Raw genomic sequence first — 72,089 nt, 5'->3', positions numbered from 1 at the left:
AAGTGAAGCATGTTTACATGTATGTTACATGTTTATAGTTTAATACATATATTTGATATATGCACAAAATCAGTTAAATCCAGAACATATAGTTATTCACAATTACAGTATCGTCAATACAGTGGAATGTGATTGTGATTATATGATTCAAAAGATTTGGTCCCTGTTCATCAGTGTTTTGGATTTACACTGATGTGATAATCAGCGATGAAGTATACTTACACTTGGAGTAAGTGTTATGTTCTTTCCAGAACATTGGTAAAGTATACTGGTTTCGAATGCATGGAGTATGCATTGGACTGGACCGATATTGAACTTGGTTAAAGATATCGTAAACTTACCGTTGTATCTTTCCAAGTCAATGTCAGAAGTTGATCTTAGATTAAGAGAATCTAAATCCTAATATGCTTAGGCTCAATCTCAGGAGTGCTATTCTTGTTCTTTGATTTATTAGTTAAAGCCTGTTTTGAGTCAGGATAATACATATATTTTGGGAACATGATAGCATAACTGAATAGGGAGTGCTAAACATAAATATGGAAATCTATAGCTTCTACTGGTGTATAGAAGTAAAGTGATGATTCCTTTTGAGCTTAGTTAAATAGAAGTAAATGGATGAGCTCTTGTTTCAGTGACTATATATTAGATCACTAAAACATCATTTACAGGTAACTAAGTGTTCAAATGGGCAAAATACATTGAGGGGTGTAAACGGTAAATTAGTCCCGTCTCGATGTAAATCATCTATATAGAGGATCTCTAAATCACATTAAGATTATAACAATGGTTAAATGAGATAGCATATTGATATCGTGAAACATATGATATGCTCTATATAAGTCTGAGAGTGCAATTCCAAGTTCTAAGAGTGGATTCAACGAGGAATTAATAAGTTAGGGATTTACTTGGTAAATCAGTTCAACTTATTGGAAGCTCAGAATATAGATCCATGGTCCCCATTCTAGTTGAGACTATACTGTTTGTAGGACTCTATAATTGATTTATGATTAATCAATTATAATTCTAAAAGTTAGACTATGTCTAATTTGTGAATTCTCACAGTTTAGGGATGAAATCGTAAATAAGAGGGTTTCTAGGTTTAATTATTAATTATGAGACTTTGCATGTCTGAATTAATAATTAATTTTAAATGGCAATATTATTTAATAATCTATTTTAGTTATTAAATAATTGGTTTTGGCATTTAAATGATTAGAATTGGAAAAATGGCATTTTTGGAGAAATAGAAATAAAATTGAGGAAACTGCAAAATCAATGTGAGGCCCATTCACACCATGGCCGGCCACATCATTGCCTTTTCCCAATTATTATTTTTCAATTTAATTTGTCATTTAATTGCTAATCAAAGCCTAGCCTAAATAGGAAAGTAGTGAATCACACTAAATAAAGCAGTTATTCTATTACACAGTAAAAGAGGAAACTGTTTATTTGGAAAGTTGTGGTCTTCTCTTTTCCTATATATAGCAGCCCCTCTCTTCTCTTTGTATGTATGTGTGTTGCTTGAGAAACTTTGCTCTGCAAAGTGTATCACACGAAAATAAGAGAGAAAACAAAGAGAGATTTCGAAATTCCCTAGTGAGAGAGAATTGCCCACTCACATCATTCAGTATCTCATCATAGTTTGGAAGACTGTGAAGGATCACATCCAACTGAAGAACTTTCGGGCTCAGATCTTGATTATACTCTGCTACAGACAGGAATCAAGGGTTAGAGATCTGAGTGGAAGGAGACATAAATTCCGCTGCAATCACTGTAAGTTATTCTTAACTTTTATGTGTTTAGTTCATCGTTTTAGAAGTTCAATATTAGGTTGTTAAATCAACATACTTGCAATAGATCTAAGATCCTGGATAAATATAATACCAACAACTGGCACCAGAGCCATGGTAATTGATTTGCTTGCAAGAAATTTGGACTTAAAACGATTTGCTTGTGATTTGGATGGTTTCATGTTGTGTCATATTGATGTTTGATTGATGTTTGTGAATTCTGGGGAAAATAATTGATTGTCTGTATCTGGAATTATTTTTATTGGATAGTTTGGAAAATTCTAAGCAATTTACCTTTTTACAGAACTCGATTTCGATTTAATTTGAACTAGTTATGAATTTTTGAAAATCGGGAAAAACCTAGGTGGTGAGCACCTCCCCTACGCGCGCGGAAATCATGCGCAGGGGTGTTTGCGCCCAGATTTCTGGGCTGTGGCTCCTCTCCCACGCGCGCGGACAGCATGCTTTGCATGCTGTCCGTACCACCTGCTATTTTCTTCGTTTTCTTCGATTTTTCATGCTATTTCATGGAATTAAATTCCGATTTTTTATGTAGTTTTGTATGTTGATTTTTGTTTTTCAAATTTCAAATCTAATTATCAGAAATAAATTAATTTTAATCTTTAAAATTAATTTTAGATATTAGTGCAATTTGATTTTGAAAATGGGAAAAATCAAGTTTTGCTTACTTTTTTTTTCTTTTTCTTATTTCCTTTAAAATTTGATTATTTTTTTTTTTTAAGGTCAGATATTAATTTTTTTTGGTAACTTGACCTTAATTAAAATAAGATCCAAATAATCATGATAATTTTAAAAGAGGAAATAAGGTATTTTTGTTAACTTTTAAATTTTGTTATTTTTCAATTAAATTAAGTTATAAAATAAGAAAAGGGTATGTATTTACCATTTTCTATTTTATTATTTAATTTATTAAATAACATGAAATTTAAAAGGAAAGTTAACAATTTAATTTTGAAATGCATTTAGGTTACCCAAAACCTAATTTTTCAAAATGGTAGGTTTAATTTTAATATTATTTTTCGAAATATAGATTTAAAATTAAATAAATCCTACATCCAACTATCCAGATCTAACCTTGTTGCAGGAGTATGTGTTTTAGATTGTTTGTAAGTTTTTTTTCTAAAACCTATTATTACTTGATCTAAATTGCCAGGGTTAACTTGTTGACAGATCAAATGATCTGATTTTAACCCATGGTTCAATTGATGATAGATCAAGTAGATAATTTGTAACAGGTAATTTTTACAAACTTCTTTCATCTGTGTATGACCTAGAAACATGATAGGATCCATCCAAATCTGTGTGCCTGTGTGAGCCTATATGTTTAATTTTTATTATATATACATATAGGTTGTTGTTGCTAAATAAAATGTCATAACCTGATAGATTTTATTTAGGCTCATTTAGTTAATGAGCCTATTCAATTAATAACAGTTGTTCATTTTAAGGTTAAATTCCTCTCTTTTGGGCCTTGTGTGAGAGTTGGGAGCCTTAGAAGTGGGTGCGACATACTGGACCCAGCTCCCCCTCACATGAACAACCCCAATTGTGAAGGCCCATTTGCCTAATTTGGATAATTGTGCTAGGTTAATTATATTAGTTTGACCTAATAAAAAATTGAATAGCAACATAATTAATTTCTTCGAAATTAATTTAAGAAAAAACATAGTTTAATGAATTTCATTTCTGGATAAACTATTTGTATTTTTCTTGTATTTAATTAAATAAAGAATTTTAACTAACTAGATTCCTTCTGAAACTTATTTTTATTATTTCATTAAATATTCTTATTTAAGTTATGAATTAGTAATTACTAATTTTTCATAATAACTTAAATTTGAATATATTTTGATAATAATGTTAAGCTGTGGAATTCTAGGAATTAGTTATTGAAGATTTTTAGAAGATATTATTTTAAGTTGGTTTTAAACTTAAAAAAGGAATATCTTTAAATTAGGTAGTTACCACCTAATTTTGATATTTAATTAAATGATGTTTGGAAAATTTTAAGTTTGTAAATTATAGATTCTTTCTATAATAACTTAAATCAGATATTTTCCAGATCTTGAAAAGATACTTAGTAGAATTGAGATATTTTCTAGATAGTTATTTCCATACTAATTATTATTTCTAATCTAGGAAAATATCATTGATTGTGAAATTAATTGGTTAATAATTAATTTTGGTACAATTCAATTAAGGATATTTTTCCTTGTATTAAATTGGAAATTAATGATTAAGCCTTCTGTATACTTAATTATTTATTTCCTGAATTTAATACATTTAATTAAATTGAAAATTAAATGTCTAAGCTGATTTTCATAATGATACTTGGATATTGATATTTTCATGATATTTAATTAAATAAGAAAATTATTTTAAGTTGGGTATTTCCATAACAACTTAAATTTGAATAATTTTCATAATATATTTTATTTATTTTATTAATCATTTTTCAAAATAGCATTTAATTATGCAAGGTGATTTTGAATTTATCTTGAAAGATAGATTGAAGTTGTAAATTAATTATTTTAAATTAATTTTGAATCAACTTAAATCAATGATCTTTTCATTTAATGATTAATTTAAAATAAAGGAACTGAAATATATTATTAGAAATTGGATTAATTAGTCAAGAAAATCTAGATAGATAATATTTTTGCTTGAGGTATTTTTTCTAAGTAAAGTTTGATTTATTTTAAATGTATTTCAAAGATTGTGTATTTTTGGAAATACAATACATATATTTGTAGAAAATTTTAATTTGAGTTGCAAATTAATTTAAATTAATACAACTTAAATTAAGTAATTTTCTTAATATTTGTTGGAAAATTAACACTAAGATGGAAATAATTCATTTTATTTTCTTAACCATCTAAGTTTAATTTTACAAATATTAAATTAAATTTTATTTAGATTCTATTCTAAATTTAAAATTTCATAAATATATATATAGATTTAAAATAAATAAATAATAGAAGAAAATACAATTTAAACAATGAGCTTTATTATTTTGAGATATTCGATCTCCATTGTTGGTTTTACATAGCTATTATTTTAGTGAGTAATCCTCCCTAATGGAGGAACGTTCATTAGCAAGTTAGCGCCGTTTAATCTCGAAAGATAAGTATGTGTGTAAGTGTTTTATATTAGTATTAACCACCCTAATGGTGGGTACTGTATAAGACTTACAAACATATGAAACAATGGTAGAAGCTCATGAAATAAGAATGACCTTGACTCTCGCCTAAACGGGACAACGTTAGATTCTCTTTTCGATCGAATAAAAGGTTGCTAGAAGGTTTGTTATTCTAGATGAGCTGACAACTCTATTCAATGAATGATAGCTTTGACTCTCGCCTAAACGGGACACTGATATCAGTTTGTTGAAAACCTTGGAAATTATTTAGGATTGAATTTTTTTTTTGTATTTTCTCTAGTCATTCCTACTTGCCGTATGCTAATAATTTCTGAATGAGATTTTGTGATAAACCATAACTGATATCTATGTACTATCTTGTAGTATCCTGAATTGAAATGTCAAATCCCATGTTGTCACTCTTAACTGAAAATAAGCTAAATGGGTCTAACTTCTCAAAGTGGAGAGAGAACATTCATATTGCTCTCATAGGTGAAAGTGCCTCGTTTGTGTTGACTGAGCCGTCCCCTGAGCAGCCAAGTGACAATGCAACCAAAGCTGTAAAAGAGAAGTTTGAGCGTTGGCATAATGCTAACAATAAAGCTCGTTACTTCATGCTTTCCAGCATGGTTGACACCTTGAAAACAAGGTTTGCAAACACTGTCACGGCTGCAGAAATCATGACGCAGTTAACTGAGCTATTCGGTATGGCATCTATTCAGTCTCGTTTCGACGCGACTAAGAAATTCATCAATGCACGGATGGAACCCCATCAGAATGTGCGTGATCACCTTCTCCAGATGGCTAGTTATTTCCAGGAAGCACAGAATCATGGTGCTGAAATGGATCAGACTACTCAAGTGAGTCTTATCTTGAATAGCCTGACTCAGCATTTTACGCCCTACACATCAAATTATGTCATGAATAAGAAGGAACAAGACTTTCATACTTTAGTCAATGACCTTCAGACATATGAAAATTTGATTGGAGGTCCCAAGAAAAGAGGGAATAAACCTCAGAATTCTGTAAATGGTAATAAGACAAGTAATCCTGAGGCACTTGTTGCTTCTACTTCCAAATCCCATCATAAGAAGAAGTGGAAAAATGCCAAGAAGCGAGCTCAAGCTGCGAATGCAGCTAGAAACAAAAATGCTGGAGCTTCTGGCAATACACAAAAAGGAAAATGTTTCTACTGCAATGAGAAAGGCCATTGGAAATCCCAATGTCCTAAGTATCTCGCAAAGAAACAAGGTATTTTCTTTATAAACTGATGTGTTTTTAGTGAATTATTATCCTTTTGGATTAATAATTCTGGACTACTAACCTTGTTTATTATTCTTCTTATAGCTAAAGCTTCTTAAACTCGGGTGCTGTTTTAACGAGTTGGATTAGAAAGCTGGATGATGGATGGAGATTGTCTATAATAAAGAAGAAGCTCTTTCATTTGAATTAATTGTTTAGTTTTTCAAACAATTTGGATTTCAAAGTTTTGGGATCTTACCTCCCTGTTTGGTTCTCATAAATATTGCAAACAATTTTTTGGTTTATAATAAAATATCTTTTTCAATTATATTGCAATTCATGAGTTGAGCTTCAGTTCTTTATTACCGATTATTATATTTATTATGTTTGAATGTGTATGTGTTTTTATTATTGATGCAAATTCAAAAGTATTTAAACTCTTTACAGAGTTATTACTACATAAACACTAGAAGTTATTTCTATGTTTATGAATAATTGTTGGTTTCAAAAACAATTATTTGAGAATTTGTTTAATAAAAAGATCTTTTGATCTGATAGGGGTGGAGAAAAGTTAAGAATAATATGCAGTTCAAACGATTTTTTATATCTAATGAACTCTGGATTATATTCAACTCCACAGACTCTCTATCACACTTAGAGATTTACAACCTTTAGGGGTGGACCATAATCTCTATAAACTTAGGGGTGGACTTTATTCTACAGTACCCTTTGTGACACATAATTTTAAACATGGAAATGATATAATAAATTAGCTATTATCAGAATAAATCCTTGATCTTGATTATATGTTCCAGTTGTAATAGTTATTGATACCATTAAAGTTCTTTGATAATGTTTCACATTACCTTGGTTGAGTGGGAGAATATTAAAATTCTTTACCCATCTTCGTTTGGTTGATAATTGTGATAGGAACTTAAGAACACCTCTGATAAAAACAAACCATTCACATGGATAGAAATAACTTATCAGAATTATGAGAGTAAGATAGAAGAATTCTTGCATAGTCTATTCGAAAGACTGATTCAAGATGTCTATTTCTCATAACAATTTATGGTATCTTGATTTGATTGCTTAAATCTCTAGCAAGTATTTTTCACTTCAAATACTAGACTGCTATGTTGTTGAACTAATCTTAAAGAAACTTACAGTTTCGACTTAAGATAATAAGTCACAACGAGATGTTCCCAGAAACAATAGTAAAAGGTTAAAAGTTTCTAACCAGACATCTGCTATTAAGTGGGAGCCATCCGAGATGTAATCAAATGGGGAACATTAGGAGACAATCAAGAAAGATTTACAAAAGTGACGTATATGTTATTAAGGAACTATTCATTAGTGATCCTGATATGCACACCGACTCATTGTGAGATGGTGGTTACTCTGGGGGTGGAGGAATCATTATAGAAGAGTGTTAAAACCCATCTATAATAATTCAAGCTTCATCAGAGAAGATATAACTTTGTAAATTCAAAATTACCAGAAAGTTATTTTACTGAAGAAAATTCTACACTGCATTATCTCAATTCCAAATTTTAAAATTTGAGAGATATGTCTTCTGGTTATTCAGATATACTTAATGGGCAGTAAGGATTTCAGTATCCCTTGACGAGTAAAGCATAAGTTAGGGAAGGTTTCATGTGTCTCATGAACCTGATTCCAGATATATGGGTGAATTCAAAGATACTACACTTGATCAGAGGATCAAGACAAAAGATTTATTGTAATGCACAACTTGTTTTATGTTAGTGCAAGTGGGAGTTTGTTGGGTTTTATGCCCTAAATAAAACTCATTACAATCTGATTAGTTATCAATTTAGAAGTGAAGCATGTTTACATGTATGTTACATGTTTATGGTTTAATACATATATTTGATATATGCACAAAATCAGTTAAATCCAGAACATATAGTTATTCACAATTACAGTATCGTCAATACAGTGGAATGTGATTGTGATTATATGATTCAAAAGATTTGGTCTCTGTTCATCAGTGTTTTGGATTTACACTGATGTGATAATCAGCGATGAAGTATACTTACACTTGGAGTAAGTGTTATGTTCTTTCCAGAACATTGGTAAAGTATACTGGTTTCGAGTGCATGGAGTATGCATTGGACTGGACCGATATTGAACTTGGTTAAAGATATCGTAAACTTACCGTTGTATCTTTCCAAGTCAATGTCAGAAGTTGATCTTAGATTAAGAGAATCTAAATCCTGATATGCTTAGGCTCAATCTCAGGAGTGCTATTCTTGTTCTTTGATTTATTAGTTAAAGCCTGTTTTGAGTCAGGATAATACATATATTTTGGGAACATGATAGCATAACTGAATAGGGAGTGCTAAACATAAATATGGAAATCTATAGCTTCTACTGGTGTATAGAAGTAAAGTGATGATTCCTTTTGAGCTTAGTTAAATAGAAGTAAATGGATGAGCTCTTGTTTCAGTGACTATATATTAGATCACTAAAACATCATTTACAGGTAACTAAGTGTTCAAATGGGCAAAATACATTGAGGGGTGTAAACGGTAAATTAGTCCCGTCTCGATGTAAATCATCTATATAGAGGATCTCTAAATCACATTAAGATTATAACAATGGTTATATGAGATACCATATTGATATCGTGAAACATATGATATGCTCTATATAAGTCTGAGAGTGCAATTCCAAGTTCTAAGAGTGGATTCAACGAGGAATTAATAAGTTAGGGATTTACTTGGTAAATCGGTTCAACTTATTGGAAGCTCAGAATATAGATCCATGGTCCCCATTCTAGTTGAGACTATACTGTTTGTAGGACTCTATAATTGATTTATGATTAATCAATTATAATTCTAAAAGTTAGACTATGTCTAATTTGTGAATTCTCACAGTTTAGGGATGAAATCGTAAATAAGAGGGTTTCTAGGTTTAATTATTAATTATGAGACTTTGCATGTCTGAATTAATAATTAATTTTAAATGGCAATATTATTTAATAATATATTTTAGTTATTAAATAATTGGTTTTGGCATTTAAATGATTAGAATTGGAAAAATGGCATTTTTGGAGAAATAGAAATAAAATTGAGGAAACTGCAAAATCAATGTGAGGCCCATTCACACCATGGCCGGCCACATCATTGCCTTTTCCCAATTATTATTTTTCAATTTAATTTGTCATTTAATTGCTAATCAAAGCCTAGCCTAAATAGGAAAGTAGTGAATCACACTAAATAAAGCAGTTATTCTATTACACAGTAAAAGAGGAAACTGTTTATTTGGAAAGTTGTGGTCTTCTCTTTTCCTATATATAGCAGCCCCTCTCTTCTCTTTGTATGTATGTGTGTTGCTTGAGAAACTTTGCTCTGCAAAGTGTATCACACGAAAATAAGAGAGAAAACAAATAGAGATTTCGAAATTCCCTAGTGAGAGAGAAGTGCCCACTCACATCATTCAGTATCTCATCATAGTTTGGAAGACTGTGAAGGATCACATCCAACTGAAGAACTTTCGGGCTCAGATCTTGATTATACTCTGCTACAGACAAGAATCAAGGGTTAGAGATCTGAGTGGAAGGAGACATAAATTCCGCTGCAATCACTGTAAGTTATTCTTAACTTTTATGTGTTTAGTTCATCGTTTTAGAAGTTCAATATTAGGTTGTTAAATCAACATACTTGCAATAGATCTAAGATCCTGGATAAATATAATACCAACAGGAACAACCAGTGCAGATACTTGATAGAAGAGAAAAAGTTTTGAGAAGCAAGACAGTGGCACTGGTGAAAGTACTTTGGGGGAAACAGTAAAGTAGAAGAAGCAACCTGGGAACTCGAGACGGATATGCAGAAGAAATATCCGGAGTTATTCAGGTAAATTTCGGGACAAAATTTCTATAAGGAGGGGGTAATTGTAATACCCGGAATTAAGAAATGGATTAGCAAAACCCTAACTAGATAATTATTTATAATTGAGGAATTATATTATTATATAGTTCAATACATGTGATTTAATATGAATTTTAATATATTAAAGACCCCGTTGGTGAGCCAGGGGCATTTTTGTAATTATGACCCGAGAAGGGTAAAAATGATGAAATTAATTTGATTACGTGCTTAATAGAACTATATTATTATATAGTATGGCTGTGTTGTCTTTTCAGGTGTGTTCTGACAGGTTAGCGCGGTATAGTCACAACCGGGAATTTCGGGCCGAACTGGGTTTGGGCCCGAAATGTAAGTTGGATTGATTATTTGGCATTTTATTTGATAAATGATAATCTGAAATTAATTGTGAATTATGTATGCATGAAATGGCAAAAATACCCTTGTATATGTGTGTGCATGCTTTATAGCCCTAGGGGCAAAATGGTCATTTTGACCTTTATGATATTTTTGATAAAAGGGTGGAATTTTAAAGAAAAGAAAAAGGAAATTGAATTTTGTTTGCTTTCCCCTTTGCTTCAGCCGACCTCTCTCTCTCTCTCTATCCCTAAATCTATTTCTTTCCAAACTTTGATTTTCTTGTGGGAAATTAGCTTTATTTGGTGCTACCTTTGGAGCTTGATACTTGAAAGATTGTTGAGCTTAGCTTGGATTTGGATTGAGGTAGTTTCTTGCTAAATTTTAATAAAATGGCTGCTGTATTTTTTTAATATTTAAAGCATGAAATAGTTGGAGTTGTTCTTGAGATGCATGATAGTGATTTCTTGTTAATTTGAGCATGCTATTACTTGAATCCTTTGAATTGGTATTTGGATGAGCCTTGGATGAATTCTAGGTGTTCTCCATGTTTAATTCTAGCTGTAAGTGGATTGATTGAGAATTTGGTTGTGAAAAGCAAGCTTGAGTTCATGGAACTCAAGCTTGGTGCTTTAATGGCACTTTTTGATTTTTAGTGCAATTGTTGTGTTTAAGTTGTGGAATATGTTTATTATGACATATATTGATGCTCTGGAAAGTTTGGGAATGTTTGGGGATGATTTGAGTGAGTTTTGGGGGTATAAAGATTGAGAAATTTCGTGTTCTCTGCCCAGACAACCGGAATTCCGGTTGGTTCATCCGGAATTCCGGTTGGAGTTAATCGGGAAATGCTGAATTTTGTTTCGGCCATAACTTTTGACTCGGGACTCCGTTTGGGACGTTCTTTATACCGTTGGAAAGCTCTTTTCGAGCTCTATGTGATTACCTGTATTTGAAATGCCATGAATTTATTTTCTGAATGTGAAATCAGGGGTTAACCCTATTTGTGAAAATCCCGGATTGTGTGACTAGGATTACCGGCACCTGGTCAGGAGCACCCGGGGATTCAGAATCTCTGCCTTTGCGGGACAACACGTAAGACAGTAGTTGCACGTAGAGATATGCACGGTGGTGCTTATATTGAATATTATATTGGTGATAATTAGTAACCGAGATTAGGGTTATTACCCTAAAGTGAGAGGTTTAATGGCCTAGGGTTATTACCCTAGTAATTATTAATGTGTAAATGCTATGCCATGCTAAATATATTGTAATAAAGAATTATGCGCACAAGGCATAATTAAGTTAGACTCGGTAAATTAGTACCTTGAGTTTGATAGTAATGCGGTCTAGGGTTATTACCCTAGAATTTATGTGAAGGTAAGAAAGTCATGATGTACAATAATATTGCTAATCAAGTGAAAGCATGAATTCGGGTTATTAATATCTATAAGTGATATTTTGAGCATGCAATGATATGTTATATGAGAGACTATTTGGTATGTAATTTAGGGTTATTACCCTAAGATTCTATATGTGTTTTGATATCTATTGAATACATGCATATATTTCAAGAGTTATGTGCATAAGACATAACTTGGTTAGACCTAGTATATTACTAGGATAAACCACTGAAAGAAGGTAAAGTATGGATTACGTAAATATATATGAATAGGGTTATGCGAGCAAGGCATAACCAGGTTAAACTCGGTAATTATAATCGAGATAAACCTTACTAAGGCCTTATTGTATTTAGACGTGTGAGCGTAACACGTAGGTCTATGCCACATAGACATATATAGGCGTGTGAGCGTAACACGCAGGTCTATAGCAAATAGACAAATAGTGCAGTGGCACCAATACTTATATGATAAATATATATGTTGAGACTAAGGGTTATGCGCTCAAGGCATAACCAGGTTGGACTCGGCAACAAGAACCGAGATGAACTGATCTAAGGCCTTATTATAAATAGACGTGTGAGAGCAACACGTGGGTCTACGCCACGTAGACATAAATAGACGTGTGAGCGCAACACGTAGGTCTACGCCACGTAGACATAAATAGGCATGTGAGCGTAACATGCATGTCTGTGTCACACAAACAAATTTGAATAGCATTGTTGTTTATATTGTATGATGAACATATTATTGATATGTTTTATACTGTCCTGCTGGGCTTGGCTCACGGGTGCTCTACTGTGCAGGAAAGGGTAGGACTTATGCTGATCAGCCATGAGTGCAGGAGCTGGACGAAGAATGTACATGTCCGGGCCATATCAGACCAAGCGGGTTAAGGGTCTATCAGTGATGAACTTTTGAACTCTATTTTGTCGTTTAGGTCGGCTAGAAATAAATGACTTGTAATAGCGTTTGTAAATATTTTTGGGATCCCAACTATTTTAAAAGTTTAAATATATTACAAGTTTATTTTCATTTTGTTTAATATAAAAGTTTAAATTCTGCGCTATTTTGATTAGTAATCCCGTTTAGGGGATTAGGGTTTCATAAGTATTTTGTGTAGCGTGCCTATTTATTCAGTGCGTTACACATGATGTGTTGCACCTGTATCAATAATCCAATAAGAGCTAGGAGTATAAATTTTCATACTAGAAAAATGAGACACATCAGGCTGATCTTCAGAGACATTTTGAGTGTTGTTCTCAGTGGCCTTTTGAGCAAGAATAGCCATCAGCTTCTGGCATTGAACACTTGACAAGCTTGAGATGAGATCTCTTTCCATTGTAGGCTCCTCAGCCTTGCCTTCATCAGCACCAGAAAAGTTAACACCTGCTGGTTTTCCAGGATTTCCCTTACCATCTCGATTAGGAAATTTTCCATGGTATTTATGTCCAGGAGGATATCTATTCAGTTTGTAGCATCTCTCAATTGAATGTCCATTCATACCACAATGAGTACAATTGTACTTAGATCTGAATGGTTGAACAGCACCAGCAAACTGACCATTATTTACTGAACCGGTAACCTGTCCATTGCTACCTTTGTCCTGATCAGTAGCATTGCTGTAGTTATTTGTCAAATTTCTCTGTCTTTCCTCTTGTATAACAACAGCATAAGCCTTGTTAACACTTGGAAGAGGATCACGCATCAAGATCTGAGACCTAACAAGGCTGTAGGAATCATTTAATCCAACCAAAAACTCAAGCAATCTGTCCTCTTCTTTATACTCTTGTATCACTTTCACTGCGCCACAGAAACAAACAGGTGGTGGGCGAAGTTCTCTTATCTGATCCCAAAGAGATTTCAGTCGAGTGTAATATGTTGTGAAAGTATTAGATCCTTGAACAAGACTTTGCATCATCTTCTTTGCTTCAAAGATCTGAGGTGCGTTTCTTTCATTGAATTGTTCATGCAGCTCAGCCCAGATCTCTGCTGCATTATCGTGATAGACAATACTGTCTGCAATTTCATCAGAAATAGCTCGCAAAATCCATGAAATCACGGTGCTATTACATCGACACCAGCTATCGTAGTCATCGTCATCTTCATAAGCTGTGGTAATCTTCCATTGACGAATTTGACTTTGTTCCTAGCAACCAAAGCAATCAGCATAGATCTTCTCCAGGTGCTGTAATTCTCACTGCCTTTGAGAATTTTAGGGACAAGCACGGCACCTGGATTATCGCCATTTGAAAGAAAGTAAGGATTCGACAAATCATTAGCATTTGTCGATCTCGAATTTTCTCCAAAAACTGAGAAAGTATTCGAGTTCAGAGAATTGTTTTCAACTTATCGATTCGTTCGAGTATGGACTCCATTGCCACGACCTTGAGCTCCACCTCCTCGAACAATATTCACACAGCACAAGAGAACACAGATCAAAGAACAACCAAGATGAAGAATAGCAGGAACACAACAACCTGCTCTGATACCATAACAGCTCGAATGAGCTTGAACAAGAGAAAAGTAAAACAGAGAGAACAGAGAGAAATTGAACAATTGTATTGAATCAATCAAGTTATGTACAAACACCAATGCTTTGCTACTTATACTAAGCAACAAGGAAACAAAATAATGCATCAAAAATAACAGAATATACAGCTGGACTACCAACTAAACTAACTGATTCCCAACTAACTCAAAACTCATATAACTGTCACAATAGTTCTTGAAATCTACTATTCATATAATAAATATCAGCCAACATAATGGTTTTCAATGTTAAAAAAACACTTATAACACCAATCCCTATGACGAACTGATAAATGAAAATAACTTTCGTGAATGTTGGGGAAAGAAAATAAATTCATACTTGGTGGCCTGTTTGGGGGCTCTGGCGAAATGCGAAAAGTTTGATGGTTATGAAGAATTTCACAAATTTCAGCTGGTTGCAACCAACGATGTTGTGCCTCAGATAATAATTGTTGAATGTCTGCATATAAAGAATCAAGAAATCTCATTAATAGAGAGAACGATGACAAAAGAGGCCTCAGTATCAGGAAAGCCGCCAAGAAGGAACCACCACTAAACGTTTGTCTTTTCTTACAACCGTGATAGTTCATTTTTATTAATTAGCATTGAGTAGCAAAATGTTACATATCCTTATAAAATATGATAGTTCTAAATTCTATTAGAAACAAATTTCACAAATACTTTATTGTACTCAAACTACTCTTAGCCTTTTCATTTCATCAACAACGGGAAAGAACTTAGCTTTCTCCCAAAAACCTCAATTCACATTAACGTTAGTTAATATGATCTAAAAAAGATTAACACACACTCTATTTTAAGGATGGGCATTATGTGTAAATGTTGAGATAGTAATAGATTTCAATCATAGTAGTCCAGTGACCAACAAAACAGACTTCAATATAGCACACTTATTTTTCCTTGACCAATAGCCATTGTTCTCCAATATTCAATCATAGCCTCACCCTTTTTGTTTTCTCTCTCTTCCTCCTACTTGGAGAACTTCCTGTTACCTACCATTTATGACCAAAAAAAAAAAACTCACAAAAGCCTACCAAGAACTAGTAAAACCCTACTCCAAAATCCACCATTCAATTATAAGGTGAACTAAAAACCTTTCTGCTAAAATCAGCTAAAAAAACACTAAATCCAAGTCTCAACCTCAGCTCCACAAAACCATTTCCACAATTTCCAACCTCACAGCCCCACAAAATTCCACAAATCATAAAATCGCAACGAACACAGAGAAAAATAGATGGAATAATTAAAGAAAAATTTAACAAAGGCAAGTAGTTTTTTGGTTTTTGGTTTTTCAATCTAAAAAAGATTTTCGAAATACTACACAGTATATATTGGAGAGTTTTACATTGTATCAATTTGATACATAATCTCTGTCAATTGATAATACTACACATAGAAAAGAGGCTTTGCACATACATAAAATAGGCACTTTCTTATTATCTGCTCCTATGGAGCTAGCACATATAGTATTAATTGTTTTAGATAGAAGCCCCATACCAGAGTATTTTTTTATAAACTCCAGCGTTATTATTAGATCAACTACGAGTTTTATTGATGAAAAATAACAATGCAATAAACACACCTTCCACTGGTCTAAGTTGCATACTTAATATTGCTTAAACATACGTTCCTATTATGTGCTAATTAATATAATTTCATTCTGGTGCTTTTGGACTATAAATAAAATGTCTACCAGCTTATAGTGTTGATATTCAAGTGTATACTTTCTATGTTTTATTGTATTTAGTATACGATGCCCACATATATACACATAACGGAAATAAATGAACCGGGGAGAACAAGTGACTGAGAGAGAGAGAGAGAGAGTTTCAGAGTACTAACCGGAAGTGGGGAGGATGGTGGGCGGTGGACGGAGAGAGGGCGACGGACGGTGGCTGCAGCGGCTGGGTTTTGGGGATGGGTCTATTGGTCTGCTAGGGTTTCGAATTGGGGGATGTGCGTGAAAATGAAAGTAGAGATTAACTTTTCCAATTGTAAAATTTGAGTTTTACAAATGCATTAACTTTTTTGCTTCAGTGCAAAAACGTGGCAAATATATTAACATCAACTTTTAACCGAAGCAAAAGAGTTTAGCTTCAATTTTCCACTAAAGCAAAATGTAAAAGATAATTTTTTAAATTGCCACATTTTACTTCGGTTACACTTTTTGCGTCGGGGTACAAGCCCACGCTAATTGGTATTTTTTAGCTTCAGGCATAAACTGAAGCAAAAACTCTCCCCTTATTTTTTGCCTCGGTCAACCCTTACGGTGAGACGAGTTAACCGACACAAAAAGTGCTTTTTGTAGTAGTGAACTAAAGAGTTGTTCATCGAGAAACTCTTCATTTATCTGCACTTCTTTTGCATTCTGGCATTCTTCTATTTTGAGTCTTGAAAGATGATCAACAACTAGATTCTCAGTCCCCTTCTTGTTTGTAAAGACCGATTTTCTTACCTTGTATATTCAATTTTTATTGCTCTTTTCTATGTTAGGAAAGATGCATTTTACAGCTGAACTTTTCTTGTATGGAAACTTCTTGTAAGAGAAGCAATTCTCTTATGGAAAGTTGGTTTTTAAAGGAAACTTTGATTAGTGCCTTTTCCTTATTGAATTCGATTGTGTCTTGATACAATCAGAACATATAAATTATTTATGGCAGGAATCAAGACTTAATAGAAGATTAGACTCGATTATAGCAAGTTTCCTTTTTTGGTCTGATTTGCTATGTCAGATCGTGATTCTAATGCTACAGATCGTGTTTATCTTAGGAAAGTTTTGTACAGCTGTAGACTTGATCTTGTGGCTGTCTATAGGATTTCTATGTTCTATAAATAGGACCGACAGAGCAGCCATTTGAATTAGCTCTTCCATTATTCATTTTTTATTTTTGTCATGAGAGTTTCTTCGTTATGTGAGAACTTAGTTGTTCATCTAGGTTCTAGTATTTTATATTACAGTTCTTACTCAGTCATAGAGTTTGTTAGAACGACTTGACTGAATAAGAGAGTGGTCTTCGGGAGAAGACTTGTTGAAGCCTTACTTCGGGAGAAAGTAAGCACTCACACTTCAAAGACGAAGGGAGTTCGGGCTTGAAGGTGTTTCAGAAGTCAGATTCATAAAGTGCAATACAAAGGATTGCGACAATAATTTAGAGGGAGTCTAAACTTGTATAAGTCAATTGTCTTTGTAATTGTTGATACTTTATTAATTGATTTCATTCTCTGGGTGTGGCCCCGTGGACTAGGAGTGTTCGAAGAACACTGATACCACGTACAAATCTCTTGTGTCAAGTTATTTAACTTTTTGCAAATATTTTTATATTCTGCCTGTTCTGTTTTGTCGTTGTAAAATTGGCTTGTGCAGTAACAGAATTACATTCTGCTTCTGCAGACGTATACAATTTTACATTTTTGTATTTATTATTGACATTTGCCAAAACTCGGTTTTTCAATTGGTATTAGAGCGGGACACTAAACTCTTAGTGTGGTCCTTTTAACATTTTTTGTGTGTTTGTGTAAAATGTCATTTTTTGCAGAAGGAAGTTCGATTTCTAGACCACCTTTACTTAATGATTCTAATTATCCTTAGTGGAAAGTTAGAATGAGGGTCTTCATCAAATCTCAAGATGAGAAAGCTTGGAGGATGGTTCTATCAGGTTGGTCTTCTCTAGTTGAGACAGATTCCGCAGGTAATTCTACAGTAAAATCTGAACTGGAATGGTCTATTGAAGATGATAAACTCTCTGCCTACAATAGCAAAGTGTTGCATGCTATATTTAATGTTGTAAGTGAGGGTTATATTAAACTTATATCATCTTGTGAATCTGCCAAGGAAGCTTGGGAGATCCTTCAAACTCAGTTTGAAGGAACATCTGATGTTAAGCGCTCTAGATTTATTATGCTTCAAACTAAATTTGATGAGCTTAGGATGTCAAATAATGAAACCCTAACTAAATTCTATGAAAAACTATCTGATATTGCTGATGAATATTTTGCTCTTGGTGAAAAACTTGATGATTTTGTTCTTGTGAGAAAAATTGTTAGAGTTCTTCTAGGGAGGTTCGATACTAAACTTTTGGCAATGGAGGAAGCTAAAGACTTTAGTACAATGAAAGTGGAAGAATTAATGGGTTCCTTGCGTACTTTTGAATTAAATCAACAAATTAAACAAAAGGACAAACCCAAATCCATTACTGATAAAGATAAAAGTATCGCTTCAAAAGTTGCTGATAATGAAAATTCTAATAGTGAATGTGATGATGAAATTGCTTTATTAACCAAGAATTTTCAGAAATATATGAAAAAGATCGGTAATAAAAAGAATAACTCGAAATTTTCAAAGGGAAATACTTCTATTAAACTATCTGTTTCTAACAAAAAGGGAATTCAGTGTAGGGAATGTGAAGGATTTGGGCATATTCAATCTGAGTGTGCAAACACTTTGAAAAAGAATAAGAAAGGTTTCAATGTCACTTGGAGTGATGATGAGACCGAGAGTGATGAAGAAAATTTTGAGAATGTTCCCCTAACTTCTGTTTTGACTAATGTGTTGTGTGATTCACAGGTGAAAGCTAGACTGGTATGTTTGAATAATACCACTAAACAAGAAGAATCAGATTCTGATGATTCTAAAATTTATGAAGAGTCTCTTGCTTAATCATACAAAGTCATGTATGAAAACTGGATTCAGGTTACTACTGAAAATAGAGAGTTAATTAAACTAAATAAAAAACTGTCTCATCAAATTGAAATGTTTGAGTTAAAAATAAAAGAATATGAGACAAATTTTTGTGTTAAAGATGAAAAAATCACTCTTTTAAAGAAAGAACTTGAAAATTTTAAGAAAAATGTTCAAATGCTTTATCCTGGATCTCTTATTTTTGAAAAAGCTCAAAATGCAGGTCAAATAGGTTTTGCAGGCATTGGATCAAATGGTATGGAAAGATCTGGAATCACGGAGTTTGTAAAATTTAGTGTTCCGATGAATCTTCCTGATGCTGCAAATGTGCAGTCTGCTGCAACAATTTCACAACTTGTCATTGCAGAAGCAGTTTCTACTGTTGCAAAATCCCTAGGATTTACAAAAAGAGTAAGATCTGAGGTAAAAATATTTGTTCCTCCTTGTCATTTTTGTGGTAGAAAAGGACATATCAGACCTAAATGTTTCACGTTACAAAAAATGTTTAAAACAAATTATTTTAGTAATTTGGAAAAATCCCAAAAGAAACATAAATGTTTGAAACTAAAATGGGTTAAGAAAAAATTGTCTAGCTGGTTTTTCTGATAAAATTGTTGCATCTTAAATGTGGTATATTGATAGTGGTTGCTCTAGACATATGACAGGTGACAAGGATTTCTTGATTAACATTCAGTCGATATAGTGTGGGAAGTCACTTTTGGCAATGGCTTAGCTGGAAAAGCCATTGGTATGGGAACTCTCAATTTTGAAGGGTTGCCTAGATTGAAAAATGTGACGTTAGTTGAAGGACTACGGGCTAACTTGCTTAGCATTAGTCAAATTTGTGATCAAGGGTATTCTGTCTCATTTGACAGTGATCATTGTTATGTACTTAATGATTATAATCAATGTATTTAGCAAGGATTTTGATCCAATGATAATTGTTATACCCTAACTCCTGTGTTTACTTGTCATTCAACCATCAACAACAGCACGAATTTGTGGCATGCCAAACTTGGACATATTAATTATAAAAATCTGAAAAAAATTGTCAAATGCAGGTATTGTTCGAGGTCTACCGAAACTTGGTAAAGAAAGTGTTGGTAAGTGTGAACCATGTCAACTTGGTAAACAATTCAAAATCACTCACAAACGTGTGTCTGATATCAATACCTCAAAAGTATTGAAATTGCTTCACATGGATCTTATGGGTCCAATTCAAGTTGAAAGTCTAAATGGCAAACGATATATTTTTGTGTGTGTTGATGATTTCTCTCGTTTTACTTGGGTAGATTTTTTAAGAGAAAAGTTTGACACTTTTGATGCTTTTAAAACTCTTTGTTTGAGATTATGGGTTGAAAAAGGATGCAATATTGGGAAAATTGTTCGAATTCAAAGTGATCATGGTAAGGAGTTTGAGAATTCAATGTATGATGATTTGTGTAAGTCTACAGGTATAACTCATGAATTCTCTGCTCCCAAAACTCCTCAACAAAATGGAGTTGTTGAGAGAAAGAATTAAACATTGCAGGAGATGGCAAGAGTGATGTTGAATAGCAAGAAGCTGACAAAGCGATTATGGGTAGAAGCCATTGACACAACTTCCTATATAATAAACAAAGTGTTTATTCGTCTAGGTACCTCAAAAACATCCTATGAAATTTGGAAAGGTAAACGTCCCAATGTAAGTCATTTTCATGTTTTTGGATGTGTTTGTTATGTTTCTAGAGATAGTGAGCATATTGGTAAATTTGATGCTAAAAGTGATGTTGGTGTTTTTATTGGATATTCCTTAAACAGTAGAGCTTATCGTCTTAACAACATGAGAACTCAAACTGTTTTGGAATCAGCTAATGTGGTTGTTGATGATTTTAAAGATTTTTCAAAATTTTCCATAGAAGCCGAGATAGATAGCTTTATGGATACTCCACCAGAAGCACCAAAAGTAGATTCTGATGCAACAGAACTCGTTTCTAACAATGCAAATGACGAATCTGCCGCCGCAACTGATACAAGAGAACCAGAACAACCTATGTCGACTCATCCAAACATCATCATTGATTCTATCCAGAAGGAACCAAGCACCAGAGTTAAACTGAATCATCCAAAAGAGCTGATTCTTGGAAATCTTGAAGAAAGCATGGTAACCCGAAGAAGGTATGTTAATTTAATTAGCTTTCTTTGTTTTGTCTCACAATTTGAACCGAAAAATGTGAAGGAAGCCATGACTTTTGAAGAATGGCTCAATGCAATGCAAGAGAAACTCAATCAATTTGTTCGCAACAAGGTTTGGATTTTAGTTCGATGACCAAAAGGTATCACTGTGATTGGGACAAAGTGGATTTTTAAAAATCAAAGTGATGAATTTGGTACATGTAAAGACCGCTTAGTTTAATTTGGAAATTAGCAGTTAATCATGTTTAATTATGAAAATTATTTATAGCTATTTAAATAATTATTTATACTGTTATTATTGAATTCTGAGATGCATTTTATGTCATTTAGTAGTTTTCATAATTTTGCATTTCCGGTGCTCGGTAGCATGGAACTCAGTGTGTGGCTCAGTAAAATCACAACTTAGTATGTTAGTATTGTGGGACGGTTTATTGACATTTGGAATGTCGGGAATGGCCGGGAATTTAGAATTTCCCAAAAATACCGTGTAAAGACCACTTAGTTTAATTTGGAAATTAGCAGTTAATTATGATTAATTATGAAAATTATTTATAGCTATTTAAATAATTTATTATACTGTTATTTATTGAATTCAGAGATGCATTTTTATGTCATGTAGTAGTTTGCATAATTTTGCATTCCGGTGCCCGGTAATTTGGAACTCGGTGTTTGGCTCAGTAGAAATCACAACTTAGTATGTTAGTAGTTGGGACGGTTTATTTAGACATTGGGAATGTCGGGAATGGCCGGGAATTTAGAATTTCCCAAAAATTCCCCTTTAGTGTTATTTATGTGGTTTTAGTGTGGAGGGGCAAAATGGTCTTTTTGCCCCATTAGTATTTTGTCTTCTAGTGTTTTTATTAATGGAATTATATGTTATTTGATATTAAATGTTGGCTGAAACAAAGAGTAAGAGGTGCATGTTATTCATTTTCACTTTACAAAAAAATTACAAGTTTTAAAAAATAGAAAATTGGAAAAGCTCTCTCTCTCTCCTTTCCTCTCCATTTCGGCTTCATTGTGCAGCAAGGAAAAGGAGATTTTTCTTGTGAATCTAGTAATTTTTCAGCAAGTTTTGGGTGATCTTTGAAGAGGTATTCCTTTGTCTAGTCTTCTTACCTTGTTTTCTTGAATTTTTTTATGAAAAAGATGAGTAAATGCATGATGATTTGGAGTTTGTTGCTGCTGTAGTTTTAGGTTGTTTTCCATGATTTTCTATGCTTGAATTGAATGGATTTAAGTAGGTTTCATGCATGCTAGTTACTTGGTTCAAGTTTATGAGATTTTGTTCAAAAGCTTTGATTTTTAAAGAAATGTGTGAATCTGTTGCTGTGTTGTTGTTGATGTTCTTAATTGTTTTCAGAGGCTATATTATGCTTGTTTAAGTAGATTTAAGCTAGTTTGAGTGCATGTTAGCTAGGTTTACTCAAGTTTGAGTTTAGAACTCAAAGCTTGAGCTTTAATTGTGATTTTTGCTATTGTGCTTTCTGGGTGGTTTTGAAGCTTTAGAAATGTTCTAGGGGATATATAGAACAGGTCTGAAAGGTTTCATTTGATTTGGAGTTGTTTTGAGCAAGTTATGGATTTTTATGTTTGCTGCCTGCGAGGAACCGGAATTCCGGTTGTGCATCCAGAATTCCGGATGGGGTTCTGAATTTTCCCAGAACTGGAATTCCGGTTGGGCAACCGGTCTACCGGTTGGGGAAAATTCTGAAACCCTAGTTTGCCTTGATTTTATGTTTTAAGGGGTATTGCCATGCTTTTTATCGATAGGGAAACTTTTAGTTCCTTGTTTAAGTCCCAGGGAAGTGATTTAGCGTGTCACTTATAGTGTTGTGATTTTTATGGTTTAGGAGCATGTAATCCGCCGCACAGTTAAGTTCCAGTCGAGTTGGCCACACACTGGTACGAGATCCGGAGTAAGATTAGTATAACAGTATGCATATGTAGATTACATGTTTAGCGTACATGTAGGAAGCCTGTTAGATTACATTAGTTATGTATGTTGGCTTCGAACCATCCAACCCTGTTACGTCGGTACAGGCTGGAGTATGACCAGCAGCCGGAGTATGACCGGTTCGACCGATCAGGCTGACACTTAGGTTGGTGGTTTCGTACTATTGACGTATCCCATCGGTACAGGCTCGAGTATGACCAGCAGCCGGACTATGACCGGTTCGACCGATCAGGTGGATATAGTAACACGTCGGTACAGGCTGGAGTATGACAAGCAGCCGGAGTATGACCGGTGCGACCGATGAGGCTGTTACGTGTCAACACTACCGTCCCTATGAACGTTCAGAACTCAGTACCGTGTTGGACACGGCAGTAGTGACTCAATACTGTGTTGGACACGGCAGTAGTGGGACTCAGTATCGTGTTGGACACGGCAGTTAGGGTTATGATCAGGGGTATGGGCGTCTGATCATGACCGGGTTTTATGTATGAGTATTATTATGATTTTCTTACTGAGTCTGTCGACTCACAGTTCTACGTTTATGTGTAGGTAAAGGCAAGCCTAAAGCGGATGGACCGTGAACGAGCTTGTGAAGATCGTACATGTCGGGGCGGTTAGGCCTGGAGAGTACGATCCTCGGGACAACGAGGCTGATTTTGTAACTAGTCGCTAAGCGACATTTATTTTGTATAAACAGTTAACTTTTGTAAATGATTTTGTAATCGGGATCCCGAGTCTTTTTGTAATTCTATTTTTCAACTTTAATTAAAAAGCAAAAATTTTAATTAATCACGTTTTCCATACACCTCGTTGATTAGCAACGTGCTGCACAACATGTTTAAAAATTACGTAATACGCCTATGTTAGTTAGGGTGTTACAATTTGGTATCAGAGCCGCCAGGTTGTCTTTCGAAGATCGTCACGACATGTACAATCATCATCAGCAGTTAGCTCGTTTCACGGTTCAGTAAGCCTTTATTGCTTTAGTAGTTTATTTTATTCAGTTATGAGAAAAAAAAAAAAGAAAAGCCTGTTAGGAAGCATGTTAGTAGCCTGATAGTAGAATAGGCGCATGTTTCGTTTTTAATTTCCAAATTAAGCGGCATTAGTAAGCTCTCCTTGAATACGACTTGATATGCCAAGTCTTGGTTTCGCAGGCGGTTCTAACTAGATGGACGCCAGGCGGACTACCAGGAGTCAGGGCAACTCAGTGGGGTCGAACCAAGGACAGGGAGCTCAGTTTCCCCCACCTGTTAGGGGCCGAGGTAGAGGTCCCCGAGGCAGGGCTCGTGGCCGGGGTGATGAGAACCCGCCACAGGCTGCCCAGGCTCCCCCAACCAATCAGGGAGCCCAGAATTGGGAGGTTCGGTTTGCGGAAATGCAAGCCCGGATTGAAGAGCAAGACCTCGAGATTCAGAGGTTGAGACAGCAGGGTGCTCCTGCAGTTCCAGTGCCCGTAGTTCCAGTGGCACACCCTGCCGCCCGGTGCCGAGATAGTGGTGGCGGCCAATAGATTGGAACCTCTGTATGAACGATTCCGGAAGCAAGCACCTCCGGTTTTCCTGGGAGGTCCGGACGTGATGAAAGCCGAGCAGTGGCTGACGGTGATTACCAAGATCCTGAACTTCATGGGTGTCACCGGTAATGACAGAGTGGTGTGTGCCACTTTCCAGTTCCAGGAGGACGCTCTCGTCTGGTGGGACATGGTGTCTCAGATTCACGACGTCACCACCATGACCTGGGAAAGGTTCCAGGAACTCTTCAATGCCAAGTATTACAATGAGGCGGTCAGAAGCGCCAAGAGGAAAGAGTTCGCTCACCTGACCCAGCGTGAGAATATGAGCGTCACCGAGTATACTACTCAGTTTGATCGGTTGGCGAGGTTAGCCTCAGGAATTGTGCCGACCGACTTCAACAAGAAAGAGAAGTATCTTGATGGTTTAAATGCGAAGTTCAAACATGACTTGATGATCACCACGGACGACAACACCACCTATGCTCAGATGGTGGAGAAGGCACTGCGAGCTGAGGGCGCAGTTGGGTGTATGTCGGAGTCAGCTAGTACTCCGGCGAGTGGCGGGGCTCCTACCCTTCCTGCATCAGGCTTTAGCAGGGGGAGTAGTGGTTCGGCCATTGATCAGAGGAAGAGAGCACCCACTGCTTCCGGTGGCTCGAGTCAGAACAAGAGGTTCCGGGGGAACCAGAACAGAGGGAGTCGTCCTGGTGGTACTGAGACCCGATTCTCCTATCCCGAGTGCCCTAGCTGCAAAAGGCACCATCGGGGTGAGTGCAAAGGTCAGGGCTACTTTCACTGTGGCATGCCCGGACACTTCAAGAGGGACTGTCCCCAGCTCCGTCTAGAGGCACCGAGAGCTCCGGCGATACCCACTCCAGCCAGGGTGTTCGCCATCACTCAGGCTTATGTAGATGCCAGCCCATCAGTTGTCACAGGTCAGCTTTCTGTTAATAACTCGCTTTACTCAGTGCTGTTTGATTCTGGGGCTACACATTCTTATGTGGCAGCCAGAGTCTTTAGTAAATTGGATAGACTGTACGATAGTTATGAATCAGGGTTTGGAACCCTATTACCTGGCGGAGAATTGGTTATCTCCAACAGGTGGATTAGGTCTATGCCGATCAGGATAGATGGTAGAGAGTTAAGTGCTGACTTGATAGAGATGAGTTTAGTAGAGTTCAATATTATTTTAGGAATGGATTTCCTATCTAAATATTCGGCGAGCATTGATTGTAAAAGGAAGATGGTGATCTTCCAACCGGAAAGTGAAGAACCATTTGTGTTTGTTGGTTCAGTTCAGGGATCTCGGATCCCGGTGATCTCGGCCATGTCAGCTAGAGAATTGTTACACGGCGGATGCTTAGGGTTTCTGGCCGTGGTGGTGGACACCACTCGGCCAGATACCATTCGGCCAGAGGACATCAAGGTTGTTCGGGAATTTTTGGATGTTATTTCCGAAGAACTTCCAGGGTTACCACCTCAGCGGGAGATTGACTTTGTGATAGACTTGGCACCAGGGGTGGAACCGGTTTCCAAAGCCCCATATAGAATGGCTCCAGCTGAACCTAAGGAATTAAAGATTCAGCTCCAAGGGTTGCTTGACATAGGGTTTATTCGGCCCAGTGTGTCACCCTGGGCAGCCCCGGTTTTATTCGTCAAGAAGAAAGATGGATCTATGAGGATGTGCATCGACTATAGAGAATTGAACAAGCTGACGGTGAAGAATAAATATCCATTACCTAGGATCGATGATTTGTTCGATCAGCTTCAGGGGAAGACGGTCTTTTCTAAGATTGATCTCCGTTCGGGTTATCATCAGCTGAGAATCCGAGAGGAGGACATTCCGAAGACGGCTTTCCGCACTAGGTATGGACATTACGAATTTCTGGTTATGCCGTTCGGACTAACCAATGCTCCTGCGGCATTCATGGACTTGATGAATAGAGTATTCAAGGATTTCCTCGATATCTGTGTGATTGTGTTTATCGACGACATCCTCGTGTACTCTCAATCAGAAGAGGAGCATGAGTTACATCTTCAGATGGTACTGCAACGGCTTCGAGAACACAAGCTTTATGCCAAGTTCAAGAAATGTGAGTTCTGGCTATCTCAGGTGTCCTTCCTAGGGCACATTGTGAGCAAAGATGGGATCAAGGTGGATCCCGGGAAGATTGAATCCGTCAGTGATTGGCCGAGACCGAAGACAGTGACAGAGATCAGAAGCTTTTTGGGTTTATCTGGGTACTACCGTAGGTTCGTGGAAGGGTTTTCAAAAATTTCAATGCCCCTAACCGAGCTTACAAAGAAGAATCAGCGATTTATTTGGTCAGATAAGTGCGAAGCTAGTTTTCAGGAGCTAAAACAAAGGTTGATTACCGCTCCAGTGCTAGCTTTGCCTTCAGACAAGGAGAAGTTCGTAGTTTATTGTGACGCATCCAAACAGGGTTTGGGGTGTGTGTTGATGCAAGCCGATCAGGTTATCGCTTATGCCTCCCGATAGTTAAAGGATTATGAACAGCGATACCCGACTCATGACCTAGAGTTGGCCGCGGTAGTTTTCGCATTGAAGATTTGGCGGCATTACCTTTACGGGGAAAAGTGTGAAATCTATACCGACCATAAAAGTCTCAAGTATTTGTTTACTCAGAAGGATTTGAATATGAGACAAAGGCGTTGGTTGGAATTAGTTAAAGATTACGATTGTGAGATCCTCTATCACGCCGGAAAGGCCAATGTAGTTGCCGATGCCCTGAGCAGAAAGAGTCCCGGGCAAGTAGCTAGTATGGTTCAGATCTCACCTCAGCTAGCAGAGGATATGGTTAGATCCAGCATTGAGTTTGTGGTAGGTCAGCTTCACAACTTAACGCTACAATCTGAACTGTTGGAAAGAATAAAAGTCGCTCAGATGACGGATCCAGAGTTAGTGAAGATCAGAGATGAGGTGTTGGCTGGTCAAGCCAAAGACTTTTCAGTGTCAGACAACGGGATGCTTTTGTATAAAGCTAGGGTTTGTGTTCCGAATAGTGTGGAACTTAGGAATGAGATCTTTGAGGAGGCTCATTCTACCCCGTATTCTGTACATCCCGACACCACTAAGATGTACCAAGATCTTAAACCGTACTTCTGGTGGAGCGGTATGAAGAAGAATTTGGTAGAATTCGTATCGAGATGCCTCACTTGTCAGTAGATTAAGGCTGAACATCAGAGACCAGCAAGGTTGTTGCAGCCTCTAACCCTACCAGAATGGAAGTGGGAAGATATCACGATGGATTTTGTGGTCGGATTGCCTAGGACCACGGGTTTATTTGATTCCATCTGGGTAGTGGTGGATCGATTCACGAAATCTGCTCATTTTCTGCCGGTTAGAACAACATTGACAGTGGATCAGTTGGCAGAGTTGTATGTCAGAGAGATAGTAAGACTTCACGGGGTACCGAAGTCTATATTTTCGGATAGAGATCCGAAGTTCACCGCCAAATTTTGGCAAAGTTTGCAACGAGCAATGGGTACAAAGCTGAAATTCAGTACAGCATTCCATCCTCAGACAGATGGTCAGTCCGAAAGGACAATTCAGATATTGGAGGACATGTTGAGAGCCTGTGTTATGGACTTTGAAGGCTCATGGAATAAGTATCTACCGTTGATAGAATTTTCTTACAACAACAGTTACCAGAGTACGATAGGGATGGCTCCCTATGAACTGTTATACAGTAGGAAATGTAGATCTCCCATCCACTGGGATGAGACAGGGGAGAGAAAATACTTAGGTCCAGAGTCAGTGCAGCGGACCAATGAGGCAATAGAGAAGATAAAAGCTAGAATGCTTGCCTCACAGAGCAGACAGAAGAGTTACGCAGATCCGAAACGCAGAGATGTTGAGTTCCAAGTAGGGGACCATGTGTTTTTACGGGTATCTCCGATGAAGGGGATCAAACGTTTCGGGAAAAGAGGCAAGTTATGCCCTAGATTTACAGGACCTTTTGAGATTCTCGAGAAGATAGGTCAAGTGGCATACCGGTTAGCATTGCCTCCAGCTTTATCAGCAGTTCACAACGTATTCCATGTCTCGATGTTGAGAAAATACGTTTCAGATCCCTCTCATATACTCAGTTATGAGAGCCTAGAACTGTAGCCAGACATGACTTATGAAGAACAACCAGTGCAGATCCTGGATAGAAAGGATAAAGTCCTTCGGAATAAGACCATAGCCTTGGTCAAAGTTCTCTGGAGAAACAGCAAGGTGGAGGAAGCCACCTGGGAGCTAGAGTCAGATATAAGAGCTCAATATCCAGAGTTATTCAGGTTAGATTTCGGGGACGAAATCCTTTTAAGGGGGGGATAGTTGTAAAGACCGCTTAGTTTAATTTGGAAATTAGCAGTTAATTATGATTAATTATGAAAATTATTTATAGCTATTTAAATAATTTATTATACTGTTATTTATTGAATTCAGAGATGCATTTTTATATCATGTAGTAGTTTGCATAATTTTGCATTCCGGTGCCCGGTATTTTGGAACTCGGTGTTTGGCTCAGTAGAAATCACAACTTAGTATGTTGGTAGTTGGGACGGTTTATTTAGACATTGGGAATGTCGGGAATGGCCGGGAATTTAGAATTTCCCAAAAATACCCCTTTAGTGTTATTTATGTGGTTTTAGTGTGGAGGGGCAAAATGGTCTTTTTGCCCTATTAGTATTTTGTCTTCTAGTGTTTTTATTAATGGAATTATATGTTATTTGATATTAAATGTTGGCTGAAACAAAGAGTAAGAGATGCATGTTATTCATTTTCACTTTACAAAAAAATTACAAGTTTAAAAAAATAGAAAATTGGAAAAACTCTCTCTCTCTCTTTTCCTCTCCATTTCGGCTTCATTGTGCAGCAAGGAAAAGGAGATTTTTCTTGTGAATCTAGTAATTTTTCAGCAAGTTTTGGGTGATCTTTGAAGAGGTATTACTTTGTCTAGTCTTCTTACCTTGTTTTCTTGAATTTTTTTATGAAAAAGATGAGTAAATGCATGATGATTTGGAGTTTGTTGCTGCTGTAGTTTTAGGTTGTTTTCCATGATTTTCTATGCTTGAATTAAATGGATTTAAGTAGGTTTCATGCATGGTAGTTACTTGGTTCAAGTTTATGAGATTTTATACAAAAGCTTTGATTTTTAAAGAAATGTGTGAATCTGTTGTTGTGTTGTTGTTGATGTTTTTAATTGTTTTCAGAGGCTATATTATGCTTGTTTAAGTAGATTTAAGCTAGTTTGATTGCATGTTAGCTACGTTTACTCAAGTTTGAGTTTAGAACTCAAAGCTTGAGCTTTAATGGTGATTTTTGCTACTGTGCTTTCTGGGTGGTTTTGAAGCTTTAGAAATGTTCTAGGGGATATATAGAACTGGTCTGGAAGGTTTCATTTGATTTGGAGTTGTTTTGAGCAAGTTATGGATTTTTATGTTTGCTGCCTGTGAGGAACCGGAATTCCGGTTGTGCATCCAGAATTCCGGATGGGGTTCTGAATTTTCCCAGAACCGGAATTCCGGTTGGGCAACCGGTCTACCGGTTGGGGAAAATTCTGAAACCCTAGTTTTCCTCGATTTTATGTTTTAGAAGGTATTGCCATGCTTTTTATCGATAGGGAAACTTTTAGTTCCTAGTTTAAGTCCTCGGGAAGTGATTTAGCGTGTCACTTATATTGTTGTGATTTTTATGGTTTAGGAGCCTGTAATCCGCCGCGCAGTTAAGTTCCAGTCAGGTTGACCGGCACACCTGAATTCGAAATCCACGTAAGATTAGTATAACAGTATGCATATGTAGATTACATGTTTAGCGTACATGTAGGAAGCCTGTTAGATTACATTAGTTATGTATGTTGGCTTCGAACCATCCAACCCTGTCACGTCGGTACAGGCTGGAGTATGACCAGCAGCCGGAGTATGACCGGTTCGACCGATCAGGCTGACACTTAGGTTGGTGGTTCCGTACTATTGACGTATCCCGTCGGTACATGCTGGAGTATGACCAGCAGCCAGAGTATGACCGGATCGACCGATCAGGTGGATATAGTAACACGTCGGTACAGGCTGGAGTATGACCAGCAGCCGTAGTATGACCGGTTCGACCGATCAGGCTGTTACGTGTCAATAGTACCGTCCCTATGAACATTTAGAACTCAGTACCGTGTTGGACACGGCAGTAGTGACTCAGTACCGTGTTGGACACGGCAGTAGTGGGACTCAGTATCGTGTTGGACACGGCAGTTAGGGTTATGATCAGGGGTATGGGCGTCTGATCATGACCGGGTTTTATGTATGAGTATTATTATGCTTTTCTTACTGAGTCTGTCGACTCACAGTTCTACGTTTATGTGTAGGTAAAGGCAAGGCTAAAGCTGATGGACCGTGAACGAGCTTGTGAAGATTGTACATGTCGGGGCGGTTAGGCCTGGAGAGTACGATCCTCGGGACAGCGAGGCTGATTTTGTAACTAGTCGCTAAGCGACATTTATTTTGTATAAACAGTTAACTTTTTTAAATGATTTTGTAATCGGGATCCCGAGTCTTTTTGTAATTATATTTTTCAACTTTAATTAAAAAGCAAAAATTTTAATTAATCACGTTTTCCATAAACCTCGTTGATTAGCAGCGAGCTGCACAGCATGTTTAAAAATTACGTAATACGCCTATGTTAGTTAGGGTGTTACATACCGCCTTTAGTGTTATTAATTGGAATATATGTGTTTAATAATGCTTTATGTTGGCTGAAGTAAAAGGGGTTAAGTGGCATTTTATTTCATTTATTCAAAACTTCAAACTTAGAAAAAAGTTAGAAAAATTCTCAAAAAGCTCTCTCTTTTCCTCTCTCTCTCTCTCTCTCTCTCGGCTGTATGGTGTTCTTGGGCTGGGGTTTCCTTGATTTTCAAGCTGTTTTTCTTTCAATCTAAGTGTTCTTCAAGAGCTTGGTAAGACCTTTGTATCTTACTCTTTAAGTTTCTTTAAATTTTGATGAAAAAGATGATGTTGCATGCATAGTTTAAGTTGTTGTTGCTGCTGTAATTTTATTGTTGTTTGCAGAGAATTAACCATGTTTAATTGAAGTTAATTGAGCTGCTAGTAATGCATGATAGTTAGGTTGATTGAGTTATGGTTTTTCTATGCAAAAGCTTGAGTTTTCAAAGTGAAATTGTGAGTTTTGTTGCTGTGTTTGTTGAGGTCGATTTCTTGTGTTTTCAGAGGCTATTATATGCATGATTAAGTAGGTTTGAACTGATTTGGATGCATGTTAGTTAGATTTAACCAAGTTTGAGTATTGAACTCAAAGCTTGGAGCTTTAATGGCATTTTTGGTATATGTGTGTTCTGGACTTTGTAGTTGCTTTAGAAATGTTCTACGGGATGTTTAGAACAGGTCTGGAAGGTTTTGTGTGGTTTGGATTTGTTTTGAAAGAGTTATGAATTTTTGAGTTTTGCCTGCGAGGAACTGGAATTCCGGTTGTGCATCCGAAATTCTGGATGGGTTTTGAAAATTCCCAAAACTGGAATTCCGGTTGGACAACCGATCTGCTGGTTGGGTGATTTTCAGAAACCCTAGTTTTCCTCGTTTTTATGTTATTTGGGGTATTTCCATGCTTTTTATCGATAGGGAAACTTTTAGTTCCTAGTTTAAGTCCCCGGGAAGTGATTTAGCGTATCACTTATAGTGCTGTGATTTTTATGGTTTAGGAGCACATGTCCGCCGCGCGAATAGTTCCGATCGAGTTGACCGGCACACCTGAATTCGGAATTGAGGTAAGATTAGGATAACAGTATGCATATATAGATTACATGTTTAGCGTGCATGTTAGGATGCCTGTTAGATTACATTAGATATGTATGTTGGCTTCGAACCATCCGACTGTGTCACATCGGTACAGGCTAGAGTATGACTAGCAGGTGGAGTATGACCAGTTTGACCGAGTATAGGCTGACACCGTATCACATCGGCACAGGCTAGAGTATGACTAGCAGTTGGAGTATGACCAGTGTGCCGAGTATAGGCTGATACTTAGGTTGGTGGTTCTGTACTATTTGACGTATCACATCGGTACAGGCTAGAGTATGCCTAGCAACTGGAGTATGACCAGTTTGACCGAGTATAGGCTGATACTGTAACACATCGGTACAGGCTAGAGTATGACTAGCAGCTGGAGTATGACCAGTTCGACCGAGTATAGGCTATTACTTGTCATTTAGTACCGTCCCTATGAACGTTCAGGACTCAGTATCGTGTTGGACATGGCAGTTAGGGTTATGGTCAGGGGTATGGGCGTCTGATCATGACCGGGATTTATGTATGTTTATTATTATGCTTTTCTTACTAAGTCTGTCGACTCACAGTGCTATGTTTATGTGTAGGTAAGGGCAAGGCTAGGGCTAATGGACCGTGAGCGAGCCGGTGAAGATTGTACATGTCGGGGCGGTTAGGCCTGGAGCGTACGATCATCGGGACAGCAAGGCTATTTTTGTAATTAGTCGCTAGGCGACAAGTATTTTTTACAGACAGTAAACTTTTGTAAATGGTTTTGTAATCGGGATCCTGAATATTTTGTATAAATATTTTATAAGTTTAATTAAAAAGCAAAAATTTTAATTAATCACGTTTTCCATAAACCTTGTTGATTAGCAACGAGCTGCACGGTATGTTTAAAAATCACGTAATACGCCTATGCTAGTTAGGGTGTTACAGTACAATTGTGAGGAACAAGGCTAGATTGGTGGCACAAGGGTACACACAGGTAGAAGGTATTAATTTTGATGAAACTTTTGCTCCTGTTGCAAGATTAGAATCAATTCGTTTACTCTTGTGTATTGCTTGTATTCTTGATGTTAAATTTTTCCAAATGGATGTAAAATCTACCTTCTTGAATGATATTTTGAGTGAGGAAGTTTATGTTGAGCAACCAAAAGGATTCGAAGATCCTCAGTTTCCAAACCATGTGTACAAACTTGAAAAAGCCTTGTATGGTCTGAAACAAGCTCCTCGTGCATGGTATGAAAGGTTAACTCAATTTTTAATTTCTCATGATTATCAAAGAGGTAGTGTGGATAAAACTCTTTTCCTCAAGCATATAAAATCTGATTTTATCATTGCTCAAATCTATGTTGATGATATAGTTTTTGGTTCTACATCTAACCATGAAGTGCAGGTGTTTGTTGATCAAATGAAAAGTGAGTTTGAAATGAGCATGGTTGGTGAGCTTACATTCTTTTTGGGTCTTCAAGTTAGACAAATGGAAGGAGGTACATTTGTATCTCAAAGTAAGTATGCTAAGAACCTTGTCAAGAAGTTTGGCCTTAAGTCGACTAAACAGGTTAGTACTCCTATGAGCACCACCTTGAAATTTACAAAAGATGAGAATGGAGTGAAGGTTGACACTACTCTTTATCGTAGTATGATTGGTAGTCTTTTGTATTTGACTGCTAGTCGTCCTGATATTAGTTATTTTGTGGAAGTTTGTGCTAGATATCAAAGTAATCCTATGGAATCTCATGTATTTTCTATAAAAAGGATTATTCGATATGTTAATAGCACTTTCGATTATGGAATTTGGTATTCTAAAGATACTAAATCTAACTTAGCTTGTTTTAGTGATGCAGATTGAGCAGGCAATACTGATGATCGAAAAAGCATAAGTGGAGGTTGTTTCTTTCTTGGAAATAATTTGGTTTCTTGGCATAGTACACTACTACAATCTTGGCCTTTAGAGGCTGTTTTTTCACTCCCACTTATAAAAAGGGAAGCTAAAGGGTGTGAAAATACCCGTTTTTTTCGAAATTGACATTTAGAGGCGGTTTTTTGATAAAAACCGTAGGTATAAAATTGCATTATACCATTTAGAGGCGGTTGGGAAATAATTTTTTTTTTTTTTATGTTCAGCCCTATGCCGTCGGTTCCTTTATAGGAACCGACGGCATAGGGTTATAAAACAACCCCTTCGACTCAGCTTTCTTCCTCACTCGACCAAACCCAGCCAAAGCCAAACCAGCACCCAGCTGCAGAGACGAAAAACCCTCGCCGACCACCGCCTCCACCACCCATTTCTCCCCCATTTCTCAACCATTTGAGCCCATTTTTGTTGCAAAATCTTCTATTTTCGATACTTAATCCTATACACCCAAAAAGTTTTAATTTTTTTCCCTATTTCACTGTCATCCGAACCTATACAAAAATAGTGGGTATAACTCCGGCCACCATTTTTTGTTGAGAAAACATTGAATCTCAACCTCTTTTAAGGTATAAATATAGTTTCTATTCATTTTTATAATGTACATTGTTTTATTTTTAGTTTTTGTAAATTATTTTTTGGGTTTTTTAATTTTAATGGTAATATTGTTGTGTTGTATGTGTATAGTGCCCGGATTTTTTACGGAATTGCTCGTCGGATTGCGGTTATTAGGTAAAAATTTAAAGCTCAACATATAGTATATATATGTAATTTTATATTTTATTGAATATGTGTGTATATAATGTGTGTATATTAGTGTGTGTATAGTTTAGAAATAAAAATTTTAAAATTAAATTAGTGTGGGAAATAATTTTTTTTTGAGATAATAGTGTGAGATATAATTGATTATATATATATGTATGTATAATTTAGTAACTAAGTAACTTGTTACTATTTTTAATAACTAGTTATAAGTAATGAAATAATTATTTTTGCAATTTCGTTGTATTTGTTTATATTGTAGGTTCGGTATAATTTTGTGTGTAGTGTATTTGAGCTTGCATTGATAGGTATATACTTTAACTAACTTTTTCTTATTATATAATTAATTATCAATGCATGTTAGTTGAGTTTGAATATCTTAAATATTCATCCGTAGTGAAGTAGGTTCTGCGAATACATGTGCGGTCGGATGGGTGGATAAATTTTGTATTGGTTATCTGTTTTGTTTGTTATTTTAGGCACTTTTAAAATTTTTGGGAACGTCCAATTACAGTAGTTGTCTTCTTAGAAATTTCGGTAGAATTAGGATAAATCTTACTAAAAAAATATTAATATTTACATCACCCAAAGAACTAATTAGCTATAACATAGTAATAAGATGTTAGGTCACTAAAAAATAATCTAACCATTTGTTATGTTAGCTTACTAATCTAGTGAAAATGGTGACTTTAATTTTAAAATTTCTTTCAAAATTGGAATCAAACATGCCCAAAAATTCATCTTTGCCATAACTAATAAAAAAAATAAAAATAAATCCCAATATCATTTCAATCATCTTCTTTTTGGGTATAATTGATGACCATTGTAATGATTAGCTACATGGTCCACAACATGTTTAACACTTTACTAAAATCACAATCCTTAAGCTAAAAGTCATTCATCATTACACATAATAATAGTAATAACATACTCCAACTCGGGAATGACTTGATATATAGCTTACTTTATATTGTGGTTGTGAATGCTCCTAAATCATTAACATATTGTTTATGCTTTTAATATTTCATATACACTACTTGTTATATATATAGCTAACTTTGAAGTTTGTTTGTTAATGGTGTAGACATGGCGAACTCGGAATCAGGATCTGATTCGGGAGCAGAAAATGAGTGTCCAACCACAATACCTACACGAGGGCCGACGCAAATGAATGAAATATCCAAACTAATGGATCAGGGCAAAAGAGTGGCCCTCGAAGTTAATGATAAAGGTCAATACTGTGGAAAAAGCTATGCGAAGCTCGTATCCACTCTAGGAGTCAGATGTCGGCAGACAATAGGGTTGGCTTATAAAAACTGGAAAGAAGTCAACCCGACTCTGAAAAATAAAGTTTGGAAAGACATTCAGGTAAGCTATTATTTGTTAGAATTTTGATTTGTTTTTCTATTACTCCAAATGTTGACTCTAACCATGTTTGTTTTCCTTCAAAATAGACGGGGTTCATTGTGCCGGACACCTTCAAACATGATTGTCTCATCCTAGCTGGGAAGTTAATGAAAGACTTCAAGAATAGGATGACAAAAGACATCATAATGCCCGCGTTGAAAGAGAATGATCTGGGACGACTGGCACAAGTCCCTGAAAAGCACCCCGAGATCGACGCTGCTGATTGGTGCAAATTTGTTGAAAGTCGACTAACTCCTGAATTTCTGGTACGCTAATTATATTAACACTAAGATAAACTCTTAAATACAAGTACATGTATCTAATGTATTTTTTTGGCATTGTAGGAATTGAGTAAGGTGCAACGTGAACGTTCCTCAAAAATTCAATCCAGACATCGAAGTGGTCGGAGTGGAATGGTGAACGTACGGGAAGTTGTGGTAAGTAATACTTAAAATTTAATGTGCTATAATGTGCTATACAATTTAATTGGTACTCATTTCATTGTTATAACGTTATGTAGAAAAAAGACCTCGAAGTTGCAGATCCCCCCCGCCACCGTGTTTGGATTAAATCTCGCACCAAGAGTAGAAAACTTGTCACTGATTACGACAAGGAAATTGCAGAGAAGATAGTAAGTATATATTAATCCTTAATTGAGTTCTACTCATGAAGGTAGATCATATACTAATTGCTTGAATATATGCGTGCATTAGGCTCAATTAGAAGAGAAGCTTAGTCAGGGACAAATTCAGGTCCAGGGCCAAAACGATATCCTGACGCAGGCGCTCGGGACGACGAGCATCTGGACGTGTCAGGGCTGCTGGGTATGCTATTACTTCAAATGTTATTTATTTAGTTACACAAATAAAATCGTTGCTAATTTGCTTTTTATGATTTGTAGGTTCCTGACCAGGGCATCTCAACTGTTCGGTAGGAAGAAAAGGGAAGTGTCTGATGTTGTGGCTCGGCAAGCGAAGGAGATTGAAAAATTAAAAGCCGAAGTCCAATCCCTTAAGCAGCAGAGGAACGCTGCCGAACAAGAGGAAGAAGGAGAGGTGGCTGGTGAGGCGTATGTTCCACAACCATACGCTCCTCAGGATGAGGTACAACCACAAATTTATGCTGAGGAGTTTATTTCCCTCAACGACCAAGGTATCCTATACAATTTTGATGACCATGCGGCCCTTAATCAGCAAGTACATCTCTGCTCTGACAACATCGACAATATTGTGGCCCGAGGGTATTTGTACGAGCATGTGGGTACGATCAAAGTTCACTGCCAGGATTACGATGATTCACATGCCCGGATCATGGTTTCGGAAATCCTGCAAGAGGACGCTGAAATCCCAGTCCCAATTGAAGAGTGCAGATATGTTAGGGACGTATGCCAGATGTTCCTTCCTTGGCCTAAACACTTAATTTTAACAACCGAGGTAACTTCTCAACTCAAATTAATTATTAATGATTAGTGGAGTTTGAATATCTTAAATATTCATCCGTAGTGAAGTAGGTTCTGCGAATATATGTGCTGCGGTGGGATGGATGAAAAAACTACTGTTATATATGTGTTATTTGTCATTATACAGCTATGTTCAAATTTTTTGGGGTCATTCAATTACAACCGTTATGCTGCCGAAATTTCGGTAGAATTTGGATTTAATTTGATATATATATATTATGTTCTGTTTTGTTTAGGGTCCACTCGCTCAACCGCCCTCAAGACGTGATGCGTCAAAGGGGAAAGCTCCGATGCTTTCTCCACAAGGCCGTGGTGCACGGGAAGATGACTTGTTCACGGAAGAGAAGATGGCGTTGATCCCTAATTCGCTAAAATGGATGATTCATGAATTCCTAAGGCTCAAAGATAAACGTGATATAATCACAATTCCCGTCCCAGAGGATTCATTGCACCGCGTACCCGGATCACGTTATGCGGAGAGGATTTGCGGCGAGGTTGCTACGTGTGACTACATCGGCAACCGGGGAATCTTGTTTGGAATGATGTATACTCTTCTTTAATCTAATTAACCTTATATCAAATTATAGTTAAATTATTATAAGACACTAACACTTTTTTTGGCAGGCACATATGGGAGAGCATCAACGGTCTGAGAAAAATTTTCAAGTTTTACGACCCAGAACTTCTCACAGTGCATGGGATCAACGATGAAGAACAGAGTCAGTCTTTTGACGATGCGGCAAGACGATTGGCTAATTGGTTATCATTAATGAACAACAACCACCAAATGTTCTTTATTCCTTGGAATATCGGGTAAACTTTATTAAATTCTTTAGTGCTAATTGTTCATTTCTATATTATGTCTTCAAATTATTTTTATACTATCTTACTTATATTCCAATATAATTTTCTAGGATGCATTGGACGCTAGTGGTGGTTGCGCCAAGGAAAATTATCCATTTAAACCCTGTAAAAGGCTGCCCAATTCCGAAGTAATAGAACAAATGATCGGAAGGTAATAATTTAATGACTTCTTATGTAACGACTTTAAATTAACTAACGAATTGAAATGCTAATATAATTTTCCCAAACAGGGCATTCATGTATATAGGGAACGCACATGAGTATCTTGGCCAGTGGCAAGGAATTAACCAAGCAAACTGTCCAAGACAACCTAAAAGCCAAGAATGCGGATTTTATGTCTTGAAATATATCACTGACATCGTCGCACGTGCCAACCCAGTAGTTACATACAAGATCAAAAATTTGTAAGTTTTAATTATTGATTATAGTATATAAATTCTATAATAATAAATATATAATATACATATACATAAACTAATATAAATTTTTAATTTTTTTAACAGTTTGGGGGTAAGAAGCAATACGATCCAAAAACAGAATTGTTACCACTACAGCGAAAGTGGATCGAACAATTGATGGCGGTGATTCACGGTGACGATTGAGGTTGAAAGGTCGAAGAATTTTTCTTCATTATGTAATTTTTATAGATTAACTTGTAGTTAGATTTATTAACTTTAATATTTTTAACTAATTTTACATTAGTGTTTGTGTAATATTTAATTATTTTTATGAAATTAAATTATGTATTTTACCCAAATTTAAATAATATTTGATTCACATTTTAAAAAATAAATATGTAATTTATATTAAATAAAATAATATATAAAATTATTAAATATATAATTAAAATGAAATTAAAATTATATAATTAAATAAAAAAAAATTTGAAAAAACTGAAAATTGCTTGCTTTTGGCGTCGGTTGGTAAATCCCCTATGGCGTCGGTTATTAGCTTATAACCGACGCCATAGGTACCCCTATGGCGTCGGTTATAAGCTAATCACCGACGCCATAGGGGTACCTATGGCGTCGGTTCATATAAACCCTTTAGCGTCGCCCTGATCAGCGTCGGTAGCGAATTTCACGAAAACCGACGCTGAAAGGGCTTAAAAACCGCCTCTAAAGGGGGTTTTTGTAGTAGTGGTAAGAAACAGAATTCAATTTCCTTGTCCACAGCCGAGGCTGAATATATTGTTGATGGTAGCTGTTGTACTCAGTTACTATGGTTAAAACAAATATTGATTGAAAATGGATTTGAATTGGGTGTTTTAACTATCTTTTGTGATAACACTAGTTCCATAAATATTTCCAAAAATCATGTTTAACATTCTAGAATAAAACACATTGATATAAGGCATCACTTTATCAGGGAACTTGTTGAAAATAAATCTCTGCAATTAGAATATGTTGATACTGAAAAACAATTAGCTGATATTTTTACCAAGGCCCTAGACTCAAGTCGCTTTGACTCCCTTAGAAAATCTTTAGGAGTTTGCATTGTCTAATCTCTCTTGTTTTTGTTTTTGTACAATATTGTTAAGTTATTCTTTACTTTCATCTAATCTTCTTTCATTCTAATTTGACAAGTCATGTTTATGCTTTTGGATTATAATTTCTTAGGGTCTCATTCTTATCATACTTTTTGGGGTTGAGTTAAAAGTTTCATGTTACTTTTTATATGTGTCTGGGATTACATAATGCTCTTATACATAGTTGAGCGTATTTTGTTTCAGTTACTTGTCATGCCCCTTGCTGGAATAGAGCTACCCATACTGAGGTGTGAAAGCCATCTTTTGAGTAAGTTGGAACATTGTAATTAGCAACTATGATGAGGATGCACTACTATAGAAAAGGGCTACCTTCAGTATGGTGTGATAGCATCCAGTTGCGGGATCAAATTGAAAAAGGCGAAAATGAAAAATCTTGCCAAGGACAATAATCCTATTTTCACTGCACACACTTATGTCTGACAAGTGTGTACAAGTTTGTAAGTCTCCTCTACTAAAATAAATTAAAAAATCATGGTTCACATTTTTTTGTAACATGCATATCGTTTTCCTCAACATCTACTAAGTATGGTTTGTCCTTGAGATACTAATTAGTTATTTTCTTTTGAAAGCATAACATGTATAATCGTCTTTTGTGATGAATTTTGATTAGTTGTTATGGAATACCTTGTATTTATTGTACAAATTTTATTTTATTTTATTTTCATTTTTTCAAAAATAAAAAAAAAATAATAAAAAAAGAGAGGGAGGCGTTGGTGACTTGGATTGTGGGCTAAGAAAATTTGTGCTTTGATTGGTAAGTTTCAACATTTATTCTACATTGATTTATTTTGATATGTTTCATTTTAAAGATTGATATCTTATTCATTGTAATTTGTCATTGATCTTGAATGATTTTCTTAAATTGGCTATTTTTGGAAAATATTTTGGTAATTCCAGTTTCCTTTTATTTTTTGTTTAAAAAAATAATTTTAGAAAAAGTTTGGGGCGGTTTCCCTTTTGTGTTCGTGGGCTGGTGGTTACTCAAAATTGGTTTCCTCTTTTATTCCACTCTCCCATGTTTATTTAAACCAATTTTCCTTGTCATTTATTCTCACCACCAACCCGATTCTATTCCTTTGTGTTCTTCCTTCTTTGTTTCTCATTCATACTTTCAGATATTCATGGCTAAGACTAAGAACCTGGGGCATCCAAGGAAAATGGTGGAAACCGAACAAGCCCCCTCAAATGCTCCTCTTGTTGCTCCAATCTTGCTGCCTGCTTCTGCAACTGCTTCAAACCCAGGAGATTCATCGCTTCCTCAGCGTGAATCTCAGCCCGTGAAGCCCAAGCCAAAACGAATTCCTAAACAAGTGGTTAGAAAATTTGTGCGACCCTACAAATGTTGGACTTCATCGTCTTCATCTTCGAAGGGATCTCCTCCACCTGCTACTACATCGCCTCTTGTTGCATCAGGGAAGGGAGTTGCTGCATCAAACTCCAACAGGTCCTTCCACTCATACTCAAGCCCATCTCCTCTAGTCAAGAAGCTAAAATTGAATCCCCCTCGGTTTCTTCAAGTTCTGAAGAAGAAGAACCCATGGAGGATCCCTCTTTTTATCCAAGATGTTGCGAAAATTATGATCACTACGCAAGTATACGCAATCAAGTAGTAAACTCACACAGGTGAGGTCGAACCACAGGGAATTAGATTAATTACTACTAAACTATACTTATAATTCTATTTGGCAAATCAAAAGTATTTATGATTGAAAAAGGAAGAAAGAAATTCAAGAAACTTAAAGAAACAAGTGAATATCAATCAAGATGAGAGAATAGGGAGACGAATCCTGTTGTTAAGTTACCAATGTAAATGTCTAATTGCTATCCTTCTCTTGAAGTGAATGACAGATGATAAATTAACCTAGCTCTTTTCAGATAATCTAGGTTCTAAATCTCATGCTCTCTAATTAATCTCTTAATTAAACTAACATGAAATCAGCATTAAGCAATAATCTAAATGTCACAAAGGCTATGTAAATACTTTCGTTTCACATCAAAACCTAGAGTATCCAATTTTAGCATTCTCAATTCTCACTTTTCAAATTTTGAATTGAGATCATAAAACACGTAAAAGGTGATCAATCTTGCACATGGAAATTAAACACAAATATGAATAGTGTTCACAATCAAGATGGAGGAATGGCAATTATTCATTAACTAGGAAAAACTTAAACAACATTCATCATTCTCCCTAAATAGGAGTTTAGTTCAAAACATCCATAATCAAATCCATAATTAACATTGAAATAGAAAAGAACATAGAAAAATTAAAGAGAAGAGAAAGAACTAGTTGAAGCAATTGATCCGGGTCGCCACAAGCCGCTCTTCTAGCCTCCTCCTTTGTTTCTAGGGTTCCAATTCTGAATCCTCCCTAATTTTCACGAACTCTCACTATTTAAACCAAGTCTCAACTTAAAAATTCGTGAAATTACGAAACTGCCCAAAAATCCCGTCACTGGGGACCCCGTCGCGACTGGCAAAGCTCCCGTCGCGACGGGATTAAACTTTGAAACTTCAAGATCCTCTCTGCCAGTTCTCGTCGCGACTGGCATGTTCCCCGTTGCTGGGGACCCCGTCACTGGGGACCCCAAAAATCCCGTCACTGGGGACCCTGTCGCGACTGGCAAAGCTCCCGTCGCGACGGGATTAAACTTTGAAACTTCAAGATCCTCTCTGCCAGTTCCCGTCGCGACTGGCATGTTCCCCGTCGCGACGGGAGTAAACTTTGACTCCTTGAAAATCTCTCTGCCAGTTCCCGTCGCGACTGGAAAATTCCCCGACTCGACTGGAACAGGCAGCGACACCAATCTTGGATTTTCTTCTCGATTCTTTCACCACGCGTCCTCAATTCTTGTACATACTTTCTTTAAACACACAAGGACCTGAAACAAAAGAATCAAGCGTAAAATAGCCCTAAAACTAGAAACAAAGAGTGAAAACTAACCGAAAATATAACCCGAAACTTAGACTAATTTTGGCCTAACAAATTCCCCCAAACTAGATTCTTACTCGCCCTCGAGTAAGATAAAAAAGTAAATACTACTAACTACTAATCTACTAACTACGCTATAAGATAATCACAACACTACTGCTCATGTGCTGTTCTCTTCCATTGCTCAAACTAGAATTTCAATTCCGCCAACTCTAACAATTAATTTAGATGCTCAGTTTATCACATACTGCACAAACACAAGATGACTTCACAATCAAAACAATGTTATAATGGTTTTACTCTTTCCAACCATTCCACTACCCAATAACTCATATGCTTGCATGCTTACCTCTCTCCACTAATGTTGACAACATCCTTTCAGAATCATAGGGCTTTTTGAGGTTTATAAAGTATGGCTTAGATATTTGGAAAATGAAAAACAATTTTGGCTAAAGATATCATAAGCACAAAAATAACCCACAAGCTTCTTCTAATTTCAAATTTTCCAAAATGTTCCCACAACTAACCAAGATTGAGACTTTTTTTCTTTTCCCAACATCACTGAATTTTATTATTTTTCTTGAATCATGTTTTTTTTTTCAATATTTTTTCTTTTTTTTTTATTCAGTGATATTGATCTTACAACTTATATTTTTTTTTCCTCAATCTTGCACGTTTTTTTCTATCTTTACTCACACCATGCATTTTGCTCCCCCAAACTAATTATATAGCTTATGATATCATTGATAAAATAGTGAGGACAAAATTTAACAGTGTGGATACATATTTCGGTTCAACAGGTGAAGAATAAAACAAGTTTAGGCTCAAGAGGGTTAACTAAGGATAATCATTTCATGGTAGGCTTGAAAGGCTCAAACTATCCAACAAATGCCTAAATCATATTCCTATCGAATGTTGTCAAGGATTTCGCCTCAAAAGAATAAGACATGCAAGTTCTAAGCTATCCAGTCAATCTTACCACAGACCATAGTAAAACAATTGTAACATATTTCACAGATCATCAAATTGCATTCTTACACATGTTATACAAGCATCCAAACTAATCCAAAAAGAGTTAACAGAATTAAGCACACAATTATTTTGCAATTTTAGATCACATCACACTAATCAGCAGTATACAACTATCGTCAAGCTTATTGCCATTCCTTAACTAAAACAAAAAAAAACTAAAATAGATAATTAAAATGCAGAAATTAAAGTGCAGAATTTAAAAATTTTAAGTCTCTCCCCCCAAACTAAATATGACATTGTCCCCAATGTGCTATTATACTCAAGGTGAGAAGGACTTACCTGAATCCCCATCAGAAGGGGTTGGGCGGACCCTTTTCATCCAAAAGAGCCCTCGTACTAAATGAAGAAAATTTACCACCAATCGTGTTGATTTCAGAGTTTCGCACAAGAGTAAGCTCACCTTCAGAACTACCACACATCAATCTTTTCCAATGACGCCGAATCGTTCGAAGTCGCTCTTTAGGCTTTGCTTTCTTCTTATCAGCTTTAACAAAAGAACCCTTCACCATCTCAATCTTGCAACAAGTAGGAATGTCGGTTGGGGCAAAAACATTAAAATTGACCTCTTCATCTTGCACTCTCAACTTTAACTCTCCCTTTTGAACATCTATTAATGCTCGGCCTGTGGCTAAGAATGGTCTTCCCAAAATAATGGGAATAGTTGAATCTTCCTCCATATCAAGAATTAGGAAATCAGCAGGGAAGATAAACTTACCAACCTTAACCAGTACATCTTCAATTATCCCACGAGGATGAGTCAAAGAACGATCCGCTAGTTGTAAAGTCACTGTTGTGGGCTTTGCTTTTCCCAATCCTAGCCTTTTGAAGATAAACAAGGGCATTAGATTAATGCTTGCTCCCATATCACATAGAGCTTTAGTTTCCACCGAACCCCCTATAGAGCATGGAATATTGAAACTACCCGGATCTTTAAGCTTGGGCGGTAGTTTCCTTTGCAAAATGGCGCTACACTCCTCAGTTAATGTCACTGTTTCATAGTCCTCCAATTTTCTCTTCTTAGACAATATCTCCTTCATGAACTTCACATAACGGGGCATTTGTTCCAAGGCTTCAGCAAAAGGAATGTTGATGTGTAGTCTTTTAAAGACCTCTAGAAATTTTGTGAACTGCTTGTCTAGATTGGTCTTTCGGAGTCTCTGAGGATAGGGTATTTTCACATGATCATCAATACTGATTGGTGGAGACTGCTGTGGTGGTGCTGGACTATCAGTAATCTTCTTATCTGATGATGCTTGAGTTGGTGTTGTTTGAACTTTAATCTCTTCATCCACTGGTTGTATCATCTCAGGCCCATCATATTTCTTTCCACTCCTTAAGGAAATTGCTTTACATTGCTCTTTTCCTTTTGCATCATTAGTGCTAGGCGAATTTCCTTGAGCTTGTTTTTCCACTTGAGTAGCCAATTGTTCCATTTGAGTTTCTAGAGTTTTAATAGAGGCTCTAGTTTCCATCATGAATTGGAGCAATAAATCAGCTTGGATAGTGGAGCCTCCACTAGAACTTTGTTGTCGCAGCTGTTGTTGGTTTTGTTGGGGCTGGTTTCTCTGCTGGTAGAACCCTTGTTGGTTGTGCCCATAATTATTGTTTTGGGAATAGTTTCCAATGGATTTTGCTTGATCCATTGGCAAATCATCCACATTTGCCTGACACTCAGAAAAGTGATGGGGACCTCCACATATCTCACAAACCACTTGAGCTTGTTTGGCTTGCACTGCGATCAGCTTTGTTAGGGCCTCAACCTGAGCTGTCAGCTTTGTAATGGCATCCACCTCTAGCACACCAGCTACCTTCTTAGTTTGACTCCTTTCAGTTGGCCACTGCTGATTTTTTAGAGCCATCTCCTCCAATAGATCATAAGCCTCATTAGCACTCTTTCTCATAAAGCCTCCACCAGCTGCTGTATCTATTAGGGTTCTAGTGTTACCAACCAACCCGTTATAGAAATTATGAACCAGCATCCACTTCTCAATACCATGATGAGGACACTTTCTGATTAAGTCCTTGAACCTCTCCCAAGACTCATAGAGAGACTCATTCTCTTGTTGACAGAAATTGTCGATCTCTCCTCGCAGCTTAGCAGACTTTGCTGGGGGAAAGAACTTAGACAAAAATTTAGTTGCTAAGTCTGTCCATGTTGCTATGGAATTTTGTGGCAAGGAGATTAACCAACTCTTGGCTCTTTCTCTAAGTGAGAATGGAAACAGTCTCAAACGAATGGCATCATCACTAACTCCATTGACTTTAAAAGTCTCACAAAGTTCCATGAAGTTCGAGAGATGCAGAGTAGGATCTTCAGAAGGGAGGCCACCAAACTGAACTGAAGACTGCACCATTTGAAGTATGGCAGGTTTGATCTCAAAGTTATTTGCATCCACTCCCGGTGGCCTGATACATGACTGCACTCCCGTCAGAGTAGGGAGAATGTAATCTCTCAAGCTACGACCATTAGCTTGGTCTTCCACGGCACCACCATTATTGCCGTTATTTGCAGCATTCGCATTCACATTAGCAGCCATGATTTCTGTTGTTTTAGCAGTTGCTGAAACTCCTTCTTGCCTCTTATTCTTTCGGTTTCTTTTACAAGTTTTCTCGATTTCAAGATCAACTGGTAATATGACTGCTTGTCCTTGACGGCGCATACACTTAGGATTCCTGAAATAGATCAAGAAAATATTGCAAGAAAAAGGTTAGAAAATCAGCAAGAGAAAATATACCAAAGTAGAAGTTAGTATAATTTTGGGTAATATTAATCTTTATACGATTCCCCGGCAACGGCGCCAAAAACTTGTTGCGAAAATTATGATCACTACGCAAGTATACGCAATCAAGTAGTAAACTCACACAGGTGAGGTCGAACCACAGGGAAATGGATTAATTACTACTAAACTATACTTATAATTCTATTTGGCAAATCAAAAGTATTTATGATTGAAAAAGGAAGAAAGAAATTCAAGAAACTTAAAGAAACAAGTGAATATTAATCAAGATGAGAGAATAGGGAGACGAATCATGTTGTTAAGTTACCAATGTTAATGTCTAATTGCTATCCTTCTCTTGAAGTGAATGACAGATTATAAATTAACCTAGCTCTTTTCAGATCTTCTAGGTTCTAAATCTCATGCTCTCTAATTAATCTCTTAATTAAACTAACATGAAATCAGCATTAAGCAATAATCTAAATGTCACAAAGGCTATGTAAATACTTTCGTTTCACATCAAAACCTAGACTATCCAATTTTAGCATTCTCAATTCTCACTTTTCAGATTTTGAATTGGGATCATAAAACATGTAAAAGGTGATCAATCTTGCACATGGAAATTAAACACAAATATGAATAGTGTTCACAATCAAGATGGAGGAATGGCAATTATTCATTAACTAGGAAAAACTTAAACAACATTCATCACTCTCCCTAAATAGGAGTTTAGTTCAAAACATCCATAATCAAATCCATAATTAACATTGAAATAGAAAAGAACATAGAAAAATTAAAGAGAAGAGAATGAACTAGTTGAAGCAATTGATCCGGGTCGCCACAAGCCGCTCTTCTAGCCTCCTCCTTTGTTTCTAGGGTTCCAATTCTGAATCCTCCCTAATTTTCACGAACTCTCACTATTTAAACCAAGTCTCAACTTAAAAATTTGTGAAATTACGAAACTGCCCAAAAATCCCGTCACTGGGGTCCCCGTCGCGACTGGAAAAGCTCCCGTCGCGACGGGATTAAACTTTGAAACTTCAAGATCCTCTCTGCCAGTTCCCGTCGCGACTGGCATGTTCCCCGTCGCGACGAGAGTAAACTTTGACTCCTTGAAAATCTCTGGCAAATTCCCCGTCGCGACTGGAACAGGTAGCGACACCAATCTTGGATTTTCTTCTCGATTCTTTCACCACGCGTCCTCAATTCTTGTACATACTTTCTTAAAACACACAAGGACCTGAAACAAAAGAATCAAGCGTAAAATAGCCCTAAAACTAGAAACAAAGAGTGAAAACTAACTGAAAATATAACCCGAAACTTAGACTAATTTTGGCCTAACACAAGACCAAATCTGTGTCTCTCCGTTCTAAAAAAGAGATCTCTGGAAGACATCAGAGTCTCCTCTGATAGTGAAACACTGAACTCGAACCCGAGTCTCCTTTGCCCAAATATGCTCCAGCACCTCCTCGAGCATCTTCAGCAACCAAGGCATCTGCTGCTGCCAAAGGCAAGCAGCCTATGAAGAGTTCTTCACCTGGTAATATCTCTCCATCTTAAGCTATAAATTCCAGATTTTACTTTTGTGATAATGAGCGTGATTGGAATATTTATGCTACCCGAAAGTTTGAAAGTGAAAGGAATTATAATTTGCATGCTCATAGGGTATATGGTATTGTTAAGTTTATTCAATACCATCAATGGGAAAATACTCTCACTTGTTTTGAAGGGTATATTGAAAATATTTTCAAAGAATTTTATGCTAATTTGACTAATGACATGCTTGATGACAATTCTGATATTTTTGGTAAAGTTTATGTCTGGGGGCATTGGTTTTCTTTTACTGTCAAGGAAATTGCAGTGGCTTTGCAATTACCCAAAGGTGTGCCTAATGCGATCATGTCTATGGATCGCCATTTGATGCTTATTGAACTTACTGGTGCACGGGTTGAATGGAAATCTGGGGAGAGTCTTCGAATTACACATCTCACCTATGCTCATGCATCACTCATGAGGTTTGCTCTTAGCAATTGGCTCCCGAATTCCAACAAAACCGTGGTGTCTCAAGATTTGGCATCCTTTCTTTTTCGAATCACCTCGGAGGCATCCATTGATCTGGCTTCTTCAATCTTTTATCAGATTGTTTCTTTTCGAAGAGGTAAAAAGAGAACTCATAAGCTTATGTTTCCTAACTTAATCTATAAAGTTTTGTCCTCTCAGAAAGATGTGGCCCAATCTCATGAAACACTTGAGCCTCCCCTAACTTGCACCATATTCCAACCCTCAGCGTATTATGATGGAGCTTTTTCCCAAGGGTCCTAAAGCTGGTGTTACTGCTGCTGCTGGTGGAAGTTCGAGTTCTGCTCCTCCAGATGTCCAGGTTGTCAAGAATGAGGTGGTGAACAATCGACTTGCTTCCATGGAGGAGGTTTAGCAAGAGATGTGCAAGCAGCTGTCCTTGTTGATCAAGCTTTATGGGGCATAAGTTTTCTTTCTTTTTATGTTTTTGTTGGACATATTTCTATATTCTCATGTCTTTATGTCTTTGGCCCTTGGATAAACAAAAAGGGGGAGTAATAATCTATTTTTAAACTGTTTGTTGTCTCAACTCTAGACCCTTTTTTTTCAGGGAGAGTTGTTTTTGGTACTTGTGATCTTTTTGGATTAAAAGTTAGCATATTATTTTGTTTTTTTTTTTATTTTCGATTGTGTTACTCAGGGGGAGTTGTTATTTTCTCTTGCTAGCTTTGATTTGCAGGTACTTCTTTGTTAAAAAATATTTTGTTTATCTAAAGTGCCAAAGGTAAGGATTGTAAAGTCCTTTTTTGGAAAGTTAGATGCCAAAATATTTTTTCTTTTACGGTAAGATTTATTTGCATTCATAACCGATTTTCTTACCTTATATATTCAGTTTTTATTGCTCTTTTCTATGTTAGGAAAGATGCATTTTACAGGTGAACTTTTCTTGTATGGAAACTTCTTGTAAGAGAAGCAATTCTCTTATGGAAAGTTGGTTTTTAAAGGAAACTTTGATTATTGCCTTTCCCTTATTGAATTCGATTGTGTCTTGATACAATCAGAATACATAAACTGTTTATCGCAGGAATCAAGACTTAATAGAAGATCAGACTCGATTATAGCAAGTTTCCTATTCTAGTCTGATTTGCTGCGTCAGATCCTGATTCTGATGCTGCAGATCGTGTTTATCTTAGGAAAGTTTTGTACAGCTGCAGATTCAACCTTGTGGCTGTCTCTAGGGTTTCTATGTTCTATAAATAGGACCTAGAGAGCAGTCATTCGAATCAGCTCTTCCATTATTCATTTTTTGCATTTTTTTATTTTTGTGAGGAGAGTTTCTTTGTTATGTGAGAACCTAGTTGTTCATCTAGGTTCTAGTATTTTATATATCAGTTCTTACTATGTCCTAGAGTTTGTTAGAACGACTTGACTGAACAAGAGAGTGGTCTTCAGGAGAAGACTTGTTCAAGCCTTACTTCGGGAGGAAGTAAGCACTCACACTTCAAAGAGGAAGGAAGCTCGAGCTTAAAGGTGTTTCAGAAGTCAGATTCATAAAGTGCAATACAAAGGATTGCAACAATAATTTAGAGGGAGTCTAAACTTGTATAAGTCAATTGTCTTTGTAATTGTTGATACTTTATAAATTGATTTCATTCTCTGGGCGTGGCCCCATGGACTAGGAGTGTTCGAAAAAATACTGATACCACGTACAAATCTCTTATATCAAGTTATTTAATTTTCTGCAAATATTTTTACTTTCTGCTTGTTCTGTTTTGTCGTTGCAAAACTGGTTTCTGCAGTAACAGAATTACATTCTACTTCTGCAGACGTATACAATTTTATATTTTTGTATTTATTATTGACACTTGCAAAAACTCGGTTTTTCATTGTCATTTATTTCAATGTCGAATTCTTTGAGCAGAAGCACCCACCGAATCAACCTTGGTTTTGCATCCTTCTTGGTCATAATGTACTTTATTGCTGAATGGTTTATATAAACTATCATCTTATTCCCAATTAAATATGGCCAAAACTTATCACAAGTAAACACAATTGCCAACATCTCCTTCTCCGTGGTGGCATAGTTCAGCTGAGCATCATTCAGGGTTCTACTAGCATAGTAGATGGTGTGAAACACCCTGTCAACTTGTCGTCCAAAGACTGCTCGAATTGCGTAGTCACTTGCATCACACATCAACTCGAATGGCAATTCCCAATTTGGTGAAGTGACTATAGGTGCCAATATCAATTTCTCCTTAAGAACTCGGAAAGCTTTCAAGCATTCTTCCCAAAACTCAAAAGGAACCCCGTTAACAAGCAGATTGGACAGCGGTTTCGAGATTTTCGAGAAGTCCTTAATAAATCTCAAGTAGAATCCAGCATGGCCCAGAATACTCCTTACTCCTTTTACGAGACAGGACGGGTAAATTCTCTATTGTTGACACCTTAGCTTTATCCACCTCGATGCCTCCCTTTGAGATCTTATGTCCCAGAACTATCCCCTCTGTTACAATAAAATGGCACTTTTTCGAGTTAAGTACCAAGTTTGACTCCTCACAACTGATTAGAACTTTCTCCAAGTCCTCCAAACAGTGATCAAATGAAGAACCAAAAATTGAGAAATCATCCATAAAGATCTATACATGTTGTAATCAAGTCTGAAAAGATTGCCATCATACACCTTTGAAATGTTGCTAGAGCATTACATAGTCCAAAGGGCATTCTCCTGAAAGCAAAAGTGCCATATGGACATGTAAATGTCATCTTCTCCTGATCCTCATGTACTATGGCTATTTGATGGTACCCAGAGTAGCCATCTAAGAAACCGTAATACTCTTACCCAGCCAACCGGTCTAACATCTGATCAATAAAGAGCAAAGGAAAATGGTCCTTCCTGGTTTCCTTGTTGAGCTTCCTGTAATCAATGTAGATTCTCCAACCGATAACCGTTCTTATGGAGATTAATTCGTTCTTCTCATTCTTTATCACTGTCATCCCCCCTTTGTTTGGTACTACTTTTACTGGGCTAACCTATTTGCTATTTGAAATTGGGTAAGCCACTCCAGCATCTAACCACTTGAGCACCTCCTTTCTAACAACCTCTTTCATTGGTGGATTATGTCTTCGTTGTGCATCAATAGTTGGTTTAGCATCCCCCTCCATTAAAATTTGATGCATAACTGTTGAGGGATTGATTCCCTTAATGTCAGCCAATGTCCACCCAATGGCTTTATTGTGCGCTCGGAGTACTCTAAGCAACTTGGCAGTCTCCACATCAGCAAGTGAAGCTGACACTATCACTGGAAGCTTCTTGTCTTCTCCCAAAAACTCATACCGTAGATGATTAGGAAGCACCTTCAGTTCTAACTCTGGTGGTTTCTCTATAGATGGCACAAGTCCTTTGGCACCACCCCAACTCTTCATAATACTTCCTATTCAATGGCTTATAGGAGTCAAGCCATTTGGCATATCCCACTGCCTCCATTCTTTCTTGCTCAGTCAACTCATCCTCGGTTAAGCTCAATTCTAAAGGATCTTCTATCAACTTTTTCTTCTCTGCAATGGTATCAATCAGATCAACAAAGAAACCGTTATCACTTGCCTTTGGAAAAGTCATCGCCTTAAGTACATTAAAGACCACTTCTTCCCCTTACACTCGCAGCTTCAATTCACCTTCTGAACATCAATCAATGCTGGGCCAGTTTCCAAGAATGGTCTCCCAAGAGTAATTGGGATATTGCTATCTTTTTCCATGTCAAGAACAATAAAATCAGCTGGGAAGATGAACTTATCAACTTTTACTAACACATCCTCCATGACTCCCCTTGGATGAGCTAGTGATCGATCAGCCAATTGCAAGGTTACTGTAGTTGGCTTTGCCTCACCCAACTGTAATTTTCTGAAAAACCGACAGAGGCATTAAGTTAATGCTGGCTCCCAAGTCACACAATGCATTTATCCCTTCTATTCTCCCAATGGTACAAGGAATGGTGAAACTCCCAGGATCTCTGAGTTTGGGAGGGAGTTTCTTCTGCAATATGGCGCTACAACCCTCAGTCAATGCCATTATTTCATAGTCTTCAATTTTTCTTTTCTTTAACAAGATCTCCTTCATAAACTTCACATAGCTAGGCATCTGTTCCAAGGCTTCTGCAAAAGGAATGTTGATGTGTAACTTTTTAAAGACCTCTAGAAATTTCAAAAACTTCTTGTCTAAGTTGGTCTTTCGGAGTCTCTGCAGGTACGGGATCTTCACATGGTGATCTATACTGACTGGTTGAGAAGCTTGTTTTGGTGCGAGACTCTCAGTAGTCTTCTTTTCCGTTGATATCGGTGCCAGTTGATCCTGAATCTCTTCTTCCACTGGTTGTCCCCCATCAGGCCCTTCATACTTCTTCCCGTTGCTCAGGGTAATTGCCTTGCAGTTTTCTTTTGGATTGACCTCTGTTGTACTAGGCAAGTTCCCCTGAGGATGGGTTGCTATTTGAGTTGCCAACTGCCCCATCTGAGTCTGTAAGTCTTTAATGGATGATCTAGTCTCTGTCATAAACTGTAGCAATAAATCTGTGTGAAGACTAGAACTCCCACTAGAGCCTTGTTTCTGTGATTTTTGTTGGCTTTGCGTTCGGTTCTAATTTCTTTGCTGATAGAACCCTTGTTGTTGCTGGTTAAAATCACTATTTCTTCGGCCCCCTCCTTGATTGGACCCAAAGTTATTGTTTTGAGAGTAATTCCAAATGGATTTTTCTTCATCCATTGACAAACTATTCACATCTACTAGGCATTCCTCATAGGGGTGAGAGGGCCTCCACAAAGCTCACAAACAACTTGAGCCTATTTTGTCTGCATAGCTATCAGTTTTGTCAGGGCCTTTACCTGGGCTGTCAGTTTTGCTATGGCATCAACCTCATGCATACCAGCCACCTTCTTTGTCTGAATTCTTTCAGCTGGCCATTGCTGATTATTCATGGCCATCTCTTCTAGGAAATCATATGCCTCGTTTGCACTTTTCCTCATAAATGCTCCACCAGCTGCAGCATCTATAATTGTTCTTGTATTACCAATCAGCCTGTTGTAGAAGTTGTGGACCAGCATCCACTTGTCAATACCATGATGTGGACACTTCCTGATGAGATCCTTGAACCTCTCCCAAGCTTCATGGAGATATTCATTGTCTAGCTGACAGAAATTATTAATTTCTCCTCGCAGCTTAGCACACTTTGCTGGAGGAAAGAACTTAGATAGAAAATTCATTGCCAAATCAGTCCATGTTGCTATAAAGTTCGGTGGCAAGGAGATCAACCAACTCTTGGCTCACTCTTTCAGCAAGAATGGAAAAAGTCTCAAACGGATGGCATCATCACTAACTCCATTGACTTTGAAAGTCTGACTTAACTCCATAAAGTTTGACAAGTGCAAATTGGGGTCTTTATATGGCAGTCCACCAAATTGGACTGAATATTGCACCATTTGGAGTATGGCAGGCTTTATTTCAAAGTTGTTAGCATCTACGGAGGGTGGTCTTAGACAAGACTGGACCCCCGTAAGAGTTGGAAGAATGTAATCACTCAAACTGTGGCCATTTGCTTGATCTTCAACGGCACCTCCATTATTACCGTTGTTGCCTCCATTGTTACCCGCGTTAGCATTCTAAGCCATGATTTTGTTCGGTTTCAGTAGTTGATGAAACTCTTTCTTGCCTCTTGTTTGATAACCACCATCCATGGTGTCAACAGGGCAGAGTTTGACAACCTAGCAACATTAGTGAAAGGAATGACTACCTCTAAGCTGTTTGAATTTGAACTTGACAAAGAGTAGCACTCACCACTCTCTGAAAGAATAAAAGCCCTACCAATCCTTCCAAAGTTCAAGAACCCTTCTTGTCATCAATACACCAGAAAGGAAGATCCACTATCACACATCCATTCCTTCAAAGTATAGACCAATCTACATGGTGTAAGAGACAATGTTAAGTACATAATCTTCCCTACCTCACTGACAGACCTAGCTCAGCAGTCATACCTTAAGCTCCCTCTTCGATCAATCGACTCATGGAAAGATCTAGTGGATGCTTTGGGCAACCAAATTTCTCAATCTCGATAATGCCTAATTGAGCCAAATGATTTGGTAGACGTCAAGCAACAGGAAGATGAGCCCCTCAAGGACTACATCCAATGGTTCTTAAAGGTAGCCACTAAGACAAAAGGACGTAGCAAGGATGCAAGGGTAAGGGTGTTGGAAATTATTTTACCAGGATCTAGATTTACTAACAAGTATGTTGGATTAACAACCTAATATGAATTCTAAAACAATGAAAATAAACACATATAAAGTTAGAAAACCTTACAGTGGGTGCAGCGGAATAATATGACTCCTTCCGTTCAGATCTCTAGCCCTTGATTCCTTTCTGTAGCAGAGCATCACCAAGATCTGAACCTGGATCTTCTTTTCTCCTCCTTTGATGCAGAAATTCCATAGTCTTCCATACTATGATTGAGATACCACTTGATGTGTGTGGGCACTACTCATCTCATAAGGATTTCGAAATTTCTCTCTATTTTTCTCTCTCAATTTCGTGGCTTTTCATCCATATTGATGTGCAAGAGAAGAAAACAAGGGCTGCTATATATAGGGAGAAGGGAGAGCACAACTTTCCAAATAAAACAGTTTCCTTAATTACTGTGTAATCAATTAACTGTCTTATTTAGTGTGATCCACCACTTTCCTATTATAGCTAGGCTTTGATTAGCAATTACATGGCAATTAAAAAATAAAAATAATAATTGGGAAACACAAAGGGAGTGCTCGGCCATAGAGGGAAATGGGCCTCACTTGGATTTTGCAGTTTCCTCAATTTTATTTCAATTTCTGCAAAAATGCCATTTTTCCAATTCTAATCATTTAAATGCCAAAACTAATTATTTAATACCTAAAATAGATTATTAAATAATATTGTCATTTAAAATAATTATTAATAGACATACAAAGTCTCTTAATTAATAATTAAACCTAGAAACCCTTTTCTTTACGATTTCATCCTTAAACTGTGAGAATTCATAAAGTAGACATAGTCTAACTTTTAGAATTATAATTGATTAATTAAAATCAATTAACTGAGTCTTACAAGCAGTATGGCCTCAACTAGTATGGGGAGCATGGGTCTATATAACCGAGCTTCCAATAAGTCGAACCGAATTTACCAAGTAAATTCCCTAACTTATTAATTCCTCATTGAATCAACACTTAGAACTTGGAATTGCACTCTCAGTCATATAGAAACGCTCTATATGTTCCACGATATAGACACGTCATTAGTTATCCATTGTTATAACCCTAATGTGATCAATGATCCTCTATATAGATGATTTACACTGTACAGGATTAAATTACCGTAACACCCTACAATGTATTTTATCCTTAAAACACTTAACCCTGTATAAATGATATTTCACCTAAGTGAAATGAGATCTCCACCATTTATCTTCGTTTGGTTAAGCTCGAAGGAAATCATCCTTTACTTCTATTTGCCAAATAGAAGCTATAGATTCCATATTTATGTTAGCGCTCCCCCACTCAATTGTATTACCGTGTTCCCAAAATGTACGTATTTCCTAGACTAAAAATTAGGCTTAACTAACAAATCAAAGAACACGAATAATACTCTTGAAATTGAGCCTAACCATATCAGGATTTCGATCATGTGATCTAGGATCAACTTATGATATTGAATTGAATAGATATTTACGGTAAGTTTCAAAATCTAATTCAAAGTTCAATATCGGTCCATTCCAATGCATACTCCATGCATCCGATACTGGTAAACTTTGCCAATGTCCTGGAAAGGACATAACACTTTTCCAAGGTGTAAGAATACCTATCGCTGATTATACCATGTCAGTCTAAATCCAGTGTTCTGACAAATCAGTGAATCTACTTTTGAACATACAATAAAGATTATATTCCACTGTGCTGACAACACTATAATCTTTAACCAACTCATATGTTCTAGACTTAAAAAGAATTCATACATTATATACATATAATCATGAAATAAATCATGTGAACCATGCAACATAAAATGTTATTTCTTATCTTTATTAATAAGTAAATCTGATTATATGAAATGAGTTTTATTTAGGGCATAAAACCCAACAAACTCCCACTTGCACTAATATAAAACAAAAAAGTGCATTTCAAATAATCATTAACACCTTGATGTACAAATCAAGTGTAGTAGTAGTAAACTCCTCGTAATAGGATCTGATAGGTTGAATTAAACACAACCTATTCTCCACCATTACTCTTCCTTAATCACAAAATCCTTGATAATGTGAAATTCCTCTCTATATGTTTACTCTTTTGGGATACTGGATTCTATACTTTTGGGCAACTACTCTTTTGTTATACAGGAAGTAACCCTAGTAGTTAAGGCAAGTTGGAACACTGCCACAAATGTATAGAACTTTCCTTAGACTGAAAAAGTATTTTTCCTGCAACTTTTAACATTCAGTCTCTCTCTGGTAGACCAAGAGATTTCAGATAGGTTTTTACACTTCTCCAAAATCACTACTCCACCCCCAAAGTAATCACCATCTCATCCGCAGACTTTCTAGCACAAAGGCAAGTCTTGAAATCTGATGTCGTGTAGTCTAAGAGTTTCAAAACCACCCTTATTGACTAACATATAGTTCCTCTTCTTAATCTTAAGATTTACTTGATTGTCTTCCAATGTTCCTCTCCTCGATTAATCTGATACCTACTCATTACTCCCACTCAACAGCAGGTGTCTGGTCTAAGGCATACTAAAGCATATCTGAGACCTCTCACTATTGATTTAAGAAATTCTTTCATGGCTTTATCTTCTCTGGAATAGTTGAGAATTTTCCTTAGATAAATAAAATCTATGTCTAAGAAGTTGTGAAGCTTCTATAGATTTCCATTGGAAAGAAAATGCATCAGCATCTCATGCTTGCATTAGAGTAAGTAATTACCAGGTATACCACAAGCCATAGGTTTAGATAAACTCAAACCTACAATACTAGGAACAGGAAGTTTTTGTTAAGTCCATTGAATAGACTTATTAACGAAAATTTCCTTTCATGTCCTTGTAACAGAAAACTTTAGGTTACTCCATGTGAATGGATCAAACCATAGTTCTCTTGGCTTTCTTCTTAGTTTCTTATCTTGACAATCCATTACTTGTTTAAACTTACAATGGATTTTAATCACTAGTGTCTTCCAAGTCATAAGAAGAGTGAGTTCCTAGAAACTCTCCCACTACGACAAGGTACCGTGAACTATGTCAAAGAAAACTAAATGGTATAGACCTCTTCAGTTGTGTTAAGACAACAGAGGCAGTGGGATCATCTTGTAAAATAAGATGATAGAACACTTTTGGAATCAAGAAAAAAATATCTCCTTTATTTGCTACTTTATTTTCAGATTTAGTCATTTTCTTAGAAAATTAGTATTTGTTTAAACAAACACTTTCTTATCTAATGACTATGGGATGCTCCACCCCTAATCACTTAGAATAGCTAACAAACATTCAAACCAGGGTTAGCAGTTCTAGCTTTTCTTAAGATTTCGATTAGGTCATCCATGAATCTAGTAATGATTTACAACGAAAACTCATATCCACCCCTGAATGTGCATCCATCTGCGAATGAGATGATTATACTTTCAATGGATATAGACATATTAACTCTTTGCAGAGAATGATCTTGTCAAAACCATTATGATCAAGATACAAATGCCTTAGAATTATAAAATATGTGGTTGTATCTTTTGATGACTTAAGTTACATCAAAGAGTTCTTAGAATAGTGCAAGTGGATTCTGGTCACAGAATACTAAACTCATACAGTATAAATCCATTGATAGAAAATGGTTATGAAACACTTGTGAAAGTGTAACTGTATAATTAGTAATTCTTTCTTGGACCACCACTACTAATCTAACTCTATGATTTGCCTATACAAGTAGGAGATATCTAAGATTGAGGATTTATATCATTTAGGGATAGAATTCTGGGAATATAATCATATGCGTCATCTAATTTCTTAAGAGAAAATAAGACTTTATATGATTTATAGACCATTCATCCAATGATATGTCATTAAGCTAATTCGAAATGAATAAGCTAAGAGGAATTAGGATAATTTCGTTTTAAATAAGAATCCAACGATGCTCCTATTAGCGAGAGTCAAAGTAATCTTATTTATATAATCTTCTTGTTTCATATTGTAAAACACTAGTCTAAGGTGTCATCAATTGATGAACAGCTAGATGTTGTATATACAATATTTATCTTTCGAGATCTAACACTACTATGTTACTCTAATGGTGAAAATCCATTAGGGATTTATCTCATTAGAAAAACAAATCAAGTTAGACCAACAATGAAGATTCGAAATTAAACTACAATTTAATAACAGAAAATAACATGGTTCAATACAAATTCATACACAATTCAGAAATTATGAAGCACATAGCAAGTAGGAATGACAAGTGAAAATACTAAAACATACAATCCTAAATAATTTCCAAGGTTTTCAACAAACTGATATCAGTGTCCCGTTTAGGCGAGAGTCAAAGCTACCATTCATTGAATAGAGTCGTCAGCTCATCTAAAATGTCAAACATTCTAGCAACCTTTTATTCGATCAAGATGTGAATCCGCGTTGTCCCGTTTAGGCGAGAGTCAAGGCTATTCTATCTTATGAGCTTCCACCATTGTTTCATATTCTTGTAAGTCTTATACAGTCGCCACCATTAGGGTGATCATAAACTATATATATAAAAAAAAAAAAAAAAAAAAAACTTACAAGATTACTTATCTTTCGAGATTAAACGGTGCTAACTTGGTAATGAACGTTCCTCCATTAGGGAGGATTACTCACTAAAGCAATAGCTATGTAAAACCAACAATGGAGATGAATATCCTTATAATAATAAAGCTAATTATTTAATGAAGGGTTGTATTTTCTTCTAATATTTATTTTAATCCATTTATTTTAAATATATATTTATTCAATTAAAATTTCCAATTTAGAATGAAAAATTCCAAATATAAATTTTAATTTAATATTTATAAATTATACTTAGATGGATAAATAACGTGAATTATTTCCATCTTAGTAATAATTTCCATAAATATTTAGAAAATCATTCAATTTAAGTTGTTTCAAAATTAATTTGAATTAATTTACAACTCAAATTTAATTTTCTATAAATATATATTGCATTTTTGAAAATGCTTTAAAATAAAATAAAATAAATCCTGGAAAATTACTCTAATTTTATGTTGGCCCAAAATTAATAAAAATTAATTTTCAACAAAAAATATAACTTTCCTATTTAATTAAATATCTAAGAAAAATTTCAAATATTTAAGTATCATGATTAAAAATCAACTTAAATATTAATTTTCTATTTAATTAAATACACTAGAAAAATACTTCAAGCAAAACAGATAATATCTATCTAGACTTTCATAGACTAATTAATCCAATTTCTAATTATAATATATTTTAGTTCATTTATTTTAATTAACCATTAAATGAAAAAATCACTGATTTAAGTTGATCCAAAATTAAATAAATAATTTTCAACTTTAATCTATTTTTCAAATAAAATTCGAAATTTCTGCATCAAGGTGATGCAATTTCGAAATTTTGGGAAATGATTAATAAAATAAAATAAAATATATTCTGAAAATTATTCAAACTTAAGTTATTCTGAAATAAGATTCCAAACTTAAAATAATTTTCAACTTTAATTAAATAACATGAAAATAACAATATTAAAGTATCATGATGAAAATCAACTTAGATATTGAAATTTTCAATTTAATTAAATGTATTAAATTCAAGAAATAAATAATTAAGTAAAGAGGAAACTTAATTATTAATTCTAGTTTAATACTAGGAAAATATTCTAAACTTAGATTGTACCAAAATTAATTAGGAAACAATTAATTTCACAATCAATGATATTTTCCTATTTAATATTAGAAATAATAACTAGTACTAGAAATAACTGTCTAGAATATATCATTAACTAAGTGTTTTTCTAAAATTAACTTTGAAATATTACATGAAAAATAAATTTCATATATTTTAAAAGTTAATTATGTTGCTAATTCAATTTTAATTAGGTTAGACTAATATAATTAACCTAATACAATTATTTAAATAAGGCAAATGGGCCTTCACAATTGGGGTAGTTCATGTGAACGGGAGCTGGGTTCAGTATGTCGTACCCACTTCTATGGCCCCCAACTCTCACACAAGGCCCAAAAGAGAGGAATTTAACCTTAAAATAAACAATTGTTATTCATTGAATAAGCCCAAATCTAATTGGGCCTAAATAAATTTCCTTATGTCAAAATTTATTTTAGCAACCTAGTCCATTTACTTAGTAAAAACTTAAATGGGCTCCCTATATGCATCTAAGCCCAAAAGCAAATATATAGGCTCACACAGGTCAAATGATTTGGATGGACCCTATCATGTTACTAGGTTTACACAGATGAAAGAAGTACAAAATTTACCTGTTACAAATTATTTATAAGATCTATCGTCAATTGGACTATGATTAAAATCAGATCATTGGATCATGATCTGTCAACAAGTTAATCATAGCAATTTAGATCAGATAAATAATAGGTTTGTTAAAAAGTTTTGAATAAACAATATAAACAAACAAACATTGTCCATGTAACAGATGTGAATCAAGATATTAATATAATTAAATTATTATTCTTAAACTAACCAAATAAAGGAAACTAATTTTAAAATATCTAGGTTTATTTGAATCAAATTAAATTAAATATCTAATAAGATCAATGATTTGAAAGGAAAGAATCTTCAATATCACTTTCAGATCTTATAATTTAATAAAATAAACCAATTTTAAAATAGATTTGGTTAAATAATTATTATTTTAGGAATAAAATAATAAATGAATAATAATTACCATAATTATATGTCAAAATATCTCAAATTAAGCAATATTCAAATCTCTACAAAAATATCTATGTTATTTAAATATTTAAGATATGATTTATAAATTTCTAATAAGGAAAAAATGATATATATATAGAAAAAATATCATTTTTATACTTATAATTTATAAATAATTAAATATTTAACAAAATAACAAATTTTTGAATTTGAAAAACATTATGGTAAGTATATCTATAAAAATATCTATGTTAATTTCAAATTTATTAATTATTTAATTTGCCATATAAGATAATTTTAATATAATATTTTAAATAAAAAGACAAAGTTATCTTTTAATTTAAAATATCTTAAATATCAAAATATCTAATCTTATAATTAAATAATAAATAAATATTAAAGAAGTTAACAAATTTTTAAATCTGACCATAATAGGAAATATTTAAAAATTGGAAACATTCCAAAATAGAAATATTTAAAATTGGAAAAAATTCCAAATTGAAAATATTTAAAATTGGAAACAATTTCAATTTAGAAATATTTAAAAAAGGAAAAAATGAATTTTTGGGAAACAAACCCATGAAAAAATTGGATTTTTTTGGGGAAAAAACCTCAAAAATTCGCAATTTGTAGGGAACTGCCAGGATAGGCTGCATACAGCAACCATGATTTCCAATCTTCCAAAATTCATATCTTTCTCAATTTTTATCGGAATCGAGTTCCGTAAAAAACAAAATTGCTTAATTTTTCACAAGGAATCCAAATAAAATATTTTCAAAAATTGAAAAAATATATTTCATGGAAAAATTTCGTACAACATAAACATTCATCACATAAGCACATAAACCAACATGAAACCATCCAAATCAACACAGAAACATGCAATCATCGTTTTAATTCATATTACATGAAAGTAAATCATTACCATGGCTCTGGTGCTAGTTGTTGGAAATTATTTTACCAGGATCTAGATTTACTAACAAGTATGTTGGATTAACAACCTAATATGAATTCTAAAACAATGAAAATAAACACATATAAAGTTAGAAAACCTTACAGTGGGTGCAGCGGAATAATATGACTCCTTCCGTTCAGATCTCTAGCCCTTGATTCCTTTCTGTAGCAGAGCATCACCAAGATCTGAACCTGGATCTTCTTTTCTCCTCCTTTGATGCAGAAATTCCATAGTCTTCCATACTATGATTGAGATACCACTTGATGTGTGTGGGCACTACTCATCTCACAAGGATTTCGAAATTTCTCTCTATTTTTCTCTCTCAATTTCGTGGCTTTTCATCCATATTGATGTGCAAGAGAAGAAAACAAGGGCTGCTATATATAGGGAGAAGGGAGAGCACAACTTTCCAAATAAAACAGTTTCCTTAATTACTGTGTAATCAATTAACTGCCTTATTTAGTGTGATCCACCACTTTCCTATTATAGCTAGGCTTTGATTAGCAATTACATGGCAATTAAAAAATAAAAATAATAATTGGGAAACACAAAAGGAGTGCTCGGCCATAGAGGAAAATGGGCCTCACTTGGATTTTGCAGTTTCCTCAATTTTATTTCAATTTCTCCAAAAATGCCATTTTTCCAATTCTAATCATTTAAATGCCAAAACTAATTATTTAATAACTAAAATAGATTATTAAATAATATTGTCATTTAAAATAATTATTAATTAGACATACAAAGTCTCTTAATTAATAATTAAACCTAGAAACCCTTTTCTTTACGATTTCATCCTTAAACTGTGAGAATTCATAAAGTAGACATAGTCTAACTTTTAGAATTATAATTGATTAATTAAAATCAATTAACTGAGTCTTACAAGCAGTATGGCCTCAACTAGTATGGGGACCATGGGTCTATATAACCGAGCTTCCAATAAGTCGAACCGAATTTACCAAGTAAATTCCCTAACTTATTAATTCCTCATTGAATCCACACTTAGAACTTGGAATTTCACTCTCAGTCATATAGAAACGCTCTATATGTTCCACGATATAGACACGTCATTAGTTATCCATTGTTATAACCCTAATGTGATCAATGATCCTCTATATAGATGATTTACACTGTACAGGATTAAATTACCGTAACACCCTACAATGTATTTTATCCTTAAAACACTTAACCCTGTATAAATGATATTTCACCTAAGTGAAATGAGATCTCCACCATTTATCTTCGTTTGGTTAAGCTCCAAGGAAATCATCCTTTACTTCTATTTGCCAAATAGAAGCTATAGATTCCATATTTATGTTAGCGCTCCCCCACTCAATTGTATTACCGTGTTCCTAAAATGTACGTATTGCCCAGACTAAAAATTAGGCTTAACTAACAAATCAAAGAACACGAATAATACTCTTGAAATTGAGCCTAACCATATCAGGATTTCGATCATGTGATCTAGGATCAACTTATGATATTGAATTGAATAGATATTTACGGTAAGCTTCAAAATCTAATTCAAAGTTCAATATCGGTCCATTCCAATGCATACTCCATGCATCCGATACTGGTAAACTTTGCCAATGTCCTGGAAAGGACATAACACTTTTCCAAGGTGTAAGAATACCTATCGCTGATTATACCATGTCAGTCTAAATCCAGTGTTCTGACAAATCAGGGAATCTACTTTTGAACATACAATAAAGATTATATTCCACCGTGCTGACAACACTATAATCTTTAACCAACTCATATGTTCTGGACTTAAAAAGAATTCATACATTATATACATATAATCATGAAATAAATCATGTGAACCATGCAACATAAAATGTTATTTCTGATCTTTATTAATAAGTAAATCTGATTATATGAAATGAGTTTTATTTAGGGCATAAAACCCAACAAACTCCCACTTGCAGCTGGACTCAAGGAGATGAGTCCACTGTGGTTTGACCTTTGTCTTAAGGCCGTTTACACTATGAATGACTTCTTTGTTGGAGAATATGGCTTTATCAAGTTAGAAAAAGTTATCACTCTAGCCATGGGCTCTAATGGTGGCAAGAAGAAGTTAGCAGACTCTCAAACTCTTGTTACTGAAGCGTAGGACAATGAGAAAAAAAGAGAATCCAACAGAGGGAAAAGAGCCAACAGTGGTGGTAAGCAAGGCAACTCCCCAAGTGAAAAGAAGCGCAAGACTAGGGGAAAGCCCTTATGAGAGTATGAGCTTTAGTTTACCACCTAGCCCACCCTTTTGGCACCAAGAGTGGAGATCTATACAACCACACATTCAATAGTGAAGTATCACAAACCTCTTCCCTTCAAAGAGTTAGGGAAGAGAGACATGAACAAATTCTATTACTACCACAACAATTACGGTCTTGACACTAATGAGTGTAATCAGTTGTAGGATGAGATAGAGTTTCTCATCAGACAAAAAAAAATAATACTATTTTGCGGTATGTATGACCTAAAGCTATAGCTGAGGGCAATGCACTTCTCTAGCCTACTCTAGTTGCAGTTAGACTTGAGATTTCGATTGGTGGCCCTCACCAAGCTAGAAATTCAAGGAAAGCCTTAGGAAGGTAAGCAAGATCCCTGCGACATGAACCAAAACCTGAACTACTGGAGGTTGCAAAGCATCTTCCAAAGTCTCAACGCTACGAGTGTGCTCCCATAACATTCAAAGATTCACACTCCTATCATGTCAGTTACCCTCACAACGATCCCTTGGTTATTGGGGTGCAAATAGCAAATATGATGGTGGCAACGGTGATGATGAACGATGTGGCACTGTACGGAGAGAAAATCATCTTGCATGGAAGAGATCTTGAGGTTGTTTGGTTATGTTTTCATTTTTCATGTTTCAAAATTGTGTTTTCAAAAGTGAGAATAGAAAACCGTTTTTTGTCATTTTAAAAATTTAATCGTATTTGGCACAGGTTTTTTAAAACTCTTTTTAAATTTTTTTATACTAAAAAAAATCAATATTCTACACCATACAATGACATGAACCCATCCTACCCCAGACCCGACCCAAACTAGGACCTTGGCTTAAACCCAGACCCAAATCTAAACCCCAAACTCAGACCTAGACCCAAGACCTAGAACCCAAACCCCGACCCGACCTCGGACCCTAACCCCAGACCCAAACCTGAACCCAGATCCTGAAACCGGGGGTAGGTCTAAGGTCCTTAGTTGGGTCTGGGTTCGGGGTCTGAGTTTGGGTCTAGGGTTCGGGGTCTGGGATTCGGGTCTTCATTTGGGTTAGGGTCTAATCAGGGTTCGAGTTGAGGTTCAGGTTCGAGTTTGGGGTCCAAGTTCAAGTCTGGGGTCCAGGATCTAGGATCCAAAATTGAGATCCGACCCCAGTTTGGGTCAGGGTCGGGTCTGAGTTTGGGTCCATGTTTGGGGTTCGAGACTGGGTCCAGGTTAGTTGTTAGAGGTTCAAGATCTAGGTCTGAAGTGTGGGTCTTAGATGCAGGGCCAAGATCCTAATCCAAGTCTTGGTTAGGGTCGAGGGTCCGAGTCGAGGTCTGGGGTCAAGGGTCCAAGTTGGGGTCTGAGGTTCGGGTCTAGGGTTTGGGTCTAAGTCTTGAGTCCGAGTCTGGGTCTAAGGGTTAGGTCCGGGATCAAGGTTTGAGTCTGAGGTCTAGGGTCTGGGTTTGGGTTTGAGATCCAAGTCTAGGTCTAGGTCGAGGTTTAGGCTCTAGGGTCCATGGTCGGGGTTTAGTGTCTAGATTTGGGTCTGGGGTTCGAGATCTAGGTTTAGGATCCAAGTCTAGGGTCCAAATTGGGGTCTAGGATCCGGGTTCGGGTTAGGGTCTAGGTCCATGTCAGTCAGGGATCCGGGTCGGAGTTTTGGTCGGGGTTCGGGTTCAAGTTTGAGATTTGGGGTTCGGGGTTCGGGGTCTAGGTTTGGGGTCTAGGTCTAGGTTTGGGGTACGATTCTAGGTTTGAGGTTCGGGTTTAGGTCAGGGTTCGAGTTCGGATCCGGTTTCGGGGTCCAGGGTTCGGGTCCAAGTTCTGGTCCATTTTTGGGTTTGGGTCTTGGGTCCAAGTACGTGAGAAAAAAATATAAAATATAATATGTTAGACAAAAAAAATTATTTTTGAAAATTGAAACACAACATTTTGATATTTTTTTTCTAGTTCTTTAACTCATTTTTAAAAAATTTTGCCAAACGACCCTTATTTGTTTTTAAAAACTAGTTTCTGTTTTTAAAAACTCAAAACAGTTTTTAAGTTATGAAGCCAAACAACTCCCTTGTCTCTCCTTTCTAACTCGACCACTATTACTTCTTCCCACTTATCATTTATTTCTTCTTTTCTATATTACTTTCTTCCTCCCACCATTTTCTCTTTTAATCTCGCACCATTTTTTTTACTCTCTCACACTATTCTATCATCATATTCTCACTACCAGTGATGGACTTAGAATTTTTACTTTGTGACGGCTTATTTATAATTAAAAAAATATTTATACCTATATTACAATCACTCTTATTAGATTTATTTAATTTTGCGGAGGTTTTTCTACTATTTTAGTCTATAAGTATTAAATTAAAAAATTTACATTTAATTTTTTAAAAGTTAATATTTTTGTTAGTAGGACTATAACCTTTACATTAGTACTAGTGGGTCCATCCTTGCTTAATACTATTTCTACATATATCATTTGTTGTCATGTTTTTATCTCTCCTCATGTTGATTTCCTATTAGTCTTTAATGTACTTTTGTCATGTTTTTTCTTTCTAACATATTGAAGAGACTTTTAATAATACTTTTATTTTTTTAATTTTCTAATCACAAAAATGAGAATAAAAGTTATATTTTTAAAATTTTATTATTAGAAAATAAAAATGTGTTTTATAATCACTTTTATTTTTTAAATTTTAAAAATAGAAAATAAAAATGTATTCTATAACTTTTATTTTTTAATTTTACTAAGTCGAGTCCAGGTCCGGATCTAGGGCCAGGGCCGGAGCCGTGGTCTGAGTCTGGAACTGCGGTTAGGGCTGGAGTCTGGGTCTCAAGGTCCATATTGGGATCAGAGTGCAAAATATTAATTAAGAGAAAAGATTATTTGACTAAATTATGAAAGTGTTTTTTTAAATTTTTTTTTTTAATTTTCTTTAGCAGAAGCGTAGAAGTTTGGTCTCTCTACTTCATTCGCCCAGCTCACTGATTTAGGTGTCTCTTTGATCTCACTATCTCCTATCCCCATTTTTGCTAGATCTGCTTCTAGAGTTTTGCACGGATCGTGAAAAGTCTCCATCAGAAGTTGATTTGCAACTACATCTTGGATCGAAGGGAGATCATCATCATCTTTCCTATCGATTGAAACAGAAATCCTTAACTTCGACACTACCTGCTTTTCTTCGCCATGAGAGAAGGCAGAGAGAGTCATTACTAAAGAAATATGGACCAAATTCAAATCAAACCAGGTTAGGACTCCTTCGACCCATTTGAATTTTACTGAATCAATGAAGATTGGGGATCAAGTAGTTGCTAAACTTGACATAGATGAAGTAGAAACAGAACCAACTTACTGGGAAAACTCTATTGTTTGCATTGTTTTGGGAGCAAATCCTCCTTTTAGGGTGTTTGAGGGGTTTATCAAGAGAGTTCGGGGTAACTTGGGGATTGAGAAGATTGTTAGTATGCACTCGGGGTTCACTTTGGTGAGTTTTAGAGATAAAGAAACTAGAGTTCTCATAATGAAGACAGTAGTTATTCACTTTGTTAAGAAACCTATTGTGCTTAGGCCATGGTCCACTGATATGGATTCTATTTGTACTGTGAAATTGATACCAATTTAGATTCGATTGAATTGTCTTGGACTGCAATATTGGGGAAGGATAACCTTAGTGCTCATGTGAGTACAATTGGAAACCCAATCATTGTGGACAAGGTTACTTTTAGTAGAACTATGGTGAAGTATGCTAGGATGTTAGTGGATATGGAAATATCCGACCAACCTCCTAAAACCATATCTTTCATTAATGAAAGGAAACAACTTGTAGAACAGAGTGTGGAATAAGAATGGCTCCCCTCAAGGTGTGCGACTTGTGACTTCTTGGGACACATAGTAGCAAATTGCAACAAAGGAAAAGGTGTAGTGTGGAAGAAGAAGGGGATTAAAGAAGGAAAAATAGAGGAGATTGTGGATAATATTGCTGAGGTTAATCTGGCTGATAAGACAGCAGAAGTATCTGATAAGAAGGAGGAAGAAAAGGAAGAGGAGAGTGTTAAGACTAATCTAAAGCTTAATGTGGAGAGTTTGACAGAAGATAAAACAACTGTGTGTAAAGAGGGAGTTGTTAAAGACCATAATTTGTGTAATGCTAATGAGGAAAATTGGATAACACCTAAAAGGAGGGGTTTCAAACAGACGAGAGAGGTTTCTAAAGTGGCTGCTACCAACAAAGGGTATGTAGTTCTTGAAGACAATGGTGGTAGGGTGCTGGTGACAAAATCAAATTACTTTTTTTTTATGGATGTTTGCAATATATTGGGATTGAAGTGAGGGTAATGAATAAAAAGGAGAAGAAAAAGTCGATTCTAGAAGTTTGTAGGGAGAATAGGGTGGGATTTGGGGCGTTGTTTGAATGAATATAAAGCATGAGAAGGTAAAAGATATGATAATGAATAATTTTCCTAATTAGGATTATTACTCTAGTAATATAATTTCTTATCGTATTTTATTGATTTGGCAATCTAAATTTGTAAAAGTTGAGGTGTTGATGGAAGATAGTCAACTTGTTCATTGCAAAATGAAAGTGACAGGAGTTAAGGAGGAATTTTATGTTACTGATGTATATGGCAGCAATATGCTTATGGATAGGAAGGTCCTTTGGGATAAATTGGCAGGTATTGGTCATGTCAGAAAGCCTTGGATTATTTTAGAGACTTTAACTCCATGTTCAGCTTTTAAGATAGGATTGGGAGAAGGCAAGTCTCGGCTAAAAAGATTGAGAAACAAGATTAGCTTGTAACGGTCAAGAGGAAGAGTTTAGATGTTCGGGAGCTCATTTCACTTTGTCCAATAAGCGTGACATTGGTAATAGAATTTTTTCGAAGCTTGATAGAGTTTTTGTGAATGAGAAATTGTTTAACACCTTTCCCAAAGCTGAAGCATGCTTCAAATGGGAAAGTGTCTAAGACCATTGCTTTTATATTGTAAAAAACCATGAATTGGGTAATGTTGGGATCAAGCTAGATCTGTAACTACTGACTCAATTCAAAGGGTGTAGTGACATTATGTTAAACAGCTAGAATCGGGGGACTGGTTCGAGAGGTTTACAAAGTGTTATGCTGAAACTTCTAAAAGTCAAACATACTTTAAAGAAGTTTTATAGATAAGAGGTTGGAGATGTAGCTTTTGATTATAAAAGGAAGAAGGATGTCTACAATAAAACTCAAGAGAATCTTGCTAATGATCCTACTAATATCTTAGTGCAGCAGGAAGAAAAAACCTGCTACCTGGAGTATGCCACGGGTCTGAACAGGTACATCAGCTTTCTTAAGCAACAAAGTAAAGTTACCTTGCTAAGAAGGGGTGAGGAGAACACTAGCTATTTCCATGATTTCATGAAAAAAAAAAAGAAGAATGGAAAATAGGATTACAACTTACACTCGGAATGATGAAGTGGTTGATGATTATCCAAAAGTAGTTGAGCATTTTCTAAACCATTTGAAAGGATTTATGGGAGGAAAAGCACATCAACTAGGAGGATAAGAAATGATTGCATTTAGCTTGGATATAAGCTAGATATTGAGCAGCAATTCAAAATTATAAGACTGTTCAATAAGAATAATGTCAAGAAAGCTATGTTTGGGATTCATTCGTCAAAACGTCCTCGTTTGGATGGCTTTGGTTCAGGTTTTTTCAAGAGCCTTTGGAATCAAATTGGGGAAGTAATTTCTAAAGTGATGTTGTTATTCTTTGAGGAGGGTATTTTACCTAACTTGTTGAATGAAACAGTCATTCCCTTATTCCCAAAAATGATAATTCGAAGGATACAAATGACTATAGGCCGATAGCCTGTTGCAATACACTGTACAAGTGTATTTCAAAGATGATTTTCTCACGTATGGTTAAAGTCCTGTCGTGGCTTGTTCAGTTGAATTAAGGAGCTTTTATCAAGAACAGGCTTCTCCTTCACAATATTTTAATCTTTCAGTATCTCTTGAAAGGTTATAATAAGAAGAATATTTTGACTCGTTGTGTTATGAAAATTGATTTGAGCAAGGCCTATGATACTGTGGATTGGAAATTTATAGAAGATTTCTTAAACAGTTTGTGCTTCCCCTCGAAGTTCATTCATTGGATTCTTACGTGTTTGAGAGGCAGAAAATACAATCTTCTGCTAAATGGAAGGCTCCAAGGTTCATTCAAAGGGGAGAAAGGCCTCCGACAAGGTGACCTTATATCTCCTCTCTTATTTGCCTTGATTTTGGAGTATTTGACTCAGTTACTAGCTTAGAGTTCTAACAAAAAAGGTTCGAATTCCATCCTTTATGCAAGAATTTGAGGCTAACTAACCTATGCTTTGCTAATGATCTTATAATGTTCTGTAAGGGGAATGAGAAATTTGTGAAAGACATGTTTGATGCCTTTAAGATGTTTTGTCAAATAACAGGGCTCAAAGAGAATAAGTCAAAGTCGCATATCTACTTTGGCGGCATCAAGGATGATTGTAAAAGAAAGATTATGGATGTTGTTAGAATGGATGAAGGTTCATTTCCCCTTAAGTATTTAGGAGTGCACCTCAGGCCAACCAAGTGGAAGGCTTCGGACTGTGGTGTTATCCTAGATAAACTTAATAAGAAGCCTAATTGTTGGGCAAGTAAAAACTTGTCTTTTGCTAGTAGAGCTCAACTAATTCATTCTGTCCTCTTCGGTATCCAAAACTTTTTCATGAGTCTCTTCATTTTGCCTCAAAAAATTACAAAAGCAATAGAGAAGTGTTGCAAGTACTTTGTTTAGGGAGTTAATGAGAATAGAAGCA

At 35.9% G+C, this 72,089-nt stretch overlaps 2 protein-coding genes, 1 long non-coding RNA gene and 2 other non-coding genes across 5 annotated transcripts; 4 read left to right on the top strand and 1 right to left on the bottom strand.

Moving 5' to 3' along the window:
- The first annotated feature begins 11,448 nt into the window (after positions 1 to 11,448).
- LOC133039073 (uncharacterized) lies at positions 11,449 to 12,911 on the top strand. Its single transcript, XR_009688603.1, has 2 exons — positions 11,449 to 11,537; positions 12,649 to 12,911. It is a non-coding gene; the product is annotated as an uncharacterized LOC133039073 (long non-coding RNA).
- Positions 12,912 to 12,986: 75 nt separating this feature from the next.
- LOC115695159 (uncharacterized) lies at positions 12,987 to 15,597 on the bottom strand. Its single transcript, XM_030622249.2, has 4 exons — positions 15,487 to 15,597; positions 14,715 to 14,834; positions 14,293 to 14,352; positions 12,987 to 13,991 (listed from the first exon to the last, which is right to left on the bottom strand). The coding sequence occupies exons 1-4, from the start codon at positions 15,595 to 15,597 to the stop codon at positions 12,987 to 12,989; spliced, it is 1,296 nt and encodes a 431-aa protein (XP_030478109.1).
- A 20,261-nt stretch (positions 15,598 to 35,858) lies between these two features.
- Positions 35,859 to 49,568, top strand: LOC133039197 (uncharacterized). Its single transcript, XM_061118033.1, has 9 exons — positions 35,859 to 36,542; positions 36,629 to 36,847; positions 36,926 to 37,018; positions 37,102 to 37,212; positions 37,295 to 38,014; positions 38,277 to 38,534; positions 41,569 to 41,897; positions 48,709 to 49,276; positions 49,422 to 49,568. Exons 1-9 carry the CDS (start codon positions 36,261 to 36,263, stop codon positions 49,566 to 49,568), a joined length of 2,727 nt encoding a protein of 908 aa, XP_060974016.1. The 5' UTR covers positions 35,859 to 36,260.
- Positions 46,407 to 46,513, top strand: LOC115696017 (small nucleolar RNA R71). The gene has a single exon (XR_004007619.2). It is a non-coding gene; the product is annotated as a small nucleolar RNA R71 (small nucleolar RNA).
- A 4,689-nt stretch (positions 49,569 to 54,257) lies between the features above and the next one.
- Positions 54,258 to 54,364, top strand: LOC115696002 (small nucleolar RNA R71). Its single transcript, XR_004007606.1, has one exon. It is a non-coding gene; the product is annotated as a small nucleolar RNA R71 (small nucleolar RNA).
- The last annotated feature ends 17,725 nt before the right edge of the window (positions 54,365 to 72,089 follow it).

The sequence above is a fragment of the Cannabis sativa genome, chromosome 6 (assembly GCF_029168945.1).
Source record: "Cannabis sativa cultivar Pink pepper isolate KNU-18-1 chromosome 6, ASM2916894v1, whole genome shotgun sequence".
In the NCBI taxonomy this organism is placed as follows: domain Eukaryota; kingdom Viridiplantae; phylum Streptophyta; class Magnoliopsida; order Rosales; family Cannabaceae; genus Cannabis; species Cannabis sativa.
This window is presented reverse-complemented; position numbering and strand designations above follow the sequence as displayed.

What these genes read in the sequence shown, in the direction of transcription:
- LOC115695159 (XM_030622249.2), bottom strand. Translation starts at nt 15,597, where the DNA reads ATGATTTGTGGAATTTTGTGGGGCTGTGAGGTTGGAAATTGTGGAAAT. An exon ending in TAGCTGATTTTAGCAGAAAG is followed by an intron (nt 14,835 to 15,486) that starts GTTTTTAGTTCA and finishes CTTTATATGCAG; the next exon opens with ACATTCAACAATTATTATCT. An exon ending in TCCTGCTATTCTTCATCTTG is followed by an intron (nt 13,992 to 14,292) that starts GTTGTTCTTTGA and finishes TTTGGTTGCTAG; the next exon opens with GAACAAAGTCAAATTCGTCA.
- LOC133039197 (XM_061118033.1), top strand. Translation starts at nt 36,261, where the DNA reads ATGGCGAACTCGGAATCAGGATCTGATTCGGGAGCAGAAAATGAGTGT. An exon ending in CGGAGAGGATTTGCGGCGAG is followed by an intron (nt 38,535 to 41,568) that starts GTTGCTACGTGT and finishes TCATACTTTCAG; the next exon opens with ATATTCATGGCTAAGACTAA. An exon ending in GCTGCATCAAACTCCAACAG is followed by an intron (nt 41,898 to 48,708) that starts GTCCTTCCACTC and finishes TATAAATTCCAG; the next exon opens with ATTTTACTTTTGTGATAATG.